At 52.6% G+C, this 67,528-nt stretch overlaps 4 protein-coding genes and 1 long non-coding RNA gene across 14 annotated transcripts; all 5 read right to left on the bottom strand.

Moving 5' to 3' along the window:
* Positions 1 to 3,842: 3,842 nt before the first annotated feature.
* Positions 3,843 to 11,658, bottom strand: LOC135290337 (serine/threonine-protein kinase PAK 3-like). 2 transcript variants are annotated; one of them, XM_064404259.1, is made up of 10 exons: positions 10,771 to 11,658; positions 9,351 to 9,460; positions 8,945 to 9,062; positions 8,011 to 8,110; positions 7,391 to 7,587; positions 6,926 to 7,060; positions 5,253 to 5,397; positions 5,091 to 5,139; positions 4,860 to 5,000; positions 3,843 to 4,008 (listed from the first exon to the last, which is right to left on the bottom strand). In XM_064404259.1, the coding sequence occupies exons 2-7, from the start codon at positions 9,392 to 9,394 to the stop codon at positions 5,353 to 5,355; spliced, it is 639 nt and encodes a 212-aa protein (XP_064260329.1). In that variant the 5' UTR covers positions 9,395 to 9,460; positions 10,771 to 11,658; the 3' UTR covers positions 3,843 to 4,008; positions 4,860 to 5,000; positions 5,091 to 5,139; positions 5,253 to 5,352. The 2 variants fall into 2 exon arrangements, with proteins under 2 accessions (XP_064260329.1, XP_064260328.1); XM_064404258.1 differs by having other exon boundaries at positions 5,091 to 5,397.
* Positions 11,659 to 29,406: 17,748 nt separating this feature from the next.
* LOC135290455 (serine/threonine-protein kinase PAK 3-like) lies at positions 29,407 to 36,612 on the bottom strand. 5 transcript variants are annotated; one of them, XR_010353226.1, is made up of 10 exons: positions 36,318 to 36,609; positions 34,897 to 35,006; positions 34,491 to 34,608; positions 33,557 to 33,656; positions 32,936 to 33,132; positions 32,471 to 32,605; positions 30,795 to 30,939; positions 30,633 to 30,681; positions 30,402 to 30,542; positions 29,407 to 29,550 (listed from the first exon to the last, which is right to left on the bottom strand). XR_010353226.1 is itself a non-coding variant. In XM_064404374.1 (7 exons), exons 2-7 carry the CDS (start codon positions 34,938 to 34,940, stop codon positions 30,895 to 30,897), a joined length of 639 nt encoding a protein of 212 aa, XP_064260444.1. In that variant the 5' UTR covers positions 34,941 to 35,006; positions 36,318 to 36,609; the 3' UTR covers positions 30,587 to 30,894. The 5 variants fall into 5 exon arrangements, 1 of the variants encoding a protein (XP_064260444.1); XR_010353228.1 differs by lacking the exon at positions 30,633 to 30,681 and having other exon boundaries at positions 30,864 to 30,939; positions 36,318 to 36,612; XR_010353225.1 differs by having other exon boundaries at positions 30,633 to 30,939.
* A 3,104-nt stretch (positions 36,613 to 39,716) lies between these two features.
* Positions 39,717 to 44,482, bottom strand: LOC135291255 (rootletin-like). The gene is made up of 8 exons (XM_064405289.1): positions 44,457 to 44,482; positions 43,705 to 43,843; positions 43,357 to 43,550; positions 41,907 to 42,034; positions 41,540 to 41,709; positions 40,643 to 40,714; positions 40,186 to 40,308; positions 39,717 to 39,740 (listed from the first exon to the last, which is right to left on the bottom strand). Exons 1-8 carry the CDS (start codon positions 44,480 to 44,482, stop codon positions 39,717 to 39,719), a joined length of 876 nt encoding a protein of 291 aa, XP_064261359.1.
* Positions 44,483 to 44,759: 277 nt separating this feature from the next.
* Positions 44,760 to 47,390, bottom strand: LOC135291184 (uncharacterized). The gene is made up of 3 exons (XR_010354051.1): positions 47,058 to 47,390; positions 46,236 to 46,273; positions 44,760 to 44,868 (listed from the first exon to the last, which is right to left on the bottom strand). It is a non-coding gene; the product is annotated as an uncharacterized LOC135291184 (long non-coding RNA).
* A 7,554-nt stretch (positions 47,391 to 54,944) lies between these two features.
* On the bottom strand, positions 54,945 to 62,150 carry LOC135290431 (serine/threonine-protein kinase PAK 3-like). 5 transcript variants are annotated; one of them, XR_010353203.1, is made up of 10 exons: positions 61,856 to 62,147; positions 60,435 to 60,544; positions 60,029 to 60,146; positions 59,095 to 59,194; positions 58,474 to 58,670; positions 58,009 to 58,143; positions 56,333 to 56,477; positions 56,171 to 56,219; positions 55,940 to 56,080; positions 54,945 to 55,088 (listed from the first exon to the last, which is right to left on the bottom strand). XR_010353203.1 is itself a non-coding variant. In XM_064404341.1 (7 exons), the coding sequence occupies exons 2-7, from the start codon at positions 60,476 to 60,478 to the stop codon at positions 56,433 to 56,435; spliced, it is 639 nt and encodes a 212-aa protein (XP_064260411.1). In that variant the 5' UTR covers positions 60,479 to 60,544; positions 61,856 to 62,146; the 3' UTR covers positions 56,125 to 56,432. The 5 variants fall into 5 exon arrangements, 1 of the variants encoding a protein (XP_064260411.1); XR_010353205.1 differs by lacking the exon at positions 56,171 to 56,219 and having other exon boundaries at positions 56,402 to 56,477; positions 61,856 to 62,150; XR_010353202.1 differs by having other exon boundaries at positions 56,171 to 56,477; positions 61,856 to 62,146.
* Between the last annotated feature and the right edge of the window lie 5,378 nt (positions 62,151 to 67,528).

Genomic DNA, 67,528 nt, shown 5'->3' with positions numbered 1-67,528 from the left:
GTGCACCCACACTCTGAGGGCTGCTCCAAGGGCACCCCCTGCCATGCACAGGACATGGGCACTGCCCCGTGCAGAGGACATGTCCCTGCCATATTGACAACACCAACACTGCTCCAGTGTCATGCAAACACACATGGGTGGTTTGTTAGTTGCCATGTTTTCCCCACTACAAAATCATTCTTCCTTCTGTGAATCCTGCAATGTGCTGGTTGATGTTAACCCTGCAGGAAATGGGTAGGAGTGACAGGCATTGCAATTCAGGGAACTAGTTTTAGTCAGAAGCATTGGTGGCCAAAGTACAGGGTGTGTGAACTTGGTGCCCGTTCTGCGTTACTCTTGGATCCTTTCAGCTACGGGTTATGCACTGCAAGCGGGTTTTGCGCTGTTTTGGGACAGCGTGCGCCCTTTCAAAGGAGTCCTTTTTGTCGCCTAATGTTGTAAAGTCTCTGGACAAATGCAGGCATCCTTTTTTATCGCCCCTGCGATTGTAGGGTTTGCAGGTATGTGCAGGTGTCTTTATTTTTGCCTTCTTCCAATACAGTCGGCCAATTGCTGTGGGTGTCCCCTTTTCCACCTCTTCTTTGAACAGTTTTCCCCTTTTCCTTGCAGAGTCTGGGGACTTGTGCAAGTGGGTTCTTGTTGCATTTTTGTTTCCTGGCCTGCAGACTGGAGCAGCACTGACGAAATGATGGAGTGAATCTGTGGAGCAGTTGGCAGGCCTTTCTTGCTGGTGTCATCCCACAAAGTTTTTTATGGTCCAATGGGTAAGTAGAAGTATTTTTGCTGGGGCAGCAGATTGAAACAAAAATGGCATAAAGATGCCATATGTTTGGTAAAGCTCCTGCCAAGAGCCTGAGCAAAACATGGGGTGTCTCTTGCCCAGCAGGGTGTGTGCAGGTATCCTTCTTTTTTCCTGTGGCTGTAGACTCTGCAGGCACATGGAGGTGTCACTTTTTCTTCCTTTCTCTTGTACAGTCTGTGGATTTGTGCAGGTGTTTCTTTTTTCCTTCCCTCTTTTGCTGTACACTCTCCAAAATTGTGCAAGCATCCTTATTTTTCCATTGTAGTTGCATGGTCTGGGGCTTGTGCAAGGGTGCATTTTTGTCCTCGTTTCACTGCATGCACTGGGCATTCTTGCAAGTGGTGCTTTTTCCCTTTTTGTTTCATGGTGTGTGGACTGGAGCAGCATAGCTCAAATGATGAAGTGAGTCCATAGAGGAGTGGGCAGCACTTTTCCCGGCCCGAGCTCTGCTGTTAAACAGAGCGGCCGCCCGCCCCGAGCCGCCGGTGCCCCGTTCAGATGGGGATGCCCGGCCTGGGTCCCTTGCGGGCCGTAGGGGGGAGGTCGGGGACCGTTCCCAGCCCTGGTCCAACACGGACAGCTGCGTCTCGGCTGCAGGGAAAGCGCAGGAGGCCCTGCAAGAGCGATTCCGCTGGGATCGCTGCTGCTGCGCGGTGGCTTTGGCACCGTCTACTCAGGGACGTGCCCCACAGATGGCGCCCCAGTGGGTGGAGGGGCTGAGATGGGGCGGTGGAGGGGGAGTGCGGAGGAATAGGAGGATGGGGCTTGGCACAGTGGGATCTGAGCTCAGGATGCTGCACCCCTTCACTCGCAGGTGGCCATCAGAAGTGTGTCCTGGGATGGCATCCCTCATTGGGACGAGCTGGAGATTGACCGGGGCCAGCGGCAGAAACCGGCACGTGACGGGCGGGGTAAGCCAAGGCCGGGCAGAGTGGAAAGCACCAGGACGCCTGGAGGGGGAGCGGGCGTGTGCTCAGTGGAGGGCTGAGATCATCCTTGGCTGGGTGAGAGCTTCCAGACCCCTGGCATGACATCAGCCCCACTGATGCCATTGTGGTCTTCTTGCAGCCCGAAGGAATCCGCGTACCCAGGGAGATGGAGCTGCTGCGCAAGGTGTCCAGTGGGTTCCATGGTGTTGTTCAGCTCTTAGATTGGTAGGAGCTCCCTAACAACTTCTTATGGGTGCTGGAGTGCCCTGAGCGCTCGCAGGACCTCTTTGATTTCATTCTGGCATGGGGGTGCCATGACGGAGAAGGTGGTGCAGGGGCTGTTCCTCCAGGTGCTGGAGGCCTTGCCACACTGCAGCAGCTGTGGGGTCCTGCACCAGGAGGTCAAACCAGAGAACACCTGGCCCTGGGACAGGCAAAACTGATGGACTTTGTCTCTGGCATCTACCTCCAAGACACAGTCCACCCAACACTTTGCAGGTGAGCCCACGCAGGGCTCTGCTCCTGGTGGGCCCCGGCAACCCATGGCCCAACCTGATTATGGCTCCAGGGATTGCTGCATTTGCTGCCAGTTTGAGACACACCTATGAGCTACAGAGAGCTGCCTGTATGAGACAGAAGGAACGATCAGAAGAATCATCCCACCTTCTCTCGCTGCTAAACCAGTTCATCTCTTCCTCATAAAGACAAAGTGCAGTGTTTTCTGTGCATCCATGGCAGCTTATCGACCTGCAGAGCTGAGAGGCTTTTTCCCCTGCTGCTTTGCTACAGGCAGATTTAGCAGCACTATCTAACACGGAGATACACAGAGGGACCACAAGCAACTGACTTTGTGCCACTTAAACTCAAAGGGCACTAGTCTCCGCAGATGGAGATGGAAGAGACTCGCACACTCCCTGTTTGCTCTGTTGATGCACACGTGGCCGGCACGGCTTTTGCGGATGGAGAATAAAAAGGGACAGCTCCCTCAGAGCCCTGCAGCCCAGAGATCTGCAGGGCGCTATCAGCACCTGGCCTTATAGGTGACCAGTTTGGCTGGGATGGAAAGCAAGCACCAAATCCTCGCTGACTTCAGTGGCAGCAGCAGCAGTGCCTGCATCTGATGCCTAGGTCTGAGTCTGGGCTGGACAAAGGACACACACACGGCACATTGTCCCTGAAGAACGTGACTTTGGAAACACCCGCCTGCCACTGTCTGCCGTTGTTTGTGCTGGGGTGACACCACCCTGAGGCACCGGGCAGCCCTCAATGCCAGCTGGGACTGCCGATGACAGGCCCTGGCCTCCGGGACCAAACGCAGGGGGAAGTCACTCTCCAGATGCAGCTTGCAGATTGAAAAGGTTGCTGTGAGCAGCCACCTCAAAGGGCAGACAAACGAGGCTCTCCTGCATTTTAGCTGTGCCACACAGCTGCACAGCCCTGGGCGGACACTGCGGAGCACAGGGACAACAGAAGGCACAGAAGAAGGACAAAGCCACTCAAGCACAGAGACTTTTCAGGACAGCTGAGTCCCAGACAACCCCAAGCTTGGTGTCACGCCCCAGTCCTTTTCTGTTGACAGAGAGCAGGAGCAGTGGGTGCTTTGCCTGGCTGGCCAGGGTCCTGCCCACCGCTTTCCTCTCTGCTCTCCTCTACTGCCAGCAGACATGCCCACCTTCTTGGTTCCACTTGCCGAGCCTCGTACCTATTAGCCACGGCCACCTGGGAGGAGGGAGCAGGCACAGAGGAGACGTGCCGGCTACACCGAGCAGGAAACAAAAGCTTCTATGTGCACAGCTGAAAGCCCGTATCTGCACAGGATGCTTAGGCTGCCATGCTCTTCACTGGGTTTTGGCAGGAAATGTACTTTTTCGGCTGGAATTGCACTTTCTTCCTCATCCACAAGTCCAGGGCTGGGCAAAAACTGGCCAATGGGCAGCATTCCAAAGGCAGTGGAGGTGGGAGCTGATAAAGGAAGGAGAGCGTTCCCAATTCCAAACCACAGCAGAAGGCCCTTAGGAGGGACTTTCCATCTTTAGGAAGGAATGGCCAACTCAGAAGGGAATGTAGAGCCTTATTCCCTGGCTGACGAGGAAGGGAATCTTGCAGCAGGCTTGAGGGCGTATAGGACTTTTATTGTGAGTGCAGCTCCAAGCTGCCATTGCGGAGTGTAATCCTGAAGTGATCCTGGTCATGTCTTCTGCTTCCTGCATTACTTCACTGCACATTTCCTTTGTTTACATTTGAAAAGCCCTTCGAGATGGCGGGGGCCCATGGAATCTGTGGATGGAAGAATAGAAGTACAAAGAGTGAAAGATACAACAGCAGCATTAAACCAGCCGCACAGCCCATCAATTTCTCGGAAGTATTTTGTCTCCAATGACTGGCCACAAGTCTGGAGTCTAAAGGGAATCTAGGAAGCCAAGTGTTCTCATCACTTTGGCCAGACTAGCACACACACCTTCAATGGGGTCACTGGCTGGGTTACAGCCTTCTGCTGCATGTGAAACAATCCCTGCTCTTGTCTTTACTGCACAGGGAAGCTCAGGCAAAACCCACCCACTCCCAGCTGCCCTCAAAGGCAAAAGGAACACCCAAGTGCTCCCTGGCTGCATTCAAGGTCCGCAATAGATTCTCTAGGGAATCCAAAATGTCTCTCCCAATACCAAAGGGACGTGGAACATGTGCTCCAGTTCATGCTGAGGCACACCCACCATACACAGCTCGATCACACAAAGAATGCACAGGATGTACTCAGCAGCTTCAGGCACCTCCTCAGCTGCCTGACAGCCAGCCCGCTGCCACAGCTCTAGCCTGGCTCTGCAGGGGGCTTCCTATGGGACCTCCCTCCTTCTGAGACAAAGCTCTGGCTTTCCCATTCTCTTTGCGTCAGCAACGCCATTCCCACCTTCCTCAAACCTGCACTCCGGTAGCCTCACACCTGACCGCTCCTTTCCCTCCTGGCACAAAGCTCTCTCCAGCACTGTTTACCACGGGCCGGCTAAGAGCCAATGCCGCCCAGACAGACAGTGTTCCGAGAAACAGTGCCCATAAGGAGCGCACAGCAGTCCAAAGCAACGCAGAAACTCTCTTTTCAAAGCCTTTGCCTTTTGGCTGGCTCTGCTTCGTACCTCTTCTCATTCAGCTTGCATGGTGGCAACTTCCTGCTTCGTCTCAAGCAGCCTTTCCTCCTGCTTCTTCTCTACCTCATCCAGGAAGTTTGCCCCTTGTGCCAGCAGCTGCTGTGCCTCCAAACGCTGCCCTTCCAGCTCCTGGTGAGGGGAGGAAGACACTTCCAATGAAATCCCAGCCAAGTTCCCCAACTAATCAGTGGAAACTTCATGCCTCGCAGCACCTCCCACCTGAAAAGTGCACATCAGTAGTGACTCTGTGGCCTCCAGCAATGCTGTCCTAAGCAGAAATGCAGAAGGAGGATCAGCAGGTGGGAGAAAAGGGGATGCCACCTTCCTTTCCTGCTCTGATGGCTGCCTGTTGCCTGGCCCCTCTCTCCTCAGGATTTCTACCTGCTCTCAGAGGCTCTGTTCTCCAAGTGCTCAGGTGGTCCTTCTCATCTCTTTTGCTTCCTGCATTACCTGGCTGCAAGGAGGACAGCAATCAAGGCTGTCAGAAGAGGCTTAAGAGAGGCTCCGCTGATTGCAGAAATGGATGCTGCCCAAGGGGAAAAAGAAACAAAACAAATCTAATTAAAAGAGACAAAGGAAAAAGGAAGCGTTATTTTCCAAACTGAGTTCCTAACAGGGTCAAGTTGGATTCCTCTAGTGCCCAGAAATAAACAGACATTGGACTCAAGAGCACCAGCAGCACATCTGCCTTCATGTGCAGCATGCTGCCATCACAGGCAAACACAGCCCAGAACTGCACTAGTCCATTCCTCATGGTGCTGTCACTTGCTGGGATTTTTGTCCTGGTACCACTGTGCGATTGCTTCTCGCTGTCCTAAGGATTTGTTCCTTTCAGGAAAGTCAACTTACAGACTTATTCAAGCACCTCTTTTCTACAGACATGGGCTATGTGAGTGAACAAGAGAGAAGTGGGGCATAAGGCATTCCTCAAGAGACTCCCAAGAGCTCTGAAAAATATTGATCCCAAGTTGTTCTCAGGAGCGCTGGAGATGCAGGTTTTCAGCAGCAAGCCAGGAGCAAGGACACAAGCAGCAGGGTGCAGATGTGCTCAGCTCTGGCTTGCAGGAAGAGCAGTGTCTGCCTCAGCACACCCCACCTCCTCCTGTGCTGGCTGGCATCTTCCTTCACAGCAGGCAGAGCCAAGGAAGTGGCGCGGTCAGCAGCTCCTTGCCTGCCACCAAACCTGGCAGCAAAGCCACAGCCATTCTCAGCTACTTGACGGGGCCAGGCAGCACATGGGGCTGGCAAAAATCCTGCACAGCTGTGCCCGTTTGGCTGGCAGAAACCTCTAAGAGTGGGCCAGGAGGGACAAGCCGGTGCCCTCGGATGCTCACACTGAGCTCCTCAACAGCCCCCGTCTTCCCTCAGACCAATCTAAAACCGCTTGGCTGGGACTGCTTTCAATGTGTTCATCAAGGCCCTGTCCCTGGCATTGCAATATTTCAGTGCCTTTGCTACCAGGAAAACCTGAATACACCACCCAAGAGCAAAAGAGGGCCACAGAAATGAGCAGGTGAGAGCTCTCCTCTGAGGAACGGCTCAGAGAATTGTGCTTGTTTAGCCTGGACAAGAGCAAGCTGCAAGGAGACTTCTCCGTAGTTGTAGGGGCTTCTAAGAAAGATGGGGACATATCCTTTAGCAGGGCTGATTGCAAGAGGACAAGGGGGGAACAGTTTTCAGCTTAAAGACACTCAATTCAGACTGGCTCTAAGGAAGAAACTGTTTACTAGGAGCGTGCTGCAACACTGGCACAGGCTGCCCAGAGAGCTGGCAGGAGCCCCAAGCCCGGCAACATTCAGGGTCTGCTTGCATGGGACGCTGAGCAACCCGATCTACTTGAAGTTGTCTTTGTCGCTGGCCGGGGTTTTGCACTAGGTGATCTTCACTGGGCCCTTCTAACCACAAGCAGTCTTGGATCCAGGTTGGGTTTCATTAGGAAAGCACCCAGAGCAGAGATTACTCTGTGGGAGGCCCATCTGATTCCCTGGAGTTTGGCTGAGGAGCAAAGCCTGGCAGGGAACAGCTGTTTGGCCCGCAGCCGCTATGCCTTGTACCTGCAGAAGTTCCTTGGCAGAGCCTCGCCTGTCCACATCCATCTGCAGGCAGCAGCCCAGAAATTCACACAAGCCAGGGGGTAGCCTGAGCTTGTGCAGGTCTGGTACCCCTTGCTTGCCTATCAGGAAGTTGGCCTGAAGCAAAAGGAAACATGAGACTCTACGTGATTCTTCCATATCCTTCAGTGCTCACCTAGACCCCATCTTTTAAGCTGCAGTCTGCAGTAGCAATTTCTTGCCTAGCAGATGCTTAGAGAGGAGCCTTCTGTCCCAAAGGAAAAAAGGCCCCAGTGCAGCCCCAGCTATTCCAAGTTGCACCAGGTCTTGCCTTGACAGCTGATGTGAGCCCCAGGGACCTTTCTAGAAGTGGGTCTTGCTGGAAGCACTTCAAGCTCTGGGAATGGCATTTTGTCTGATGGACACGGAGGAGAAGGACACGGCTATCTGAGCGTATTTGCACCTTACCCTGTCACTGGTTTCCCGAACATAAGGAGGCTCTCCTGTGGCCATTTCTATTCCCACGATGCCAAGGGACCAGGTGTCCACTTTGGGGCCGTAAGGCTCTCTTCTCACAACCTCGGGTGCCATCCAGCAAGTGGTCCCGACCATCGACCTCCGTTTCCTCTGCTCAGGGCTGAGCAGAGCACAGAGGCCAAAATCAGCTGAGGAGAGAAACAAACACTGCTTCAAGTAGGAAACCAAGGAAAAGGGTTCCTCACTCTCAGCCCCAGAATGCAGTGCTGAATGGAGCTGGAAAAGCAGCTGGGCTCTCCTGCTCAGGGCTGCAGCCAAGGACATGGGCAATTGTCCACTTAACAAGCCGCCCAGGATTCCCACCCTGACTTTTCCTCATTCCCCTGAACGTTTACACTGTAACTCACTCCCTTTGCAAGGAACACCCACAAACCAAAGTTACCCTGGATACCTTGTTGCTCTCTACACCACTCAGCACCTTACAGCTGTGCCCTGGGCTGGCAGAGTGCTCCCTGCCCTCTCCCCAGCGCCACTGCTGGGCACCGGGCAGCCTCTCCAAAGCAGCCCCACACCGCCTCCCCGCAGCACTGCGCCTGACCAGGAATACCCACCCAACTTGACGGAGCCATCCCGGCCCAGAAGGATGTTGTCACTTTTGATATCTCTATGGATCACCTGGTTGGCATGAAGGAAAGCCAGGCCTTGCAGGCACTGCCAGGGGAAAAAGAAACAGGAGGCCAAAAGTTAGCCAGGTCTGATTTCATCACACCCAAAAAGATGGCTGCTGCTGAAGATGCACAGATCTCCAAGGAGCAGTGAGCGCTGCCCGGAGAAAGAGCTTGCTGCTGCAACACTGGGAGAGCAGGATCTTTCCAAGGGAAGGCACGTTAGCTTTTGAGGGGGAAACGTCAGTCCTTGTTGCTCCACACTGTCCCCTGCAAAGGCAGTCAGAATGAGCGCTGCTGCAGCGGATGCGCTCTCCCCGTCCGGACGACAAACAATGGTTTGCCAAAAGAGGAAAACGTCCCCGCCTTGGATACCAAGGGCATCACAGTCGGGCGGGAGAATGGAGGACAAGGCTTATACGGCTGCCTTGACAGCAGACTTGGAAGTAGCTCCTTTGTCACTTTTCAGCAGCAAGCACCATGCTGGGTGCCATGCCATCCTTTGGAGTGGAGACCCGTGACACATGAGTCGCTCTTTGGCTTTGCCTCTGGTTGAAAACTGGCACAGCAGCAACTTTGCCCTTACAGGCAAAGAAGGCAATGCAGAAAGGCTCTGGGCTAAGGCTTGGAGAGGCAAAGTGCAGAAGAGAAAAGAAAAAGAAAACAGGCACAGAGAGTTCAACACCGGTAGATAAGAGTAAAGAACAGACTACAGTAGGGGCAGGGACGCTAGCAGGCAGCTCAGTCCACATGTTCTTTCTTCTCTGAAGCATAAGGGCAACACAGAAAGGAAGCTCTGAACATGGAATCCCTCGCTTAGCGGCGCTTTCGAAGGATGAGCCTTGTGCAAGCCATCCCTAGCACGAGCAGGACCCCTTACCTCCCGACACACTGTTGCTATGTGTCCTACAGCCATCCTTCTCACGCTGACCACATCACCTAAGGAGCCTCCATCCATATACTCCAAGACCAGCAGGACAGCCTCATTGACAAGGTAGCTGCAAGATGAAAGCCACAGCATGGAGCTGAATGTGCACAGCTAAATTGCTGTACGGAAGAAAAGACTACAGCTGAGTTTTGTTTCCAGGCTTCTGAGATCAGACTTCAAGCTCTTTATGCCAGCAACCCCTCATGGCAACAAAATGCATTCTCCTCCCATGCCTGGTGAAGGGGTGGATTGATGTTCATCGAAAGATTCTTTTTCTGCCAGTGGCTAAAGAGCTTTTAAATCCTGGCCTTGCAAGTATGGAAACAAACATTCCCAGAAAATTACCAGAACTACTTACCTTTCTAGGTAGGTGACAATATTGGCATTCTTATTTTCACTCATGACCAGGATTTCTTTCAGTATGTCCTCGCAGCCCTGGTGCTGGAGATTAAGTTGCTTTACAGCCACCTACGATGACATTGAAAACTCTTAGGGACAGAAATGACCAGAGCCTCTTTCTCCATGCACTCATGGGTCTGGATGCCTCGTCACCTTGGTAAAAGGGGACTCTAAACCAGCAACCACAAAGCGCTAACAGAACTCTCTGCACCCGCAGACTTCTCAAATAAGCTTTGTTTAGCACTACTACGATCATTTACACATGTTTAACAAGCCAAAAATAATTTTGCTCCTGTGAAGACAAATTGAAACCACTGGAAATATGTTAGCATTTCTAGGGGCTTTGGCCAGCGTTTCCCGGACGGCTGCCATTTCGATTGTGTGTCCAAGTAAACACACACATACATGACAGGGAAGATGCTGTCCAAAAAAGAACTCCAAAGCGACTCAAAGTAAAGTTACAATCCTAGCACATCCTAACTTCTTCAGTTTGGCTTTTGCAACTCTGAAGAACAATCTTGAACACGCTTTAGACTTGAAATTTTTGAATGGGTTTAAAAATGACAAAGCCTTTCTGTGGTACACTACGGATGCGCCCCAGGTTAGAAGCACAGGGCTTAGGGCTTTCGGATGCCTCCTAGACCTCCCTCCAAGTGCACTTCCTGAGCGCAGCACTGCAGGTGGATAAGGAACTACCTTATCTAACTCCTTACTATTTCGGAAGATGGAATGTATTTGCTGAGAGCCAAAAAGGAGAATTCAGGACCCTGAACTTTTAGCCCCAAAGAGCAGCAGGACTCCCCAAGACACCACCATGTCTGCTCAGTACAGATAGCATCTCTCTAGTGGAATGTCACCAACATGTGAACTTCTTCTCATTCATCTGTGCGTGTGTGTGTATGTTTTGGGGCTGGGGGGTGGGTGGGTGGGTGGGTTGTGTGTGTGTGTGTGTGTGTGAGCAAGGTTCCCTAAGGCTGAAAGGCAAAACTGTGCTCCAGACAAGATCTCTCTTTCTTTAGGTCTTGCATTGTATTTTGCATCAGAACCACATGATGGAAAACAAAATATCTGTGTCTGAACCTGAGCTTAAGAGGAACCGGTGTGGAATGACAGCTCTTGCCATCAGCTGCTCTATGCATATTTATCTGGCAAATGGAAGCTAGCATGTCCTTCTCTGAAAGACACCGCTGCCATCGTCGCATTCATTCATTCAGGTAGGAAGGACAAAGTTTGTCCAAAATGCACTTTGCAGCCTGTTTCTAGACAGACGGCTTCTGTGGGACAGCCTTTGCAGCAAAGACAGGCAGCCCAAAGCTCTGGCCCCAGATCACGTCACAGGGAATAGCATCAAGAGCTGCAAAATCTGCATGGGCACTTACCGCTTGTCCTGTGGCAGCGTTGAAGGCCTTATAAACAATTCCAAAACCCCTAGAATGAGAGCAGTGCAAAAACAGAGAAGTTGTTCAGTGCTGAGAAGCAAAAGGCAGCGCAGGCAGGAGCTCTCTGCTGCCTGCAGTCTCTCTAAAACACTGGGCTTTGTCTACTCTTCAGCCAATGGCACAACAGCCCAGCAGCCCTCAGCCATGCAGAATGTCCAAGCGAAAAGCTGGCTCACACAGGAAGAAAAAGGGCTGCTAGAAATCTCCAATGTACATGCTAGATTATGCATGTGGGGGAGTTTGCTTTGCCTTGTCCTTCTTGTGTCTGTGCCTGTGGCGTGCCTTTGCAGGCAATGAAACACACAGTCCTGCTGGGCCTTCTCACCGCTCTCTTTTGATCCTACCTGCCCAACTCAGCCAACGCCACACGGTCTTTCTTATTTTCCTGACCACTGAATACTGTTTCTAGTAAAGTACTACTAAGAAATGCTACTGAGAGCTGTTATCAGGTGATAAGCTGCTCTCTCAGGCTTTCCTACCTTCAGGAGTGTGGCCATACATACAAAAGCATGTCTCCTGGGAAAAGAGGCAAACTGGTGCCCCATTTTTGAGGGACAAGAGGACTTCCAGGTCCTGCTCCTTGAGGCAGCCAAGACATTGTCAGCATCCAGTTTTCTTTGATGATGCCTGGTACTGCCTCAGCACTGAGACAGGGACAATCTGGAGCCAGGCTCTGAAGATGCTTGCAGCTTGCCTGACTTCCCACGTGCTATTGCACCACCAAAATTCCTGGCCCGTGGTTCTGTAGAAGTAAGCGTGGCTGCACTCACCCACTGCCAATACGTTTCCATCCAGTGTACTTCTTTTCAGGATCTCCCACACTCACCACACGCCCTGAAAGAAACAAAATGCAAGAAGCACACTTGAAAACAGAGATGCTGACTTCCAGGAGATCTGAAACCCAGCTCCACTCTCTGGGGCTCTGAGCACTTTATGGTCACTCGCTTAACAATAACATCAACAAGAACAACAAGAAGAGCAGCCCCAGCAAGACAGGCAGCTCTGCAGCACAGCTGGCCTGCACAGAGTCTGATTCTCCCACACTGCTTTGAAGGATTGTCTTGAGGGGAAACTAAGCCCACGGAAAAACCATCCGAGCAGACAGAGAACAGAAGAGAACAGGCACCAAGGCAAGTGGTTGTCACCTACAAACAACAAGGAGGGCTGAAGAATTGGGAGCCTTCACTTTCTTGGCAAGAAAGACTCTCTTGTGAGATTGAACCAAAGGTTTCATACTTCCAAAGATTCCATGCACTCTGGAATCTGGGATGAATTCTTATCAACATCTGCTTTTTTGCAGAGCAGAAAGGATATTGCAAATGAATTCCAGGAGAGGAGGGGATTTTCTCTTCCTCTCAGCAGCTTGCCTAAAGAATGCTTTGACATTTTTAGAGAACAGCAGCTCATGCTACATCCAAGAACAATGGCTGTAAGAATTAGAACCCTTTTCATTCAGGAGCAGGCTCAGTTCTGAAGACCACTTTGCCTGTCCCACATTTAGTGAAGAACGACAAGTGCTGGTCTTCAGTGTGGGCTGCAGCAGTCACTGGCACTGGACTTGGCCCCTTGAACAGCACCCACGTGCCCCATCTTCCCAAAGGGCACAGCCCAGACGGGAAACAAGGACAGTGCTGCTGCTCAGGCGCTGCCGTGACACAGACACGTGCACAAATGAGATGCCGATCCTCTCACCAGTCCAGGTGGCAGCTGCAACCTCACAGCTGAGGAAGGCTCCAGCCCCTGCAGTCACAGCAGCCATCAGTGGCAGGGCAGCTATGACAAAAAGCTTGGCAAAGCCCATCAATGGCCACTGACAAGCACTATGGGGGAGCCAGAGGCAGACCCAGTTCCGTTCTGAGTTGACCCTACTCAAGACAGAACATGATTGTTTTTGTGCTCAGAACCATGGAGGAGTCGATCAATCCACCTTTTGTCCCAGCAGCTGATGGCAGACACTGAGTAAACTGGGCTCGGTTCTCTACCTGACGGGTATTCTCTGACAGCACTGCACTGGCAGCTATTACTAGCTGTAAGAAGCAACTCAGTTGTACTGCAGAGTCACTAAGGCCTTGGTGTGCTTTCCTAGAGTGCAGGAATCTGTGCAGGGATGGAGGCCAATGCTCCGTATTCCAAGAATATTTCCCAGCTGAGCATTAGCAGTGACAAAGTGCCTGGCAGCAGAGGAACATGCAGCAGAGGGGCTGCCGGCTTCCTCCTGAGAATTGCCAGCAGGGCACTTTTATCTGACCATGCCACATAGATGTGTCTTTTTGATGCATCTTCCTAAGCATACCACTAAAATTCCCAACAGGGATTGTAAAAATCTTGTGCAGGATTTCTTCTTGTGGGGACATTGAAAGCAATTCTTCATCTCTGACAGCTTGGGATTGTTCCAAGAATGTAACTTTTTAATTTATGGGGCAAACTGAAGAGACCTCTTCCAATCTTCTTTGTGCTGTCACCTGATGTTCTCTTCAAGGAGGTCAGGCTAGTGGAGAAATCTTATCAAACCCAAACTGTGGAAGGAATAGTAGAAGTACTAACACTCATAAAAAAGCCCACTAGCATTCAACTAGCCCCACAGCCCATCAATTTCTCGGAAGTATTTTGTCTCCAATGCCTGGCCACAAGTCTGGAGTCTAAAGGGAATCTAGGAAGCCAAGTGTTCTCATCACTTTGGCCAGACTAGCACACACACCTTCAACGGGGTCACTGGCTAGGTGGCAGCCTTCTGCTGCATGTGAAACAATCCCTGCTCTTGTCTTTACTGCACAGGGAAGCTCAGGCAAAACCCACCCACTCCCAGCTGCCCTCAAAGGCAAAAGGAACACCCAAGTGCTCCCTGGCTGCATTCAAGGTCCGCAATAGATTCTCTAGGGAATCCAAAATGTCTCTCCCAATACCAAAGGGAGGAGGAACATGTGCTCCAGCTCATGCTGAGGCACACACACAGTAACACACTGCTCGATTGCCCAAGAAATCCACGGGACGTACTCAGCAGCTTCAGGAGCTGCTTCTCTCTCTCCTGGCTTGAGCCGCGTGAACTGCTCATGCTCCGGTTTCCAGGCTGCAGACAGGAGGCCTCTTGGCAGGATGCTGCTGCTGCGGCACCTTTGATGGGGGATCCTGCGTCCATCTGGGACAAGAAATTTGTTTGTGTCAGAAAGGTGCCTGGCAGGGATGCCCCAGATACAGCATTTCAAAGGCAAGCCCATAGCAACAACACTGGTGTTAGGCTGCAAGCTGAGCTGTCAACTCTTCCTCCTTCAATCAAACCCAAACAAGCAGTCAGAGACTACAGCTTGTCACAGGCAGCCGTAGTAGAGACCGTGAAAGGGAAAGGCCAAGGTTACACTTCACCCTCTTCTGAGGACTGCATTCAGCATGGACAGGGACAACTTGTTCAGAATCTGTGTGGCTCACCATGCTCACCTGAACAAACGCCGCAAAAAACAAAGGGAGCACTAAGAGGCCAGCAGAAATACATTCAGAGGATTGCTGGCCCACCAAGCAAAGCACTAGCCCTGCTACCCAGGGCAGCAGCTGACATTCAGGGGCCCAGGAATTGTTCTACCATCACACCCAGTGTTTTCTCTCTTCCCGTCTCAAAAGCACTTCTATTCAGCCACTTCTTGCTGCTTCTGTACCCAGCTCTAACCCTTCCATTATAGCTCTTCTTCCTGCTGCTCAGAGCTAGAGCCTGCCAGGCTCTGTGCTTCCAGTGCCTGCAGTAGTCCTTGCCTCCCCTTTCCTGAGACCTCTCCGGTTCATGCCCCCATCAGTGCCCTTCCCTCTGCTACCTGCCTAGTCAGGCTCACCTGCCCATTCTCCCGCTCCTCAGTCAGCTCCTGCCTCAGCTGCTCCTTTTGGCTCAGCTCTCTCTGCAGCTGGCACACCCTGGCTAACAGAGCAGCCTTCTGACGCTGCTCTTCCTGCAGGAGCTGCACACAAATGAAGAGAAGACAGCTTTATACTTCCCACACACCACTTGATTGATCAACCAAGACTGATGTGCTCCCGCTTTCCAAAAGCTTTTTGTCCTCATTCTCGTATCATATCTAAAGGGCCAGCTAAGAGACAATGCCTCCCAGACAGACAGTGTGCAGAGGAGCAGTGCCCATAAGGAGCCCAGAGGAGTCCAAAACAGCACACAAACTCTCTCTCCACACTCTGTGCCTCTTGACTGGCTCTGCTCGGTAGCTTTACTTGTTCAACTTGCATGATGTCAATTTTCTGCTTCATCTCAAGCAGCCTTTTCTCCTGCCCCCTGGGTACCTGTGCCAGGAAGTTAGCCCGTTCCTCCAGCTGCTCCCGAGCCTTCACATGTTGTTGGTCCACTTGTCTCTGCTGATGAGGAGAAGAGACACTTCCAGATGAAGTCCCAGCAATGCTCCCCAAAGAAAGAAATGGAAGCTTCATCCCTCCAATAAGCCCACCCACCACCTGAAAAGTGCACATTACTTGTGAGTTTGTGCCCGCCAGCAATGCTGTTCTAACCCAAAATGTAGAGGGAGTGTCAGCAGGTGGATGGATGGAGATGCCACCTTCCTTCCCTGCTCTGATGGCTGCCTGTTTTCTGGCCCCTCTCTCCTCAGCGTTTCTGCCTCTTCTCAGAGGCTCTGTTCTCAAATTCTCCCTGCCCTTTCATCAAGGAAGAGCTACAGAAGCACTGCAGGATGTGGACTAGGCCAGCGCCTCGATCAGCCAAGTCACAAGGCAGGCCACCAGCTGAAATACCAGCAACAGGGGGCCTCTTGCATCTGCTTCAGGCCCAAAGGGCAAACCTCTGTCCACCACGGGAGGACAGAAAGCAAGGAACCCAGCTGCTGGGACTGCACTTGGCAGCAAGGTCAGCAGCCACAGCAAGGCTGTGGGGAAGACCCTGCCCCTTCGCTGCCATGCTTTGGGGGGCAACCACCCAGCCTCCTGGGGAACTTGGCTGATGCCCATCCTGAACCTGTGGCTGCATATACCATCCCAGCACTGGCCTCTGGCTCTTCACAGGCCTTCAAGTCTGAGCCCTTGGAGCCCTCTGCTGCCTGGCTCAGCCACGTGTGGCCTACAGCAGATGCTTGTGGCCATGTCACATACTCAGGCTACTCTTCTGCTAAGCCAGCCCAGCAAACCTGCTTGAAATCTTCAGGTGTCTATTGTTTCTTACCAGTTCTTGCACCAGCTTCCTTTTCTCCTCTTCCTGAGCAGATTGCCAGAGTCTCAGAGCCTTGCCGCACTGCTCTTCTGCCCAGCGGAGCTGCTCAGCCATGTCTTCACATTGCTGCTGGCTGAGAGCTCTTACAGCCAGCAGCTCACGACGAAGGCCCCTCACGTCCTCTGCAAACACGACACACGGCAGCAGTCAGACACTGCACAAGCAGAGGAAGCTGCTGACTTTAAGCCCTTTCTCTTTCGGGCAAGGAGGGACCTGCCCTCAGCTGCTTCTCTCCTCAGAAGCCCTGCGCACCCAGCTGGCTTTGCAGCAGCTGCACTGGGCAGGGCCATCACCAGAAACAAAGCGCACGAGGCTCTCACCCAGTATCGCCTCCTTGGCCTGCGTGGCCGTGCGCACTTGGGCTTCCACACGGCTCCTGGCCATCTCCAGCTCCGATATGCGCTGCTGAGCCTCCAGCAGGCTGCTTTGCAGGCTCTCCTTCTCCGACCTACAAGTTGTGAAGATGAAGAGCAATTGTTCTTGGCACACAGGGATAGTTTCTGCATAAGATGTGCCTTGAGATCCCTCCACCTTAGTATGGAAAATGGCTTGCATGGAAACTCAGATACAGCAGCACTCTTTTACCACTTTACATAGCAAAGCAGGCCCCTGCAGGTGCCTGGGCAGCCTTTCCTCATGACCTAGCCCGGCTGAGTTTGGTCTCAGCAGCCAAAGCTGAAATTGCTGTTGCCTGACCTATCACACACGGGCGTGCCCACCAAGTATGTGCAAAGGAACAAAATCCCAGCCTCTCTTCTGAGCTCATCAGCACTTCCAAGTCACTCGGCAGGTGCAGGACAGAGCAGTGCTCTCCTGGCTGACTCCTCAATGTTTCATGCCATTCATAGTGTACTTCTAGGTACTTTGTTGGCCGGGCACTCTCTAAGTAAAAGGGATAAGGGAATTCACCAAATGGTATAGTGAAATCTCCAGCTTCTAGAAGGATGAGTAGGAAAGCAGAACTAGGTTTTAATCTCCACAAGAACTCTCACGGAGGAGGGAGGGACAGATATCCCGCCAATTAAATGCCTGCAATTTGATGAACAAGACCACTTGCTACCTTCATTGTTGGCTAACTAAGCCAACAGTGCCCAAATATCTTGGCACTCTTTAAAAAGGAAAAAGAACCAGCCAAAGGGGACCTTGACAGGTTAGGGACGTGGGTGGGTAAGTGGGCAAGAATCAGTGCTCAGCAAGAATCCCCAGACACTGTCAAGAAGTCACAAGACCTTTCCCTTCTGCTGCTGCTGCTGCTGTTTGTAAGCAGTTCTAGGTTCTGCACCACCCTTCACAAGAATGAGCTCTGCAGGGTCTCAAGGTTTTCAGCATGACCCTCCAGCTTCACCTGAAGCGTCACCGCCCCACTCACATCATTCACATGTAAGAGCTTTGAATTCTGAAACTCCCATGACAAACTACTTGGCAAGGAAAGATTGATGGTCAGATGCACCGAAGGAGAAAGCAATACCACAGGGAAACTTCCGGTTTCAGCAACCTTCTGCACAGTTTCCCTGCTACTCAATTCAGTGCCAAGCGGCTTGCTTTGCATTTGTCACAGGAATGTGCAAGGGGTCCCAAGCAGGCACCCAAAAAGAGCTTTGAGAACTTGAGCTGACAGAAAAATAACATTCAGATCACAGTAGTCTTTTCTTTTTGCTCGTGTCTCTTTGCTTCCCTGTCAGCAGGCAGTAAATCTTCATGCTCAGCACCTTTGTAATTCCAGACCACCAATAATGTCCCACCCAGGGTCTCCTCCCTGCCTTTACCTGGCCTCTGCCAGCTGCTCTGAAAGGCCTCGTAGGTCCCGCTCCGTGGCTGCCAGTCGGGCTTCCAGGGCAGCGTTCTCTTGCGCCAGCACCGCCTGCTCTCTGCACACCTGGGACAGGGTGTGCCCTTGGCGAGAGAACTCCTGGAGCACCTTCTCCAGGCCCCTGTGGGCTGGCCGCTGCCGCCGGCAAACCTGGAAGTGGGGGGGACACCATTTTTCAAGAGCAACAACAACAACAACAACCCAGTCGCAGTCTTAGCTTGCTGCCAGAAGCAGCGTTCTGGGGGGTCTTGGGGGTCTCGCTAGGACTAATCCCTCTCCCACAGGTGCATCCTAGGAACAAGGTGAGCGTACCTTTGGCACAGCCAGAGGAACCGCTTCCTTCAGCAGATCCCTCTGAGGCTGCCATTCCTCTGCTGTCTGTGCCGCCACTTCAGACGCCCTCTCTAGTGAGGAGTGGCGCTTTCTCTCAAACGCAGCCAGCTCCTTCCATCTATGGCAAGCAGACAAACAAGCCTTTAATTGCAGCACAGTCTCCTTGCAAAACCAGGACTGCCCACACAGGGCAGTCACAGGGCCTTCCCACAGCCCTCTGCTTGCACCTCAAGAGAATGCTGCAATTCCCTGCCTAGACCAGCATCTCTCTTTCTTGTCCATGCAGGTGAAAGAGTCACCACTGAGCAGGTCAAACAAGCTTCCCGAAGTCACAGAACACTTCCAGAAAGCTCAGGTACTCTCAGTGTAACAGCTTCCTGCCTGCTAGGTCTTATGCTCCTTTCTGATTACAGTGGATACTGGACTTGCCAAAGTTCTTCTTTGGCTAAGACATGCTTGGTAAGTCCAGGTGACTACTCCCACAATGACTAGCTTTCACTAGTGAAACAAGGAAAGAGCCTTGCAAGCTCTAGTTTGGGGAGGAGGTTTGGACAATTTTCCAATCCATGTATCTAAGGATGGTTTAGGCTGGCAGAGATCCCAGGAAGCCCAGTCTTCAGCTCCAAGCACTTGGGGTCAGCATTGGGACAGGCTGCTCAAGGCTCTATGCAGCTGGTGCTTCTGAATTTCTGGGGGTGGAATCTGCACAAGCTCTCTGAGGCGCTTGTTCTGCTGCATGATTGCCTTTGCAGGTCAATGTCCTTAAGCCCAGCCTGAACCTCCCTTGCTTTCACTCGGGTCCACTTCAGAAAGCTTTTTGTCAAGGTTTAAGAAGTGAGTGCCAGCAGGCAGCTGTGCTCTACGCTGGTCAGCAGCCAGACCTGCCCTGGGCTGCCTTCCCCAGTCTGAGCTGAGCAAGTCCAACAAGGAGAAAGCTAAATTGCTTCTTTGACACTGGGCCTCCTAAAGCCCAGCAACGCCCCCCCCTGCTCAGAGAAAGTGAGAAAGCTCAACACACACCTCAACTCCTGAGCACCACGCACTCGATCTGTGCTCTCCTGCCCCTCCGCCTTTCCTGCCTGGGCCCAGGAGTCCTGACTGGCAAGGACCTCTCCTAGCGGGACCTGCAAGGAATAGGCAGGGAAAAAACACAAACAAGCAATAAGGAGCAGGGCAGTTGGCTCCTGAGAGCTGGCAGAAGCAGCAAGAGAGACACAGCTCACCTGAAGGCAAAAGCTGTTGTGTGGGGCTGTTTATGTGGTATTGATGTGGTGTTTATGTGCCAACTAACCCTTGAGTTGCTCTGAAGTGTCTGAGTAGAAGCAGGGAACATTTCCCTGCTCAGCTCTGGTCAACTGACTTCCCCTCGGGGTTTCAGGCCTGTGAGAGCAGCCAATAGGAACTGCATTCCAGCCAGTCACAGACAGACCTTGTCTCTGCCATGCAGAGCTGCTCAGGAGACTTCTCAGCAAACCTGGCTCATGTCAAAGTTAAGGGCGTAGTCCAAGCTGTGACTGTAGCTGCCTAGATAGGGCGTGGAGAGGGGTGGGTCCCTGCAGGCAACAGCGGCTCCTCTGCACCCCACAAGGCTGTGAACTGCGCCTTGGGACCTCTCTCTGTGCTGGCAGCAGGGAGCCTGCACAGACTCTGTGCACAAAGGGGCTGGCCTTCACACCAGTAGCACTAAAGGACATCATGCTAGTGCTTCTTTGACACCAAGGGATGCTCACAGTCCCTGTGAGAGTGCCAGGAAAATGATGTCTGCATGTGAATTTTCCCTAGGGCCAGTGGCTGGGCTGAAGAGTGAGCTCATGGCAGGACTCCAGCCCACAACATCTTCAGCCACAAAGGGCAAGGGCTGCCTGCTCAGAAACTTGCAGCTCTGCACTGCACCAAAGCTTTGCACTCAACCAACCAAAGCTGCCACTGATTGGTGCACGATACTCAGGCCCTGGATCGACAACACCCGGAGGTTTGTTGTCCTTTGTGTCCCCTTTAGCCTCTGGAGGAAGAGAGCCAGCCAGAGGAGCTTCTGCCACTGCTGTGGTGCTCTGCAGACAGGCAGCAGCATGCGGGACAGGGAGTAACCTGCTTTTAGAACCTTATTTCTCCTGAGCTCTACACCCAGCTGTCCTAGAGCAGAAGTCATGAATTTGGATAAAAGTGGGATGCTCAGTCATTAAACCTCAATTCAAGTGCTCAATTGAGACTAATGTTGAGACAGGACTGCACATGCATCTGAGGGAGATATTTCAGGCTGGCTACAATCAGCATGTGGCCTCCTGTCTGCAAAGCTTGACTTTCATTAGTTAAAACCTCTTCAGTGGAAAAGGAGGAAATGGATGGAATCCTTCTGGTAGTGTTCATGCAGACGTTGACGTGGACTTTCTTTCGGCCTGCCAGGCTGGCACTCTACTGCAACAGGCCAAGCCCACAGCTTTCTCCACAATCTTCAGACACCAGGCATGTCAAGGGTGCCCGTCCCACTCACCGAAGGGCGTGCTTGACTCCTTCCACCTCTGAGGCGATCTGCCGGGGGCAAAGGAAAATGAATCAGGGGCTGTTAGAAAACTGTTTGTGCTGAGGAATTCCACAGCACAAGTCCACGCAAACAGAGAGCAGATTCCCTTCACAGCATCACTACAGGAGCAGCACTTCTTTAGCACAGCAAGACTGCAGGCCAATAGCCTAGGCTGTGTCTACCTTTTGCTCGGCTTTGCCACTAAGTAACTAGAAACTTGGCCCTGAGGATGCCAATTGTTCCTTAGCAGTCAGTGCCTACACTGGAGCTCATTGTCCGGCCTACAGCTAAAGCAGCTTTTTTCTCCTCTCTTTCCTGGACTTGCTTTTTCTTTTTGTCAATGGCATGCAGCATGTCCCATGCGGTTGCTGTAACCAATTCCCCACAAAAGCTTTCACCACACCACTCTTAGCACTTGCAGTTCTGTTGGGACACAGCACAGGCCCAGCTCTGGGCTTCAGGAGCACACACCAAGTGCTCGGCACTTTGCGCTTCAGCGCAGAGCCAATGGCTCTTGGAGCACACAGAGGGGGTCCAGTAAGACAGGCACATCCTTTAAGGATGGAATGCAGAAGAAAGATGCTTTTCCTCAGGTCTGGAGAGAACCGCACAGTTTTTAGAAGGACACCTGCAAAGCTCTCCCAGTTTGCATGTTCGAGGTTCCTACACCCTGCTGGGCAAGACACACCCCCTTTTCAGCTGAAGCTCTTGACAGGACCTTTGCCAAACATATGGCATCTTTATGCCATTTCTGTTCCAACGTGCTGCCCCAAGAAAAACTCTTCTATTTACCAGCCAAACGACGAAGAGCTTTCCGAGAAGCCGCCAATGAGAAGGCGCTGCTGACTGCTCTACGGACTGCCTCCATCCTTTGAGCAGGGCTGCTCGAGTCCGTAGGCCGGGAAACAAAAATAGAAAAAACCCCACTTGCACAAGTCCTGAGACTGTGCAAGTAAAAAGGGCAAAACAGGACACCTGCACGAGTCCACGGACTCTGCAAGAAAATAGAGAAACAGAAGGACACCCGCTGTAAGCTGAGAACAGCTGAGTCGAGGTGATCCTCCTGCAAGGAGCACGCCAAGAGCTGCTCTGCACGCTGAGCCTTGCGGGCACCAGGAAAACCTCCTGCTGACAACGCTGTGACGTGGCAGCCCTCTGCTGACATCACAATAGCAGCCGCTCTGGCTTGCTCTGTGAATTCATGCATAGCAACCAAACCTGCTCTAGGGCTCACACAAAAGAAAAGCCCGGAAAATTCTCCTCTGACCCAAAGCAGCACAAAACCCCTTGCAGTCCATAACCCACAGCTCCAAGGATCCCAGAGTAACACAAAACAGGCACCAAGCCCATACACCCTGTATGCCAAGCTGAACTCTGAGATAGAGCCAGCATGTGAAGAAACCAAAGGCAACGTGCCCTTTTGGCCAGCAGCGCTTCTGACTAAAACCAAGAACAGCTGCTTAAATGCTGTGGATGAAATCATGCTTTGCTAATATCCTGGAGAATTCCCTCCATTGGAATGCCTGTCATTCCCACCCCTTTGCTGCATGGCTAACATCAACCAGCAAACTGTAGGGCTTGTTGAAAGAAGAATGATAGCTAAGTGGGGAGAAAAAGCCAAGGAACCAACGTGCTGCACACACAGCACACCGCTGCTGCACAGTTAGGGCACCTCAAAGAAGCCTTGGGGGCCTGTGCCTCACTTCTGGCAGCTTCCCTGCAGTATGCATCTGGGAGTCACAGGCATCTGACTCTAATGGACACACAGAAAGAAGCAAAAGAACCTTCCATCCCAATGTGGGACAATGTAGAAGCTGGTGGGGGGAAGAAAGCAGTGCACCAAAATGGGCAAGTCCCACCCAAAAGGCAGTCATGAGGCAGAGACCAAATCACTCAGCTGGTGGGCACACCTTGGGAAGGCAGGCTCAGGAAAACAGAGCAACCACAAGCCTTCCAAAGTTTGGAAGCTTCCTTCGCCCTCCTCTCCTCTCCTCTGCCTTTGAAACCAGGTTTTTCTTCTCCCTCCTAAAAATACCTTCTTGAGCATGGACAGCCAGTGCCTGGAAAAACCACCAGGTCTCAGTTAAAAACTACAAAGAATGGAGAAAGACCTGGGCTTTTCTTGTTTGCCTGCTTTTGCAGCCGTGCTAGCATTTGGGAAGGGCTCTACACAAGTCCAGGTGTTTCCCAGCCCCACGACCACCTCTGGCATGAGCCCAGCAAGTGGAGTGGAGAGAGCAGCTGGTCAGACGCCACATGTGACATCTGGGAGGCTGCATGTTGTCCTGATGCAAATTCCCTCTGCCTGTCAGACTGAAAGTCAGGACAATTCTCAAGGAATGCCTGATTAGATGAGGAATACCTTTGCATCTACAGACCCAATATTTGTGCCTTACTGGTCTCATAATGCCAAGGCATTAAAATGTTCCTGGGTGGCCTTAATTTCCTCTAGGTTAAGAGATCAGGGAATAGTTTCAATCATGCACTGCTTACAAAACAGTCCCCAGAGCCATGCATACCGTTTTCTGCCCACCATTCACAAAACACTGCCGTTTCCTCAAAGCAAAGCAACACAAAGCTCTAGCAGGCTGCCCCACCCCAAGAGTTTCCAACCACCTTTTTCCTCTACTATCTATGTGCTATGTTCTCAGCAGAAGTGGTTTTTGCCAGCACGGTGGACTCAGATCATTCATCCATGTGCAACAGCACGTGCTGGTGCTCCAGCCTGAGAGCTGGAAGTCAGGAACTTGGGCACCTGTGCTTTGAGATGCAACAGCAGCCAGAGAATGAGGCTCAGGGTGACAGCTTGGGGACGAGGCTGGCCCAGCAACAGCATGGCACACAAGCTGTGGAGGAGACACTGTCTGCATGACAGCCCTAATGACGCCACGCAAACCCCCACGGATTTACTCATTTATTGGACGCTGGTTGCTCTGCATGTATGTCTGTACTGCTGCCTTTCTAACCTTTGGGAAATGGTCAGAGCTAGCAGGATTCACCCATTATCAGGAGCTGATGCAGCCTGGGAACCTGCTGATTTACAGAGGCTTCTGGCTTTCCAGGTGAAGCCAAGGCAAGCCCTGCTGCTGCTGCTGCTGCTGCTGCTGCTGCTGCTGCTGCTGCTGCTGCTGCTGCTGTGCAAGAGAGCCCCAGCTGGGCAGGGATGGCACCCGTGTGCCACGGGCTGTTTCTCCTTGCAGAGCTGGGCGGTGCTTTTGAGGCAGTAATGACAGCTGGTGGGAGAGAGAAGGGATCTTTTCCTGCACCAGCCCTCATGGATGCAGTAGGGCCACCTTCAGGGGAGACTTTTGGCCCCACAAAGTCAAGCAGAGGGACACAGCTGGAAAAGGCTTCCTTTGCAGCCTTCTTTGCTCCTGGAAAGAAGGGAGCCGAGTGAGAGGACGGGCAGCAGGGCCCGATCCCGGCCCGGGCCTGCAGGGAGGGGCGGCTGCCGCTGGGCGGCGCCATGGGCAGGGAGCGCCCCTGCGCGGGGCGGGCGGGGCGCCATGGGCAGCCGCCAGGGGGCGCCCGGGGCGGGGCGGGGCCCCTGTGTGAGGGGGAGAGCCTCGGGCAGTGCGGAGCCACAAACGGGACTGTCCGTCCGCAAGGCACAGCGCCAGGGCAAAGCACAGCTCAGGCGCAGCCTGACCAGGAAGGGAACGCTCCCGTGCACTGCTAGGTGTTTTGATTGCCAGTCCTGCGCTGAGCTGGCAGGCCACAAAGCCTCCTCAAGCACCGCTGCCTCCTCTCCAGGCTTCCTGCACTTCCTTTGCTGACAGGGTCCCAGCAGCCTGGCTGCAGGCAGGCTCAGCTGATGTTACAAAGCGCTGCTGTCCAAAAGAAAAAAAGACAAAAGGCAAACCAGAAAGGAGCTTTTTGTTGCCAAGCTGAATTCCTCACAGGCGGAGGCAGGATTCCTCTTGTTCCCAGAAAGGTGCAGAAAATGCGCCCCGTACATTCATGTCTATGACCAGGCTATTGCAGGTCAGCGTGACTCACAATCGTTACCCAGGTGTCTTCAGCTGGTTGGGATTTTCCCCTGAGAGCAACCTGAGAATGCTGCTTGCCGTCACAGGCCTTTGATCCTTCCAGGAAACTCCACAGACCCATTTAGCTTCCTCCTTTCTAGGACATGGCCCGGGTTAACTGCCAAGAGGATGAGCAGTGTAAGCCGTTCCTCAGCAAATGCCAATCCCCCTAAGAAATGTGGATTCCAGTGGGATTTAGGCCCGAGTGCTGTTCTCAAGAGCACTGAAGTTCAGGGGATCAGCAGCGAGACAAGAGCAGGCAGCTTGGCAGGCCTCCACCATCTCCAGCACTCACCTGCCTTGCAAATTGCTCTGCTTCCTCTAGGCCTTGGATGAACTGCTGCTCTTGACCTGCGGCCTTCTCCTGTTACCCATGAGGCTGGCACCTGAGGCATTTATGAGGAGGTCTAGAACAAAATGACACAGGAGAAATCCACAGAACCTGCGCTTGGGATCGTTTGCCCCGTTTGGTGCTTGCAAGTGTCCGCAGCAGACGTGGAGTTGGCAGTTCAGTCAGCTATGCGGCCCAGAAAGGAAAAGGCTCCGTTAGCTGAGGGAAACCAATTTACTCAGCACCTGCAGGCCAGAAATGAGGGTGCAGCAAATGACTGAAAAACACAGTATATGATACAGCACATATCCTCAATGGGCATGCCAGAGATTTCAAACCCACATCCATGCAGGAATGTGACCTTGCAGCTTTCGCACAAGCCAAAGGGAGTGGCTTTTTGCAAAGACACCCGGAGGTCAGTGTGGGACACAGAACTTTTTCAAGAGCCGGACTGACCTGGGAGCTGGTGGAAGCGGAGAGAAGGGGCAAATGCGCCCATGGGTGCACCCACACTGTGGGGGCTGCTCCAAGGGCACCCCCTGCCACGCACAGCACATGGGCACTGCCCCGTGCAGAGGACATGTCCCTGCCATATTGACAACACCAACACTGCTCCAGTGTCATGCAAACACACATGGGTGGTTTGTTAGTTGCCATGTTTTCCCCACTACAAAATCATTCTTCCTTCTGTGAATCCTGCAATGTGCTGGTTGATGTTAACCCTGCAGGAAATGGGCAGAAGTGACAGGCATTGCAATTCAGGGAACTAGTTTTAGTCAGAAGCATTGGTGGCCAAAGTACAGGGTGTGTGAACTTGGTGCCCGTTCTGCGTTACTCTTGGATCCTTTCAGCTACGGGTTATGCACTGCAAGCGGGTTTTGCGCTGTTTTGGGACAGCGTGCGCCCTTTCAAAGGAGTCCTTTTTGTCGCCTGATGTTGTAAAGTCTGTGGACAAATGCAGGCATCCTTTTTTATCGCCCCTGCGACTGTAGGGTTTGCAGGTACGTGCAGGTGTCTTTTCCTTTTGCCTTCTTCCTATACAGTTGGCCGATTGCTGCGGGCGTCCGCTTTTTCATCTTTTCCTTGCAGAGTCTGGGGACTTGTGCAAGTGGGTTCATGTTGCATTTTTGTTTCCTGGCCTGCAGACTGGAGCAGCACTGATGAAATGATGGAGTGAATCTGTAGAGCAGTTGGCAGGCCTTTCTTGCTGGTGTCATCCCACAAAGTTTTTTATGGTCCCATGGGTAAGTAGAAGTATTTTTGCTGGGGCAGCAGATTGAAACAAAAATGGCATAAAGATGCCATATGTTTGGTAAAGCTCCTGCCAAGAGCCTGAGCAAAAAATGGGGTGTCTCTTGCCCAGCAGGGTGTGTGCAGGTATCCTTCTTTTTTCCTGTGGCTGTAGACTCTGCAGACACATGGAGGTGTCACTTTTTCTTCCTTTCTCTTGTACAGTCTGTGGATTTGTGCAGGTGTTTCTTTTTTCCTTCCCTCTTTTGCTGTACACTCTCCAAAATTGTGCAAGCATCCTTATTTTTCCATTGTAGTTGCATGGTCTGGGGCTTGTGCAAGGGTGCATTTTTGTCCTCGTTTCACTGCATGCACTGGGCATTCTTGCAAGTGGTGCTTTTTCCCTTTTTGTTTCATGGTGTGTGGACTGGAGCAGCATAGCTCAAATGATGAAGTGAGTCCATAGAGGAGTGGGCAGCACTTTTCCCGGCCCGAGCTCTGCTGTTAAACAGAGCGGCCGCCCGCCCCGAGCCGCCGGTGCCCCGTTCAGATGGGGATGCCCGCCCTGGGTCCCTTGCGGGCCGTAGGGGGGAGGTCGGGGACCGTTCCCGGCCCTGGTCCAACACGGACAGCTGCGTCTCGGCTGCAGGGAAAGCGCAGGAGGCCCTGCAAGAGCGATTCCGCTGGGATCGCTGCTGCTGCGCGGTGGCTTCGGCACCGTCTACTCAGGGACGTGCCCCACAGATGGCGCCCCAGTGGGTGGAGGGGCTGAGATGGGGCGGTGGAGGGGGAGTGCGGAGGAATAGGAGGATGGGGCTTGGCACAGTGGGATCTGAGCTCAGGATGCTGCACCCCTTCACTCGCAGGTGGCCATCAGAAGTGTGTCACGGCATGGCATCCCTCATTGGGACGAGCTGGAGATTGACCGGGGCCAGCGGCAGAAACCGGCACGTGACGGGCGGGGTAAGCCAAGGCCGGGCAGAGTGGAAAGCGCCAGGACGCCTGGAGGGGGAGCGGGCGTGTGCTCAGTGGAGGGCTCAGATCATCCTTGGCTGGGTGAGAGCTTCCAGACCCCTGGCACGGCATCAGCCCCACTGATGCCATTGTGGTCTTCTTGCAGCCCGAAGGAATCCGCGTACCCAGGGAGATGGAGCTGCTGCGCAAGGTGTCCAGTGGGTTCCATGGTGTTGTTCAGCTCTTGGATTGGTAGGAGCTCCCTAACAACTTCTTATTGGTGCTGGAGTGCCCTGAGCGCTCGCAGGACCTCTTTGATTTCATTCTGGCATGGGGGTGCCATGACGGAGAAGGTGGTGCAGGGGCTGTTCCTCCAGGTGCTGGAGGCCTTGCCACACTGCAGCAGCTGTGGGGTCCTGCACCAGGAGGTCAAACCAGAGAACACCTGGCCATGGGACAGGCAAAACTGATGGACTTTGTCTCTGGCATCTACCTCCAAGACACAGTCCACCCAACACTTTGCAGGTGAGCCCACGCAGGGCTCCGCTCCTGGTGGGCCCCGGCAACCCATGGCCCAACCTGATTATGGCTCCAGGGATTGCTGCGTTTGCTGCCAGTTTGAGACACACCTATGAGCTACAGAGAGCTGCCTGTATGAGACAGAAGGAACGATCAGAAGAATCATCCCACCTTCTCTCGCTGCTAAACCAGTTCATCTCTTCCTCATAAAGACAAAGTGCAGTGTTTTCTGTGCATCCATGGCAGCTTATTGACCTGCAGAGCTGAGAGGCTTTTTCCCCTGCTGCTTTGCTACAGGCAGATTTAGCAGCACTATCTAACACGGAGATACACAGAGGCACCACAAGCAACTGACTTTGTGCCACTTAAACTCAAAGGGCACTAGTCTCCGCAGATGGAGATGGAAGAGACTCACACACTCCCTGTTTGCTCTGTTGATGCACACGTGGCCGGCACGGCTTTCGCGGATGGAGAATAACAAGGGACAGCTCCCTCAGAGCCCTGCAGCCCAGAGATCTGCAGGGCGCTATGAGCACCTGGCCTTATAGGTGACCAGTCTGGCTGGGATGGAAAGCAAGCACCAAATCCTCGCTGACTTCAGTGGCAGCAGCAGCAGTGCCTGCATCTGATGCCTAGGTCTGAGTCTGGGCTGGACAAAGGACACACACACGGCACATTGTCCCTGAAGAACGTGACTTTGGAAACACCCGCCTGCCACTGTCTGCCGTTGTTTGTGCTGGGGTGACACCAGCCTGAGGCACCGGGCAGCCCTCAATGCCAGCTGGGACTGCCGATGACAGGCCCTGGCCTCCGGGACCAAACGCAGGGGGAAGTCACTCTCCAGATGCAGCTTGCAGATTGAAAAGGTTGCTGTGAGCAGCCACCTCAAAGGGCAGACAAACGAGGCTCTCCTGCATTTTAGCTGTGCCACACAGCTGCACAGCCCTGGGCGGACACTGCGGAGCACAGGGACAACAGAAGGCACAGAAGAAGGACAAAGCCACTCAAGCACAGAGACTTTTCAGGACAGCTGAGTCCCAGACAACCGCAAGCGTGGTGTCACGCCCCAGTCCTTTTCTGTTGACAGAGAGCAGGAGCAGTGGGTGCTTTGCCTGGCTGGCCAGGGTCCTGCCCGCCGCTTTCCTCTCTGCTCTCCTCTACTGCCAGCAGACGTGCCCACCTTCTTGGTTCCACTTGCCGAGCCTCGTACCTATTAGCCACGGCCACCTGGGAGGAGGGAGCAGTCACAGAGGAGACGTGCCGGCTACACCGAGCAGGAAACAAAAGCTTCTATGTGCACAGCTGAAAGCCCGTATCTGCACAGGATGCTTAGGCTGCCCTGCTCTTCACTGGGTTTTGGCTGGAAATGCACTTTTTTGGCTGGAATTGCACTTTCTTCCTCATCCACAAGTCCAGGGCTGGGCAAAAACTGGCCAATGGGCAGCATTCCAAAGGCAGTGGAGGTGGGAGCTGATAAAGGAAGGAGAGCGTTCCCAATTCCAAACCACAGCAGAAGGCCCTTAGGAGGGACTTTCCATCTTTAAGAAGGAATGGCCAATTCAGAAGGGAACGTAGAGCCTTATTCCCTGGCTGATGAGGAAGGGAATCTTGCAGCAGGCTTGAGGGCGTACAGGACTTTTATTGTGAGTGCAGCTCCAAGCTGCCATTGCGGAGTGTAATCCTGAAGTGATCCTGGTCATGTCTTCTGCTTCCTGCATTACTTCACTGCACATTTCCTTTGTTTACATTTGAAAAGCCCTTCGAGATGGCGGGGGCCCATGGAATCTGTGGATGGAAGAATAGAAGTACAAAGAGTGAAAGATACAACAGCAGCATTAAACCAGCTGCACAGCCCATCAATTTCTCGGAAGTATTTTGTCTCCAATGACTGGCCACAAGTCTGGAGTCTAAAGGGAATCTAGGAAGCCAAGTGTTCTCATCACTTTGGCCAGACTAGCACACACACCTTCAACGGGGTCACTGGCTAGGTGGCAGCCTTCTGCTGCATGTGAAACAATCCCTGCTCTTGTCTTTACTGCACAGGGAAGCTCAGGCAAAACCCACCCATTCCCAGCTGCCCTCAAAGGCAAAAGGAACACCCAAGTGCTCCCTGGCTGCATTCAAGGTCCACAATGGATTCTCTAGGGAATCCAAAATGTCTCTCCCAATACCAAAGGGACGTGGAACATGTGCTCCAGTTCATGCTGAGGCACACCCACCATACACAGCTCGATCACACAAAGAATGCACAGGATGTACTCAGCAGCTTCAGGCACCTCCTCAGCTGCCTGACAGCCAGCCCGCTGCCACAGCTCTAGCCTGGCTCTGCAGGGGGCTTCCTATGGGACCTCCCTCCTTCTGAGACAAAGCTCTGGCTTTCCCATTCTCTTTGCGTCAGCAACGCCATTCCCACCTTCCTCAAACCTGCACTCCGGTAGCCTCACACCTGACCGCTCCTTTCCCTCCTGGCACAAAGCTCTCTCCAGCACTGTTTACCACGGGCCGGCTAAGAGCCAATGCCGCCCAGACAGACAGTGTTCCGAGAAACAGTGCCCATAAGGAGCGCAGAGCAGTCCAAAGCAACGCAGAAACTCTCTTTTCAAAGCCTTTGCCTTTTGGCTGGCTCTGCTTCGTACCTCTTCTCATTCAGCTTGCATGGTGGCAACTTCCTGCTTCGTCTCAAGCAGCCTTTCCTCCTGCTTCTTCTCTACCTCATCCAGGAAGTTTGCCCCTTGTGCCAGCAGCTGCTGTGCCTCCAAACGCTGCCCTTCCAGCTCCTGGTGAGGGGAGGAAGACACTTCCAATGAAATCCCAGCCAAGTTCCCCAACTAATCAGTGGAAACTTCATGCCTCGCAGCACCTCCCACCTGAAAAGTGCACATCAGTAGTGACTCTGTGGCCTCCAGCAATGCTGTCCTAAGCAGAAATGCAGAAGGAGGATCAGCAGGTGGGAGAAAAGGGGATGCCACCTTCCTTTCCTGCTCTGATGGCTGCCTGTTGCCTGGCCCCTCTCTCCTCAGGATTTCTACCTGCTCTCAGAGGCTCTGTTCTCCAAGTGCTCAGGTGGTCCTTCTCATCTCTTTTGCTTCCTGCATTACCTGGCTGCAGGGAGGACAGCAATCAAGGCTGTCAGAAGAGGCTTAAGAGAGGCTCCGCTGATTGCAGAAATGGATGCTGCCCAAGGGGAAAAAGAAACAAAACAAATCTAATTAAAAGAGACAAAGGAAAAAGGAAGCGTTATTTTCCAAACTGAGTTCCTAACAGGGTCAAGTTGGATTCCTCTAGTGCCCAGAAATAAACAGACATTGGACTCAAGAGCACCAGCAGCACATCTGCCTTCATGTGCAGCATGCTGCCATCACAGGCAAACACAGCCCAGAACTGCACTAGTCCATTCCTCATGGTGCTGTCACTTGCTGGGATTTTTGTCCTGGTACCACTGTGCGATTGCTTCTCGCTGTCCTAAGGATTTGTTCCTTTCAGGAAAGTCAACTTACAGACTTATTCAAGCACCTCTTTTCTACAGACATGGGCTATGTGAGTGAACAAGAGAGAAGTGGGGCATAAGGCATTCCTCAAGAGACTCCCAAGAGCTCTGAAAAATATTGATCCCAAGTTGTTCTCAGGAGCGCTGGAGATGCAGGTTTTCAGCAGCAAGCCAGGAGCAAGGACACAAGCAGCAGGGTGCAGATGTGCTCAGCTCTGGCTTGCAGGAAGAGCAGTGTCTGCCTCAGCACACCCCACCTCCTCCTGTGCCGGCCGGCATCTTCCTTCACAGCAGGCACAGCCAAGGAAGTGGCGCGGTCAGCAGCTCCTTGCCTGCCACCAAACCTGGCAGCAAAGCCACAGCCATTCTCAGCTACTTGACGGGGCCAGGCAGCACATGGGGCTGGCAAAAATCCTGCACAGCTGTGCCCGTTTGGCTGGCAGAAACCTCTAAGAGTGGGCCAGGAGGGACAAGCCGGTGCCCTCGGATGCTCACACTGAGCTCCTCAACAGCCCCCGTCTTCCCTCAGACCAATCTAAAACCGCTTGGCTGGGACTGCTTTCAATGTGTTCCTCAAGGCCCTGTCCCTGGCATTGCAATATTTCAGTGCCTTTGCTACCAGGAAAACCTGAATGCACCACCCAAGAGCAAAAGAGGGCCACAGAAATGAGCAGAAGGTGGGAGCTCTCCTCTGAGGAACGGCTCAGAGAATTGTGCTTGTTTAGCCTGGACAAGAGCAAGCTGCAAGGAGACTTCTCCGTAGTTGTAGGGGCTTCTAAGAAAGATGGGGACATATCCTTTAGCAGGGCTGATTGCAAGAGGACAAGGGGGGAACAGTTTTCAGCTTAAAGACACTCAATTCAGACTGGCTCTAAGGAAGAAACTGTTTACTAGGAGCGTGCTGCAACACTGGCACAGGCTGCCCAGAGAGCTGGCAGGAGCCCCAAGCCCGGCAACATTCAAGGTCCGCTTGCATGGGACACTGAGCAACCCGATCTACTTGAAGTTGTCCTTGCCGCTGGCCGGGGTTTTGCACTAGGTGATCTTCACTGGGCCCTTCTAACCTCAAGCAGTCTTGGATCCAGGTTGGGTTTCATTAGGAAAGCACCCAGAGCAGAGATTACTCTGTGGGAGGCCCATCTGATTCCCTGGAGTTTGGCCGAGGAGCAAAGCCTGGCAGGGAACAGCTGTTTGGCCCGCAGCCGCTATGCCTTGTACCTGCAGAAGTTCCTTGGCAGAGCCTCGCCTGTCCACATCCATCTGCAGGCAGCAGCCCAGAAATTCACACAAGCCAGGGGGTAGCCTGAGCTTGTGCAGGTCTGGTACCCCTTGCTTGCCTATCAGGAAGTTGGCCTGAAGCAAAAGGAAACATGAGACTCTACGTGATTCTGCCATATCCTTCAGTGCTCACCTAGACCCCATCTTTTAAGCTGCAGTCTGCAGTAGCAATTTCTTGCCTAGCAGATGCTTAGAGAGGAGCCTTCTGTCCCAAAGGAAAAAAGGCCCCAGTGCAGCCCCAGCTATACCAAGTTGCACCAGGTCTTGCCTTGACAGCTGATGTGAGCCCCAGGGACCTTTCTAGAAGTGGGTCTTGCTGGAAGCACTTCAAGCTCTGGGAATGGCATTTTGTCTGATGGACACGGAGGAGAAGGACACGGCTATCTGAGCGTATTTGCACCTTACCCTGTCACTGGTTTCCCGAACATAAGGAGGCTCTCCTGTGGCCATTTCTATTCCCACGATGCCAAGGGACCAGGTGTCCACTTTGGGGCCGTAAGGCTCTCTTCTCACAACCTCGGGTGCCATCCAGCAAGTGGTCCCGACCATCGACCTCCGTTTCCTCTGCTCAGGGCTGAGCAGAGCACAGAGGCCAAAATCAGCTGAGGAGAGAAACAAACACTGCTTCAAGTAGGAAACCAAGGAAAAGGGTTCCTCACTCTCAGCCCCAGAATGCAGTGCTGAATGGAGCTGGAAAAGCAGCTGGGCTCTCCTTGCTCAGGGCTGCAGCCAAGGACATGGGCAATTGTCCACTTAACAAGCCGCCCAGGATTCCCACCCTGACTTTTCCTCATTCCCGTGAACGTTTACACTGTAACTCACTCCCTTTGCAAGGAATACCCACAAACCAAAGTTACCCTGGATACCTTGTTGCTCTCTACACCACTCAGCACCTTACAGCTGTGCCCTGGGCTGGCAGAGTGCTCCCTGCCCTCTCCCCAGCGCCACTGCTGGGCACCGGGCAGCCTCTCCAAAGCAGCCCCACACCGCCTCCCCGCAGCGCTGCGCCTGACCAGGAATACCCACCCAACTTGACGGAGCCATCCCGGCCCAGAAGGATGTTGTCACTTTTGATATCTCTATGGATCACCTGGTTGGCATGAAGGAAAGCCAGGCCTTGCAGGCACTGCCAGGGGAAAAAGAAACAGGAGGCCAAAAGTTAGCCTGATCTGATTTCATCACACGCAAAAAGAAAGCTGCTGCTGAAGATGCACAGATCTCCAAGGAGCAGTGAGCGCTGCCCGGAGAAAGAGCTTGCTGCTGCAACACTGGGAGAGCAGGATCTTTCCAAGGGAAGGCACGTTAGCTTTTGAGGGGGAAACGTCAGTCCTTGTTGCTCCACACTGTCCCCTGCAAAGGCAGTCAGAATGAGCGCTGCTGCAGCGGATGCGCTCTCCCCGTCCGGACGACAAACAATGGTTTGCCAAAAGAGGAAAACGTCCCTGCCTTGGATACCAAGGGCATCACAGTCGGGCGGGAGAATGGAGGACAAGGCTTATACGGCTGCCTGGACAGCAGACTTGGAAGAAGCTGCTTTGTCACTTTTCAGCAGCAAGCACCATGCTGAGTGCCATGCCATCCTTTGGAGTGGAGACCCGTGACACATGAGTCGCTCTTTGGCTTTGCCTCTGGTTGAAAACTGGCACAGCAGCACCTTTGCCCTTACAGGCAAAGAAGGCAATGCAGAAAGGCTCTGGGCTAAGGCTTGGACAAGCAAAGTACAGAAGAGAAAAGAAAAAGTAAACAGGCACAGAGAGTTCAACACCAGTAGATAAGAGTAAAGAACAGACTACAGTAGGGGCAGGGACGCTGGCAGGCAGCTCAGTCCACATGCTCTTTCTTCTCTGGAGCATAAGCGCAACACAGAAAGGAAGCTCTGAACATGGAATCCCTCGCTTAGCGGCGCTTTCGAAGGATGAGCCTTGTGCAAGCCATCCCTAGCACGAGCAGGACCCCTTACCTCCCGACACACTGTTGCTATGTGTCCTACAGCCATCCTTCTCACGCTGACCACATCACCTAAGGAGCCTCCATCCATATACTCCAAGACCAGCAGGACAGCCTCATTGACAAGGTAGCTGCAAGATGAAAGCCACAGCATGGAGCTGAATGTGCACAGCTAAATTGCTGTACGGAAGAAAGGACTACAGCTGAGTTTTGTTTCCAGGTTTCTGAGATCAGACTTCAAGCTCTTTATGCCAGCAACCCCTCATGGCAACAAAATGCATTCTCCTCCCATGCCTGGTGAAGGGGTGGATTGATGTTCATCGAAAGATCCTTTTTCTGCCAGTGGCTAAAGAGCTTTTAAATCTTGGCCTTGCAAGTATGGAAACAAACATTCCCAGAAAATTACCAGGACTACTTACCTTTCTAGGTAGGTGACAATATTGGCGTTCTTATTTTCACTCATGACCAGGATTTCTTTCAGTACGTCCTCGCAGCCCTGGTGCTGGAGATTAAGTTGCTTTACAGCCACCTACGATGACATTGAAAACTCTTAGGGACAGAAATGACCAGAGCCTCTTTCTCCATGCACTCATGGGTCTGGATGCCTCGTCACCTTGGTAAAAGGGGACTCTAAACCAGCAACCACAAAGCGCTAACAGAACTCTCTGCACCCGCAGACTTCTCAAATAAGCTTTGTTTAGCACTACTACGATCATTTACACATGTTTAACAAGCCAAAAATAATTTTGCTCCTGTGAAGACAAATTGAAACCACTGGAAATATGTTAGCATTTCTAGGGGCTTTGGCCAGCGTTTCCCAGACGGCTGCCATTTCGATTGTGTGTCCAAGTAAACACACACATACATGACAGGGAAAATGCTGTCCAAAAAAGAACTCCAAAGCGACTCAAAGTAAAGTTACAATCCTAGCACATCCTAACTTCTTCAGTTTGGCTTTTGCAACTCTGAAGAACAATCTTGAACACGCTTTAGACTTGAAATTATTGAATGAGTTTAAAAATGACAAAGCCTTTCTGTGGTACACTACGGATGCGCCCCAGGTTAGAAGCACAGGGCTTAGGGCTTTCGGATGCCTCCTAGACCTCCCTCCAAGTGCACTTCCTGAGCGCAGCACTGCAGGTGGATAAGGAACTATCTTATCTAACTCCTTACTATTTCGGAAGATGGAATGTATTTGCTGAGAGCCACAAAGGAGAATTCAGGACCCTGAACTTTTAGCCCCAAAGAGCAGCAGGACTCCCCAAGACACCACCATGTCTGCTCAGTACAGATAGCATCTCTCTAGTGGAATGTTACCAACATGTGAACTTCTTCTCATTCATCTGTGCGTGTGTGTGTATGTTTTGGGGCTGGGGGGTGGGTGGGTGGGTGGGTTGTGTGTGTGTGTGTGTGTGTGAGCAAGGTTCCCTAAGGCTGAAAGGCAAAACTGTGCTCCAGACAAGATCTCTCTTTCTTTAGGTCTTGCATTGTATTTTGCATCAGAACCTCATGATGGAAAACAAAATATCTGTGTCTGAACCTGAGCTTAAGAGGAACCGGTGTGGAATGACAGCTCTTGCCATCAGCTGCTCTATGCATATTTATCCGGCAAATGGAAGCTAGCATGTCCTTCTCTGAAAGACACCGCTGCCATCGTCGCATTCATTCATTCAGGTAGGAAGGACAAAGTTTGTCCAAAATGCACTTTGCAGCCTGCCTCTAGACAGACGGCTTCTGTGGGACAGCCTTTGCAGCAAAGACAGGCGGCCCAAAGCTCTGGCCCCAGACCACATCACAAGGGAAAGCACTCAAGAGCTGCAAAATCTGCATGGGCACTTACCGCTTGTCCTGTGGCAGCGTTGAAGGCCTTATAAACAATTCCAAAACCCCTAGGATGAGAGCAGTGCAAAAACAGAGAAGTTGTTCAGTGCTGAGAAGCAAAAGGCAGCGCAGGCAGGAGCTCTCTGCTGCCTGCAGTCTCTCTAAAACACTGGGCTTTGTCTACTCTTCAGCCAATGGCACAACAGCCCAGCAGCCCTCAGCCATGCAGAATGTCCAAGCGAAAAGCTGGCTCACACAGGAAGAAAAAGGGCTGCTAGAAATCTCCAATGTACATGCTAGATTATGCATGTGGGGGAGTTTGCTTTGCCTTGTCCTTCTTGTGTCTGTGCCTGTGGCTTGCCTTGGCAGGCAATGAAACACACAGTCCTGCTGGGCCTTCTCACCGCTCTCTTTTGATCCTACCTGCCCAACTCAGCCAACGCCACACAGCCTTTCTTATTTTCCTGACCACTGAATACTGTTTCTAGTAAAGTACTACTAAGAAATGCTACTGAGAGCTGTTATCAGGTGATAAGCTGCTCTCTCAGGCTTTCCTACCTTCAGGAGTGTGGCCATACATACAAAAGCATGTCTCCTGGGAAAAGAGGCAAACTGGTGCCCCATTTTTGAGGGACAAGAGGACTTCCAGGTCCTGCTCCTTGAGGCAGCCAAGACATTGTCAGCATCCAGTTTTCTTTGATGATGCCTGGTACTGCCTCAGCACTGAGACAGGGACAATCTGGAGCCAGGCTCTGAAGAGGCTTGCAGCTTGCCTGACTTCCCACGTGCTATTGCACCACCAAAATTCCTGGCCCATGGTTCTGTAGAAGTAAGCGTGGCTGCACTCACCCACTGCCAATACGTTTCCATCCGGTGTACTTCTTTTCAGGATCTCCCACACTCACCACACGCCCTGAAAGAAACAAAATGCAAGAAGCACACTTGAAAACAGAGATGCTGACTTCCAGGAGATCTGAAACCCAGCTCCACTCTCTGGGGCTCTGAGCAATTTATGGTCACTCGTTTAACCTCAACAAGAACAACAAGAAGAGCAGCCCCAGCAAGACAGGCAGCTCTGCAGCACAGCTGGCCTGCACAGAGTCTGATTCTCCCACACTCTTTTGAAGGATTGTCTTGAGGGGAAACTAAGCCCACGGAAAAACCATCCGAGCAGACAGAGAACAGAAGAGAACAGGCACCAAGGCAAGTGGTTGTCACCTACAAACAACAAGGAGGGCTGAAGAATTGGGAGCCTTCACTTTCTTGGCAAGAAAGACTCTCTTGTGAGATTGAACCAAAGGTTCCATACTTCCATACACTCTGGAATCTGGGATGAATTCTTATCAACATCTGCTTTTTTGCAGAGCAGAAAGGATATTGCAAAGTGAATTCCAGGAGAGGAGGGGATTTTCTCTTCCTCTCAGCAGCTTGCCTAAAGAATGCCTTGGCATTTTTAGAGAACAGCAGCTCATGCTACATCAAAGAACAATGGCTGTAAGAATTAGAACCCTTTTCATTTAGGAGCAGGCTCAGTTCTGAAGACCACTTTGCCTGTCCCACATTTAGTGAAGAACGACAAGTGCTGGTCTTCAGTGTGGGCTGCAGCAGTCACTGGCACTGGACTTGGCCCCTTGAACAGCACCCACGTGCCCCATCTTCCCAAAGGGCACAGCCCAGACAGGTAACAAGGACAGTGCCGCTGCTCAGGCGCTGCCGTGACACAGGCACCTGCACAAATGAGATGCTGTTTCTCTCACCAGTCCAGGTGGCAGCTGCAACCTCACAGCTGAGGAAGGCTCCAGCCCCTGCAGTCACAGCAGCCATCAGTGGCAGGGCAGCTATGACAAAAAGCTTGGCAAAGCCCATCAATGGCCACTGACAAGCACTATGGGGGAGCCAGAGGCAGACCCAGCTCCGTTCCGAGCTGTTGACCTTACTCAAGACAGAACATGATTGTTTTTGTGCTCAGACCCACGGAGGAGTCGATCAATCCACCTTTTGTCCCAGCAGCTGATGGCAGACACTGAGTAAACTGGGCTCGGTTCTCTACCTGACGGGTATTCTCTGACAGCACTGCACTGGCAGCTATTACTAGCTGTAAGAAGCAACTCAGTTGTACTGCAGAGTCACTAAGGCCTTGGTGTGCTTTCCTAGAGTGCAGGAATCTGTGCAGGGAAGGAGGCCAATGCTCCCTATTCCAAGAATATTTCCCAGCTGAGCATTAGCAGTGACAAAGTGCCTGGCAGCGGAGGAATATGCAGCAGAGGGGCTGCAGGCTTCCTCCTGAGAATTGCCAGCAGGGCACTTTTATCTGACCATGCCACATAGATGTGTCTTTTTGATGCATCTTCCTAAGCATACCACTAAAATTCCCAACAGGGATTGTAAAAATCTTGTGCTGGATTTCTTCTTGTGGGGACATTGAAAGCAATTCTTCATCTCTGACAGCTTGGGATTGTTCCAAGAATGTAACTTTTTAATTTATGGGGCAAACTGAAGAGACCTCTTCCAATCTTCTTTGTGCTGTCACCTGATGTTCTCTTCAAGGAGGTCAGGCTAGTGGAGAAATCTTATCAAACCCAAACTGTGGAAGGAATAGTAGAAGTACTAACACTCATAAAAAAGCCCACTAGCATTCAACTAGCCCCACAGCCTATCAATTTCTCGGAAGTATTTTGCCTCCAACGACTGGCCACAAGTCTGGAGTCTAAAGGGAATCTAGGAAGCCAAGTGTTCTCATCACTTTGGCCAGACTAGCACACACAACTTCAACGGGGTCACTGGCTAGGTGGCAGCCTTCTGCTGCATGTGAAACAATCCCTGCTCTTGTCTTTACTGCACAGGGAAGCTCAGGCAAAACCCACCCACTCCCAGCTGCCCTCAAAGGCAAAAGGAACTCCCCAAGTGCTCCCTGCCTCCCTCCAAGCACAACACTGGCTTCTCTAGGGAATCCAAAATGTCTGTCCAAACACCAAAGGGAGGAGGAACATGCGCTCCAGCTCATGCTGAGGCACACACACAGTAACACACTGCTCGATTGCACAAGAAATCCACGGGACGTACTCAGCAGCTTCAGGAGCTGCTTCTCTCTCTCCTGGCTTGAGCCGCGTGAACTGCTCATGCTCCGGTTTCCAGGCTGCAGACCGGAGGCCTCTTGGCAGGATGCTGCTGCTGCGGCACCTTTGATGGGGGATCCTGCGTCCATCTGGGACAAGAAATTTGTTTGTGTCAGAAAGGTGCCTGGCAGGGATGCCCCAGATACAGCATTTCAAAGGCAAGCCCATAGCAACAACACTGGTGTTAGGCTGCAAGCTGAGCTGTCAACTCTTCCTCCTTCAATCAAACCCAAACAAGCAGTCAGAGACTACAGCTTGTCACAGGCAGCCGTAGTAGAGACCGTGAAAGGGAAAGGCCAAGGTTACACTTCACCCTCTTCTGAGGACTGCATTCAGCATGGACAGGGACAACTTGTTCAGAATCTGTGTGGCTCACCATGCTCACCTGAACAAACGCCGCAAAAAACAAAGGGAGCACTAAGAGGCCAGCAGAAATACATTCAGAGGACTGCTGGCCCACCAAGCAAAGCACTAGCCCTGCTACCCAGGGCAGCAGCTGACATTCAGGGGCCCAGGAATTGTTCTACCATCACACCCAGTGTTTTCTCTCTTCCCGTCTCAAAAGCACTTCTATTCAGCCACTTCTTGCTGCTTCTGTACCCAGCTCTAACCCTTCCATTATAGCTCTTCTTCCTGCTGCTCAGAGCTAGAGCCTGCCAGGCTCTGTGCTTCCAGTGCCTGCAGTAGTCCTTGCCTCCCCTTTCCTGAGACCTCTCCGGTTCATGCCCCCATCAGTGCCCTTCCCTCTGCTACCTGCCTAGTCAGGCTCACCTGCCCATTCTCCCGCTCCTCAGTCAGCTCCTGCCTCAGCTGCTCCTTTTGGCTCAGCTCTCTCTGCAGCTGGCACACCCTGGCTAACAGAGCAGCCTTCTGACGCTGCTCTTCCTGCAGGAGCTGCACACAAATGAAGAGAAGACAGCTTTAAACTTCCCACACACCACTTGATTGATCAACCAAGACTGATGTGCTCCCGCTTTCCAAAAGCTTTTTGTCCTCATTCTCGTATCATATCTAAAGGGCCAGCTAAGAGACAATGCCTCCCAGACAGACAGTGTGCAGAGGAGCAGTGCCCATAAGGAGCCCAGAGGAGTCCAAAACAGCACACAAACTCTCTCTCCACACTCTGTGCCTCTTGACTGGCTCTGCTCAGTAGCTTTACTTGTTCAACTTGCATGATGCCAAATTTCTGCTTCATCTCAAGCAGCCTTTTCTCCTGCTCCCTGGGTACCTGTGCCAGGAAGTTAGCCCGTTCCTCCAGCTGCTCCCGAGCCTTCACATGTTGTTGGTCCACTTGTCTCTGCTGATGAGGAGAAGAGATACTTCCAGATGAAGTCCCAGCAATGCTCCCCAAAGAAAGAAATGGAAGCTTCATCCCTCCAATAAGCCCACCCCCCACCTGAAAAGTCCACATTACTTGTGACTTTGTGCCCTCTAGCAATGCTGTTCTAACCCAAAATGTAGAGGGAGTGTCAGCAGGTGGAGGGATGGAGATGCCACCTTCCTTCCCTGCTCTGATGGCTGCCTGTTTTCTGGCCCCTCTCTCCTCAGCATTTCTGCCTCTTCTCAGAGGCTCTGTTCTCAAATTCTCCCTGCCCTTTCATCAAGGAAGAGCTGCAGATGCACTGCAGGACGAGGACGAGGCCAGCACGTCGATCAGCCAAGTCACAAGGCAGGCCACCAGCTGAAATACCGGCAACACGGGGCCTCTTGCATCTGCTTCAGGCCCAAAGGGCAAACCTCTGTCCACCACGGGAGGACAGAAAGCAAGGAACCCAGCTGCTGGGACTGCACTTGGCAGCAAGGTCAGCAGCCGTCTGCTGCATGGCACAAGGCTGTGGGGAAGATCCTGCCCCTTCGCTGCCATGCTTTGGGGGGCAACCACCCAGCCTCCTGGGGAACTTGGCTGATGCCCATCCTGAACCTGTGGCTGCATATACCATCCCAGCACTGGCCTCTGGCTCTTCACAGGCCTTCAAGTCTGAGCCCTTGGAGCCCTCTGCTGCCTGGCTCAGCCACGTGTGGCCTACAGCAGATGCTTGTGGCCATGTCACATACTCAGGCTGCTCTTCTGCTAAGCCAGCCCAGCAAACCTGCCTGAAATCTTCAGGTGGGTATTGTTTCTTACCAGTTCTTGCACCAGCTTCCTTTTCTCCTCTTCCTGAGCAGATTGCCAGAGTCTCAGAGCCTTGCCGCACTGCTCTTCTGCCCAGCGGAGCTGCTCAGCCATGTCTTCACATTGCTGCTGGCTGAGAGCTCTTACAGCCAGCAGCTCACGACGAAGGCCCCTCACGTCCTCTGCAAACATGACACACGGCAGCAGTCAGACACTGCACAAGCAGAGGAAGCTGCTGACTTTAAGCCCTTTCTCTTTCGGGCAAGGAGGGACCTGCCCTCAGCTGCTTCTCTCCTCAGAAGCCTGCGCACCCAGCTGGCTTTGCAGCAGCTGCACTGGGCAGGGCCATCACCAGAAACAAAGCGCACAAGGCTCTCACCCAGTATCGCCTCCTTGGCCTGCGTGGCCGTGCGCACTTGGGCTTCCACACGGCTCCTGGCCATCTCCAGCTCCGATATGCGCTGCTGAGCCTCCAGCAGGCTGCTTTGCAGGCTCTCCTTCTCCGACCTACAAGTTGTGAAGATGAAGAGCAATTGTTCTTGGCACACAGGGATAGTTTCTGCATAAGATGTGCCTTGAGATCCCTCCACCTTAGTATGGAAAATGGAAACTCATGGAAACTCAGATACAGCAGCACTCTTTTACCGCTTTACATAGCAAAGCAGGCCCCTGCAGGTGCCTGGGCAGCCTTTCCTCATGACCTAGCCTGGCTGAGTTTGGTCTCAGCAGCCAAAGCTGAAATTGCTGTTGCCTGACCTATCACACACGGGCGTGCCCGCCAAGTATGTGCAAAGGAACAAAATCCCAGCCTCTCTTCTGAGCTCATCAGCACTTCCAAGTCACTCGGCAGGTGCAGGACAGAGCAGTGCTCTCCTGGCTGACTCCTCAATGTTTCATGCCATTCATAGTGTACTTCTAGGTACTTTGTTGGCCGGGCACTCTCTAAATAAAAGGGATAAGGGAATTCACCAAATGATATAGCGAAATCTCCAGCTTCTAGAAGGATGAGTAGTAGGAAAGCAGAACTAGGTTTTAATCTCCACAAGAACTCTCACGGAGGAGGGAGGGACAGATATCCCGCCAATTAAATGCCTGCAATTTGATGAACAAGACCACTTGCTACCTTCATTGTTGGCTAACTGAGCCAACAGTGCCCAAATATCTTGGCACTCTTTAAAAAGGAAAAAGAACCAGCCAAAGGGGACCTTGACAGGTTAGAGACGTGGGTGGGTGAGTGGGCAAGAATCAGTGCTCAGCAAGAATCCCCAGACACTGTCAAGAAGTCACAAGACCTTTCCCTTCTGCTGCTGCTGCTGCTGTTTGTAAGCAGTTCTAGGTTCTGCACCATCCTTCACAAGAGTGAGCTCTGCAGGGTCTCAAGGTTTTCAGCATGACCCTCCAGCTTCACCTGAAGCGTCACGGCCCCACTCACATCATTCACATGTAAGAGCTTTGAATTCTGAAACTCCCATGACAAACTACTTGGCAAGGAAAGATTGATGGTCAGATGCACCGAAGGAGAAAGCAATACCACAGGGAAACTTCCGGTTTCAGCAACCTTCTGCACAGTTTCCCTGCTACTCAATTCAGTGCCAAGCGGCTTGCTTTGCATTTGTCACAGGAATGTGCAAGGGGTCCCAAGCAGGCACCCAAAAAGAGCTTTGAGAACTTGAGCTGACAGAAAAATAACATTCAGATCACAGTAGCCTTTTCTTTTTGCTCGTGTCTCTTTGCTTCCCTGCCAGCAGGCAGTAAATCTTCATGCTCAGCACCTTTGTAATTCCAGACCTTCAATGATGTCCCACCCAGAGTCTCCTCCCTGCCTTTACCTGGCCTCTGCCAGCTGCTCTGAAAGGCCTCGTAGGTCCCGCTCCGTGGCTGCCAGTCGGGCTTCCAGGGCAGCGTTCTCTTGCGCCAGCACCGCCTTCTCTCTGCACACCTGGGACAGGGTGTGCCCTTGGCGAGAGAACTCCTGGAGCACCTTCTCCAGGCCCCTGTGGGCTGGCCGCTGCCGCCGGCAAACCTGGAAGTGGGGGGGGACACCATTTTTCAAGAGCAACAACAACAACAACAACCCAGTCGCAGTCTTAGCTTGCTGCCAGAAGCAGCGTTCTGGGGGGTCTTGCTAGGACTAATCCCTCTCCCACAGGTGCATCCTAGGAACAAGGTGAGCGTACCTTTGGCACAGCCAGAGGAACCGCTTCCTTCAGCAGATCCCTCTGAGGCTGCCGTTCCTCTGCTGTCTGTGCCGCCACTTCAGAAGCCCTCTCTAGTGAGGAGTGGCGCTTTCTCTCAAACGCAGCCAGCTCCTTCCATCTATGGCAAGCAGACAAACAAGCCTTTAATTGCAGCACAGTCTCCTTGCAAAACCAGGACTGTATACCAAGTCCCACACAGGGCAGTCTCAGGGCCTTCCCACAGCCCTCTGCTTGCACCTCAAGAGAATGCTGCAATTCCCTGCCTAGACCAGCATCTCTCTTTGTTGTTCATGCAGGTGAAAGAGTCACCACTGAGCAGGTCAAACAAGCTTCCAGAAGCCACAGAACACTTCCAGAAAGCTCAGGTACTCTCAGCGTAACTGCTTCCGGCCTGCTAGGTCTTATGCTCCTTTCTGATTACAGTGGATACTGGACTTGCCAAAGTTCTTCTTTGGCTAAGACATGCTTGATAAGCCCAGGTGACTCCTCCCACAATGACTCTAGCTTTCACTAGTGAAACAAGGGAAGAGCCTTGCAAGCTCTATCTTGGGGAGGAGGTTTGGACGATTTTCCAATCCACGTATCTAAGGATGGTTTAGGCTGGCAGAGATCCCAGGAAGCCTCCAGCCCAGTCTTCAGCTCCAAGCACTTGGGGTCAGCATTGGGACAGGCTGCTCAAGGCTCTATGCAGCTGGGGCTTCTGAATTTCTGGGGGTGGAATCTGCACAAGCTCTCTGAGGCGCTTGTTCTGCTGCATGATTGCCTTTGCAGGTCAATGCCCTTAAGCCCAGCCTGAACCTCCCTTGCTTTCACTCGGGTCCACTTCAGAAAGCTTTTTGTCAAGGTTTAAGAAGTGAGTGCCAGCAGGCAGCTGTGCTCTACGCTGGTCAGCAGCCAGACCTGCCCTGGGCTGCCTTCCCCAGTCTGAGCTGAGCAAGTCCAACAAGGAGAAAGCTAAATTGCTTCTTTGACACTGGGCCTCCTAAAGCCCAGCAACGCCCACCCCTGCTCAGAGAAAGTGAGAAAGCTCAACACACACCTCAACTCCTGAGCACCACGCACTCGATCTGTGCTCTCCTGCCCCTCCGCCTTTCCTGCCTGGGCCCAGGAGTCCTGACTGGCAAGGACCTCTCCTAGCGGGACCTGCAAGGAATAGGCAGGGAAAAAACACAAACAAGCAATAAGGAGCAGGGCAGTTGGCTCCTGAGAGCTGGCAGAAGCAGCAAGAGAGACACAGCTCACCTGAAGGCAAAAGCTGTTGTGTGGGGCTGTTTATGTGGTATTGATGTGGTGTTTATGTGCCAACTAACCCTTGAGTTGCTCTGAAGTGTCTGAGTAGAAGCAGGGAACATTTCCCTGCTCAGCTCTGGTCAACTGACTTCCCCTCGGGGTTTCAGGCCTGTGAGAGCAGCCAATAGGAACTGCATTCCAGCCCTTCACAGACAGACCTTGTCTCTGCCATGCAGAGCTGCTCAGGAGACTTCTCAGCAAACCTGGCTCATGTCAAAGTTAAGGGCGTAGTCCAAGCTGTGACTGTAGCTGCCTAGATAGGGCGTGGAGAGGGGTGGGTCCCTGCAGGCAACAGCGGCTCCTCTGCACCCCACAAGGCTGTGAACTGCGTCTTGGGACCTCTCTCTGTGCTGGCAGCAGGGAGCCTGCACAGACTCTGTGCACAAAGGGGCTGGCCTTCACACCAGTAGCACTAAAGGACATCATGCTAGTGCTTCTTTGACACCAAGGGATGTTCACAGTCCCTGTGAGAGTGCCAGGAAAATGATGTCTGCATGTGAATTTTCCCTAGGGCCAGTGGCTGGGCTGAAGAGTGAGCTCATGGCAGGACTCCAGCCCACAACATCTTCAGCCACAAAGGGCAAGGGCTGCCTGCTCAGAAACTTGCAGCTCTGCACTGCACCAAAGCTTTGCACTCAACCAACCAAAGCTGCCACTGATTGGTGCACGATACTCAGGCCCTGGATCGACAACACCCGGAGGATTGTTGTCCTTTGTGTCCCCATTAGCCTCTGGAGGAAGAGAGCCAGCCAGAGGAGCTTCTGCCACTGCTGTGGTGCTCTGCAGACAGGCAGCAGCATGCGGGACAGGGAGTAACCTGCTTTTAGAACCTTATTTCTCCTGAGCTCTACGCCCAGCTGTCCTAGAGCAGAAGTCATGAATTTGGATAAAAGTGGGATGCTCAGTCATTAAACCTCAATTCAAGTGCTCAATTGAGACTAATGTTGAGACAGGACTGCACATGCATCTGAGGGAGATATTTCAGGCTGGCTACAATCAGCATGTGGCCTCCTGTCTGCAAAGCTTGACTTTCATTAGTTAAAACCTCTTCAGTGGAAAAGGAGGAAATGGATGGAATCCTTCTGGTAGTGTTCATGCAGACGTTGACGTGGACTTTCTTTCGGCCTGCCAGGCTGGCACTCTACTGCAACAGGCCAAGCCCACAGCTTTCTCCACAATCTTCAGACACCAGGCATGTCAAGGGTGCCCGTCCCACTCACCGAAGGGCGTGCTTGACTCCTTCCACCTCTGAGGCGATCTGCCGGGGGCAAAGGAAAATGAATCAGGGGCTGTTAGAAAACTGTTTGTGCTGAGGAATTCCACAGCACAAGTCCACGCAAACAGAGAGCAGATTCCCTTCACAGCATCACTACAGGAGCAGCACTTCTTTAGCACAGCAAGACTGCAGGCCAATAGCCTAGGCTGTGTCTACCTTTTGCTCGGCTTTGCCACTAAGTAACTAGAAACTTGGCCCTGAGGATGCCAATTGTTCCTTAGCAGTCAGTGCCTACACTGGAGCTCATTGTCCGGCCTACAGCTAAAGCAGCTTTTTTCTCCTCTCTTTCCTGGACTTGCTTTTTCTTTTTGTCAATGGCATGCAGCATGTCCCATGCGGTTGCTGTAACCAATTCCCCACAAAAGCTTTCACCACACCACTCTTAGCACTTGCAGTTCTGTTGGGACACAGCACAGGCCCAGCTCTGGGCTTCAGGAGCACACACCAAGTGCTCGGCACTTTGCGCTTCAGCGCAGAGCCAATGGCTCTTGGAGCACACAGAGGGGGTCCAGTAAGACAGGCACATCCTTTAAGGATGGAATGCAGAAGAAAGATGCTTTTCCTCAGGTCTGGAGAGAACCGCACAGTTTTTAGAAGGACACCTGCAAAGCTCTCCCAGTTTGCATGTTCGAGGTTCCTACACCCTGCTGGGCAAGACACACCCCCTTTTCAGCTGAAGCTCTTGACAGGACCTTTGCCAAACATATGGCATCTTTATGCCATTTCTGTTCCAACGTGCTGCCCCAAGAAAAACTCTTCTATTTACCAGCCAAACGACGAAGAGCTTTCCGAGAAGCCGCCAATGAGAAGGCGCTGCTGACTGCTCTACGGACTGCCTCCATCCTTTGAGCAGGGCTGCTCGAGTCCGTAGGCCGGGAAACAAAAATAGAAAAAACCCCACTTGCACAAGTCCTGAGACTGTGCAAGTAAAAAGGGCAAAACAGGACACCTGCACGAGTCCACGGACTCTGCAAGAAAATAGAGAAACAGAAGGACACCCGCTGTAAGCTGAGAACAGCTGAGTCGAGGTGATCCTCCTGCAAGGAGCACGCCAAGAGCTGCTCTGCACGCTGAGCCTTGCGGGCACCAGGAAAACCTCCTGCTGACAACGCTGTGACGTGGCAGCCCTCTGCTGACATCACAATAGCAGCCGCTCTGGCTTGCTCTGTGAATTCATGCATAGCAACCAAACCTGCTCTAGGGCTCACACAAAAGAAAAGCCCGGAAAATTCTCCTCTGACCCAAAGCAGCACAAAACCCCTTGCAGTCCATAACCCACAGCTCCAAGGATCCCAGAGTAACACAAAACAGGCACCAAGCCCATACACCCTGTATGCCAAGCTGAACTCTGAGATAGAGCCAGCATGTGAAGAAACCAAAGGCAACGTGCCCTTTTGGCCAGCAGCGCTTCTGACTAAAACCAAGAACAGCTGCTTAAATGCTGTGGATGAAATCATGCTTTGCTAATATCCTGGAGAATTCCCTCCATTGGAATGCCTGTCATTCCCACCCCTTTGCTGCATGGCTAACATCAACCAGCAAACTGTAGGGCTTGCTGAAAGAAGAATGATAGCTAAGTGGGGAGAAAAAGCCAAGGAACCAACGTGCTGCACACACAGCACACCGCTGCTGCACAGTTAGGGCACCTCAAAGAAGCCTTGGGGGCCTGTGCCTCACCTCTGGCAGCTTCCCTGCAGTATGCATCTGGGAGTCACAGGCATCTGACTCTAATGGACACACAGAAAGAAGCAAAAGAACCTTCCATCCCAATGTGGGACAATGTAGAAGCTGGTGGGGGGAAGAAAGCAGTGCACCAAAATGGGCAAGTCCCACCCAAAAGGCAGTCATGAGGCAGAGACCAAATCACTCAGCTGGTGGGCACACCTTGGGAAGGCAGGCTCAGGAAAACAGAGCAACCACAAGCCTTCCAAAGTTTGGAAGCTTCCTTCGCCCTCCTCTCCTCTCCTCTGCCTTTGAAACCAGGTTTTTCTTCTCCCTCCTAAAAATACCTTCTTGAGCATGGACAGCCAGTGCCTGGAAAAACCACCAGGTCTCAGTTAAAAACTACAAAGAATGGAGAAAGACCTGGGCTTTTCTTGTTTGCCTGCTTTTGCAGCCGTGCTAGAATTTGGGAAGGGCTCTACACAAGTCCAGGTGTTTCCCAGCCCCACGACCAGCTCTGGCATGAGCCCAGCAAGTGGAGTGGAGAGAGCAGCTGGTCAGACGCCACATGTGACATCTGGGAGGCTGCATGTTGTCCTGATGCAAATTCCCTCTGCCTGTCAGACTGAAAGTCAGGACAATTCTCAAGGAATGCCTGATTAGATGAGGAATACCTTTGGATCTACAGACCCAATATTTGTGCCTTACTGGTCTCATAATGCCAAGGCATTAAAATGTTCCTGGGTGGCCTTAATTTCCTCTAGGTTAAGAGATCAGGGAATAGTTTCAATCATGCACTGCTTACAAAACAGTCCCCAGAGCCATGCATACCGTTTTCTGCCCACCATTCACAAAACACTGCCGTTTCCTCAAAGCAAAGCAACACAAAGCTCTAGCAGGCTGCCCCACCCCAAGAGTTTCCAACCACCTTTTTCCTCTACTATCTATGTGCTATGTTCTCAGCAGAAGTGGTTTTTGCCAGCACGGTGGACTCAGATCATTCATCCATGTGCAACAGCACGTGCTGGTGCTCCAGCCTGAGAGCTGGAAGTCAGGAACTTGGGCACCTGTGCTTTGAGATGCAACAGCAGCCAGAGAATGAGGCTGAGGGTGACAGCTTGGGGACGAGGCTGGCCCAGCAACAGCATGGCACACAAGCTGTGGAGGAGACACTGTCTGCATGACAGCCCTAATGACGCCATGCAAACCCCCACGGATTTACTCATTTATTGGACGCTGGTTGCTCTGCATGTATGTCTGTACTGCTGCCTTTCTAACCTTTGGGAAATGGTCAGAGCTAGCAGGATTCACCCATTATCAGGAGCTGATGCAGCCTGGGAACCTGCTGATTTACAGAGGCTTCTGGCTTTCCAGGTGAAGCCAAGGCAAGCCCTGCTGCTGCTGCTGCTGCTGCTGCTGCTGCTGTGGGAGAGAGCCCCAGCTGGGCAGGGATGGCACCCGTGTGCCACGGGCTGTTTCTCCTTGCAGAGCTGGGCGGTGCTTTTGAGGCAGTAATGACAGCTGGTGGGAGAGAGAAGGGATCTTTTCCTGCACCAGCACTCGTGGATGCACTAGGGCCACCTTCAGGGGAGACTTTTGGCCCCACAAAGTCAAGCAGAGGGACACAGCTGGAAAAGGCTTCCTTTGCAGCCTTCTTTGCTCCTGGAAAGAAGGGAGCCGAGTGAGAGGACGGGCAGCAGGGCCCGATCCCGGCCCGGGCCTGCAGGGAGGGGCGGCTGCCGCTGGGCGGCGCCATGGGCAGGGAGCGCCCCTGCGCGGGGCGGGCGGGGCGCCATGGGCAGCCGCCAGGGGGCGCCCGGGGCGGGGCGGGGCCCCTGTGTGAGGGGGAGAGCCTCGGGCAGTGCGGAGCCACAAACGGGACTGTCCGTCCGCAAGGCACAGCGCCAGGGCAAAGCACAGCTCAGGCGCAGCCTGACCAGGAAGGGAACGCTCCCGTGCACTGCTAGGTGTTTTGATTGCCAGTCCTGCGCTGAGCTGGCAGGCCACAAAGCCTCCTCAAGCACCGCTGCCTCCTCTCCAGGCTTCCTGCACTTCCTTTGCTGACAGGGTCCCAGCAGCCTGGCTGCAGGCAGGCTCAGCTGATGTTACAAAGCGCTGCTGTCCAAAAGAAAAAAAGACAAAAGGCAAACCAGAAAGGAGCTTTTTGTTGCCAGGCTGAATTCCTCACAGGCGGAGGCAGGATTCCTCTTGTTCCCAGAAAGGTGCAGAAAATGCGCCCCGTACATTCATGTCTATGACCAGGCTATTGCAGGTCAGCGTGACTCACAATCGTTACCCAGGTGTCTTCAGCTGGTTGGGATTTTCCCCTGAGAGCAACCTGAGAATACTGCTTGCCGTCACAGGCCTTTGATCCTTCCAGGAAACTCCACAGACCCATTTAGCTTCCTCCTTTCTAGGACATGGCCTGGGTTAACTGCCAAGAGGATGAGCAGTGTAAGCCGTTCCTCAGCAAATGCCAATCCCCCTAAGAAATGTGGATTCCAGTGGGATTTAGGCCCGAGTGCTGTTCTCAAGAGCACTGAAGTTCAGGGGATCAGCAGCGAGACAAGAGCAGGCAGCTTGGCAGGCCTCCACCATCTCCAGCACTCACCTGCCTTGCAAATTGCTCTGCTTCCTCTAGGCCTTGGATGAACTGCTGCTCTTGACCTGCGGCCTTCTCCTGTTACCCATGAGGCTGGCACCTGAGGCATTTATGAGGAGGTCTAGAACAAAATGACACAGGAGAAATCCACAGAACCTGCGCTTGGGATCGTTTGCCCCGTTTGGTGCTTGCAAGTGTCCGCAGCAGACGTGGAGTTGGCAGTTCAGTCAGCTATGCGGCCCAGAAAGGAAAAGGCTCCGTTAGCTGAGGGAAACCAATTTACTCAGCACCTGCAGGCCAGAAATGAGGGTGCAGCAAATGACTGAAAAACACAGTATATGATACAGCACATATCCTCAATGGGCATGCCAGAGATTTCAAACCCACATCCATGCAGGAATGTGACCTTGCAGCTATCGCACAAGCCAAAGGGAGTGGCTTTTTGCAAAGACACCCGGAGGTCAGTGTGGGACACAGAACTTTTTCAAGAGCCGGACTGACCTGGGAGCTGGTGGAAGCGGAGAGAAGGGGCAAATGCGCCCATGGGTGCACCCACACTGTGAGGGCTGCTCCAAGGGCACCCCCTGCCACGCACAGCACATGGGCACTGCCCCGTGCAGAGGACATGTCCCTGCCATATTGACAACACCAACACTGCTCCAGTGTCATGCAAACACACATGGGTGGTTTGTTACTTGCCATGTTTTCCCCACTACAAAATCATTCTTCCTTCTGTGAATCCTGCAATGTGCTGGTTGATGTTAACCCTGCAGGAAATGGGCAGGAGTGACAGGCATTGCAATTCAGGGAACTAGTTTTAGTCAGAAGCATTGGTGGCCAAAGTACAGGGTGTGTGAACTTGGTGCCCGTTCTGCGTTACTCTTGGATCCTTTCAGCTACGGGTTATGCACTGCAAGCGGGTTTTGCGCTGTTTTGGGACAGCGTGCGCCCTTTCAAAGGAGTCCTTTTTGTCGCCTGATGTTGTAAAGTCTGTGGACAAATGCAGGCATCCTTTTTTATCGCCCCTGCGACTGTAGGGTTTGCAGGTATGTGCAGGTGTCTTTTCCTTTTGCCTTCTTCCTATACAGTTGGCCGATTGCTGCGGGCGTCCGCTTTTTCATCTTTTCCTTGCAGAGTCTGGGGACTTGTGCAAGTGGGTTCATGTTGCATTTTTGTTTCCTGGCCTGCAGACTGGAGCAGCACTGATGAAATGATGGAGTGAATCTGTAGAGCAGTTGGCAGGCCTTTCTTGCTGGTGTCATCCCACAAAGTTTTTTATGGTCCCATGGGTAAGTAGAAGTATTTTTGCTGGGGCAGCAGATTGAAACAAAAATGGCATAAAGATGCCATATGTTTGGTAAAGCTCCTGCCAAGAGCCTGAGCAAAAAATGGGGTGTCTCTTGCCCAGCAGGGTGTGTGCAGGTATCCTTCTTTTTTCCTGTGGCTGTAGACTCTGCAGACACATGGAGGTGTCACTTTTTCTTCCTTTCTCTTGTACAGTCTGTGGATTTGTGCAGGTGTTTCTTTTTTCCTTCCCTCTTTTGCTGTACACTCTCCAAAATTGTGCAAGCATCCTTATTTTTCCATTGTAGTTGCATGGTCTGGGGCTTGTGCAAGGGTGCATTTTTGTCCTCGTTTCACTGCATGCACTGGGCATTCTTGCAAGTGGTGCTTTTTCCCTTTTTGTTTCATGGTGTGTGGACTGGAGCAGCATAGCTCAAATGATGAAGTGAGTCCATAGAGGAGTGGGCAGCACTTTTCCCGGCCCGAGCTCTGCTGTTAAACAGAGCGGCCGCCCGCCCCGAGCCGCCGGTGCCCCGTTCAGATGGGGATGCCCGCCCTGGGTCCCTTGCGGGCCGTAGGGGGGAGGTCGGGGACCGTTCCCGGCCCTGGTCCAACACGGACAGCTGCGTCTCGGCTGCAGGGAAAGCGCAGGAGGCCCTGCAAGAGCGATTCCGCTGGGATCGCTGCTGCTGCGCGGTGGCTTCGGCACCGTCTACTCAGGGACGTGCCCCACAGATGGCGCCCCAGTGGGTGGAGGGGCTGAGATGGGGCGGTGGAGGGGGAGTGCGGAGGAATAGGAGGATGGGGCTTGGCACAGTGGGATCTGAGCTCAGGATGCTGCACCCCTTCACTCGCAGGTGGCCATCAGAAGTGTGTCGCGGCATGGCATCCCTCATTGGGACGAGCTGGAGATTGACCGGGGCCAGCGGCAGAAACCGGCACGTGACGGGCGGGGTAAGCCAAGGCCGGGCAGAGTGGAAAGCGCCAGGACGCCTGGAGGGGGAGCGGGCGTGTGCTCAGTGGAGGGCTCAGATCATCCTTGGCTGGGTGAGAGCTTCCAGACCCCTGGCACGGCATCAGCCCCACTGATGCCATTGTGGTCTTCTTGCAGCCCGAAGGAATCCGCGTACCCAGGGAGATGGAGCTGCTGCGCAAGGTGTCCAGTGGGTTCCATGGTGTTGTTCAGCTCTTGGATTGGTAGGAGCTCCCGAACAACTTCTTATTGGTGCTGGAGTGCCCTGAGCGCTCGCAGGACCTCTTTGATTTCATTCTGGCATGGGGGTGCCATGACGGAGAAGGTGGTGCAGGGGCTGTTCCTCCAGGTGCTGGAGGCCTTGCCACACTGCAGCAGCTGTGGGGTCCTGCACCAGGAGGTCAAACCAGAGAACACCTGGCCATGGGACAGGCAAAACTGATGGACTTTGTCTCTGGCATCTACCTCCAAGACACAGTCCACCCAACACTTTGCAGGTGAGCCCACGCAGGGCTCCGCTCCTGGTGGGCCCCGGCAACCCATGGCCCAACCTGATTATGGCTCCAGGGATTGCTGCGTTTGCTGCCAGTTTGAGACACACCTATGAGCTACAGAGAGCTGCCTGTATGAGACAGAAGGAACGATCAGAAGAATCATCCCACCTTCTCTCGCTGCTAAACCAGTTCATCTCTTCCTCATAAAGACAAAGTGCAGTGTTTTCTGTGCATCCATGGCAGCTTATTGACCTGCAGAGCTGAGAGGCTTTTTCCCCTGCTGCTTTGCTACAGGCAGATTTAGCAGCACTATCTAACACGGAGATACACAGAGGCACCACAAGCAACTGACTTTGTGCCACTTAAACTCAAAGGGCACTAGTCTCCGCAGATGGAGATGGAAGAGACTCACACACTCCCTGTTTGCTCTGTTGATGCACACGTGGCCGGCACGGCTTTCGCGGATGGAGAATAACAAGGGACAGCTCCCTCAGAGCCCTGCAGCCCAGAGATCTGCAGGGCGCTATGAGCACCTGGCCTTATAGGTGACCAGTCTGGCTGGGATGGAAAGCAAGCACCAAATCCTCGCTGACTTCAGTGGCAGCAGCAGCAGTGCCTGCATCTGATGCCTAGGTCTGAGTCTGGGCTGGACAAAGGACACACACACGGCACATTGTCCCTGAAGAACGTGACTTTGGAAACACCCGCCTGCCACTGTCTGCCGTTGTTTGTGCTGGGGTGACACCAGCCTGAGGCACCGGGCAGCCCTCAATGCCAGCTGGGACTGCCGACGACAGGCCCTGGCCTCCGGGACCAAACGCAGGGGGAAGTCACTCTCCAGATGCAGCTTGCAGATTGAAAAGGTTGCTGTGAGCAGCCACCTCAAAGGGCAGACAAACGAGGCTCTCCTGCATTTTAGCTGTGCCACACAGCTGCACAGCCCTGGGCGGACACTGCGGAGCACAGGGACAACAGAAGGCACAGAAGAAGGACAAAGCCACTCAAGCACAGAGACTTTTCAGGACAGCTGAGTCCCAGACAACCGCAAGCGTGGTGTCACGCCCCAGTCCTTTTCTGTTGACAGAGAGCAGGAGCAGTGGGTGCTTTGCCTGGCTGGCCAGGGTCCTGCCCGCCGCTTTCCTCTCTGCTCTCCTCTACTGCCAGCAGACGTGCCCACCTTCTTGGTTCCACTTGCCGAGCCTCGTACCTATTAGCCACGGCCACCTGGGAGGAGGGAGCAGTCACAGAGGAGACGTGCCGGCTACACCGAGCAGGAAACAAAAGCTTCTATGTGCACAGCTGAAAGCCCGTATCTGCACAGGATGCTTAGGCTGCCCTGCTCTTCACTGGGTTTTGGCTGGAAATGCACTTTTTTGGCTGGAATTGCACTTTCTTCCTCATCCACAAGTCCAGGGCTGGGCAAAAACTGGCCAATGGGCAGCATTCCAAAGGCAGTGGAGGTGGGAGCTGATAAAGGAAGGAGAGCGTTCCCAATTCCAAACCACAGCAGAAGGCCCTTAGGAGGGACTTTCCATCTTTAAGAAGGAATGGCCAATTCAGAAGGGAACGTAGAGCCTTATTCCCTGGCTGACGAGGAAGGGAATCTTGCAGCAGGCTTGAGGGCGTACAGGACTTTTATTGTGAGTGCAGCTCCAAGCTGCCATTGCGGAGTGTAATCCTGAAGTGATCCTGGTCATGTCTTCTGCTTCCTGCATTACTTCACTGCACATTTCCTTTGTTTACATTTGAAAAGCCCTTCGAGATGGCGGGGGCCCATGGAATCTGTGGATGGAAGAATAGAAGTACAAAGAGTGAAAGATACAACAGCAGCATTAAACCAGCTGCACAGCCCATCAATTTCTCGGAAGTATTTTGTCTCCAATGACTGGCCACAAGTCTGGAGTCTAAAGGGAATCTAGGAAGCCAAGTGTTCTCATCACTTTGGCCAGACTAGCACACACACCTTCAACGGGGTCACTGGCTAGGTGGCAGCCTTCTGCTGCATGTGAAACAATCCCTGCTCTTGTCTTTACTGCACAGGGAAGCTCAGGCAAAACCCACCCATTCCCAGCTGCCCTCAAAGGCAAAAGGAACACCCAAGTGCTCCCTGGCTGCATTCAAGGTCCACAATGGATTCTCTAGGGAATCCAAAATGTCTCTCCCAATACCAAAGGGACGTGGAACATGTGCTCCAGTTCATGCTGAGGCACACCCACCATACACAGCTCGATCACACAAAGAATGCACAGGATGTACTCAGCAGCTTCAGGCACCTCCTCAGCTGCCTGACAGCCAGCCCGCTGCCACAGCTCTAGCCTGGCTCTGCAGGGGGCTTCCTATGGGACCTCCCTCCTTCTGAGACAAAGCTCTGGCTTTCCCATTCTCTTTGCGTCAGCAACGCCATTCCCACCTTCCTCAAACCTGCACTCCGGTAGCCTCACACCTGACCGCTCCTTTCCCTCCTGGCACAAAGCTCTCTCCAGCACTGTTTACCACGGGCCGGCTAAGAGCCAATGCCGCCCAGACAGACAGTGTTCCGAGAAACAGTGCCCATAAGGAGCGCACAGCAGTCCAAAGCAACGCAGAAACTCTCTTTTCAAAGCCTTTGCCTTTTGGCTGGCTCTGCTTCGTACCTCTTCTCATTCAGCTTGCATGGTGGCAACTTCCTGCTTCGTCTCAAGCAGCCTTTCCTCCTGCTTCTTCTCTACCTCATCCAGGAAGTTTGCCCCTTGTGCCAGCAGCTGCTGTGCCTCCAAACGCTGCCCTTCCAGCTCCTGGTGAGGGGAGGAAGACACTTCCAATGAAATCCCAGCCAAGTTCCCCAACTAATCAGTGGAAACTTCATGCCTCGCAGCACCTCCCACCTGAAAAGTGCACATCAGTAGTGACTCTGTGGCCTCCAGCAATGCTGTCCTAAGCAGAAATGCAGAAGGAGGATCAGCAGGTGGGAGAAAAGGGGATGCCACCTTCCTTTCCTGCTCTGATGGCTGCCTGTTGCCTGGCCCCTCTCTCCTCAGGATTTCTACCTGCTCTCAGAGGCTCTGTTCTCCAAGTGCTCAGGTGGTCCTTCTCATCTCTTTTGCTTCCTGCATTACCTGGCTGCAGGGAGGACAGCAATCAAGGCTGTCAGAAGAGGCTTAAGAGAGGCTCCGCTGATTGCAGAAATGGATGCTGCCCAAGGGGAAAAAGAAACAAAACAAATCTAATTAAAAGAGACAAAGGAAAAAGGAAGCGTTATTTTCCAAACTGAGTTCCTAACAGGGTCAAGTTGGATTCCTCTAGTGCCCAGAAATAAACAGACATTGGACTCAAGAGCACCAGCAGCACATCTGCCTTCATGTGCAGCATGCTGCCATCACAGGCAAACACAGCCCAGAACTGCACTAGTCCATTCCTCATGGTGCTGTCACTTGCTGGGATTTTTGTCCTGGTACCACTGTGCGATTGCTTCTCGCTGTCCTAAGGATTTGTTCCTTTCAGGAAAGTCAACTTACAGACTTATTCAAGCACCTCTTTTCTACAGACATGGGCTATGTGAGTGAACAAGAGAGAAGTGGGGCATAAGGCATTCCTCAAGAGACTCCCAAGAGCTCTGAAAAATATTGATCCCAAGTTGTTCTCAGGAGCGCTGGAGATGCAGGTTTTCAGCAGCAAGCCAGGAGCAAGGACACAAGCAGCAGGGTGCAGATGTGCTCAGCTCTGGCTTGCAGGAAGAGCAGTGTCTGCCTCAGCACACCCCACCTCCTCCTGTGCCGGCCGGCATCTTCCTTCACAGCAGGCACAGCCAAGGAAGTGGCGCGGTCAGCAGCTCCTTGCCTGCCACCAAACCTGGCAGCAAAGCCACAGCCATTCTCAGCTACTTGACGGGGCCAGGCAGCACATGGGGCTGGCAAAAATCCTGCACAGCTGTGCCCGTTTGGCTGGCAGAAACCTCTAAGAGTGGGCCAGGAGGGACAAGCCGGTGCCCTCGGATGCTCACACTGAGCTCCTCAACAGCCCCCGTCTTCCCTCAGACCAATCTAAAACCGCTTGGCTGGGACTGCTTTCAATGTGTTCCTCAAGGCCCTGTCCCTGGCATTGCAATATTTCAGTGCCTTTGCTACCAGGAAAACCTGAATGCACCACCCAAGAGCAAAAGAGGGCCACAGAAATGAGCAGAAGGTGGGAGCTCTCCTCTGAGGAACGGCTCAGAGAATTGTGCTTGTTTAGCCTGGACAAGAGCAAGCTGCAAGGAGACTTCTCCGTAGTTGTAGGGGCTTCTAAGAAAGATGGGGACATATCCTTTAGCAGGGCTGATTGCAAGAGGACAAGGGGGGAACAGTTTTCAGCTTAAAGACACTCAATTCAGACTGGCTCTAAGGAAGAAACTGTTTACTAGGAGCGTGCTGCAACACTGGCACAGGCTGCCCAGAGAGCTGGCAGGAGCCCCAAGCCCGGCAACATTCAAGGTCCGCTTGCATGGGACACTGAGCAACCCGATCTACTTGAAGTTGTCCTTGCCGCTGGCCGGGGTTTTGCACTAGGTGATCTTCACTGGGCCCTTCTAACCTCAAGCAGTCTTGGATCCAGGTTGGGTTTCATTAGGAAAGCACCCAGAGCAGAGATTACTCTGTGGGAGGCCCATCTGATTCCCTGGAGTTTGGCCGAGGAGCAAAGCCTGGCAGGGAACAGCTGTTTGGCCCGCAGCCGCTATGCCTTGTACCTGCAGAAGTTCCTTGGCAGAGCCTCGCCTGTCCACATCCATCTGCAGGCAGCAGCCCAGAAATTCACACAAGCCAGGGGGTAGCCTGAGCTTGTGCAGGTCTGGTACCCCTTGCTTGCCTATCAGGAAGTTGGCCTGAAGCAAAAGGAAACATGAGACTCTACGTGATTCTGCCATATCCTTCAGTGCTCACCTAGACCCCATCTTTTAAGCTGCAGTCTGCAGTAGCAATTTCTTGCCTAGCAGATGCTTAGAGAGGAGCCTTCTGTCCCAAAGGAAAAAAGGCCCCAGTGCAGCCCCAGCTATACCAAGTTGCACCAGGTCTTGCCTTGACAGCTGATGTGAGCCCCAGGGACCTTTCTAGAAGTGGGTCTTGCTGGAAGCACTTCAAGCTCTGGGAATGGCATTTTGTCTGATGGACACGGAGGAGAAGGACACGGCTATCTGAGCGTATTTGCACCTTACCCTGTCACTGGTTTCCCGAACATAAGGAGGCTCTCCTGTGGCCATTTCTATTCCCACGATGCCAAGGGACCAGGTGTCCACTTTGGGGCCGTAAGGCTCTCTTCTCACAACCTCGGGTGCCATCCAGCAAGTGGTCCCGACCATCGACCTCCGTTTCCTCTGCTCAGGGCTGAGCAGAGCACAGAGGCCAAAATCAGCTGAGGAGAGAAACAAACACTGCTTCAAGTAGGAAACCAAGGAAAAGGGTTCCTCACTCTCAGCCCCAGAATGCAGTGCTGAATGGAGCTGGAAAAGCAGCTGGGCTCTCCTTGCTCAGGGCTGCAGCCAAGGACATGGGCAATTGTCCACTTAACAAGCCGCCCAGGATTCCCACCCTGACTTTTCCTCATTCCCGTGAACGTTTACACTGTAACTCACTCCCTTTGCAAGGAATACCCACAAACCAAAGTTACCCTGGATACCTTGTTGCTCTCTACACCACTCAGCACCTTACAGCTGTGCCCTGGGCTGGCAGAGTGCTCCCTGCCCTCTCCCCAGCGCCACTGCTGGGCACCGGGCAGCCTCTCCAAAGCAGCCCCACACCGCCTCCCCGCAGCGCTGCGCCTGACCAGGAATACCCACCCAACTTGACGGAGCCATCCCGGCCCAGAAGGATGTTGTCACTTTTGATATCTCTATGGATCACCTGGTTGGCATGAAGGAAAGCCAGGCCTTGCAGGCACTGCCAGGGGAAAAAGAAACAGGAGGCCAAAAGTTAGCCTGATCTGATTTCATCACACGCAAAAAGAAAGCTGCTGCTGAAGATGCACAGATCTCCAAGGAGCAGTGAGCGCTGCCCGGAGAAAGAGCTTGCTGCTGCAACACTGGGAGAGCAGGATCTTTCCAAGGGAAGGCACGTTAGCTTTTGAGGGGGAAACGTCAGTCCTTGTTGCTCCACACTGTCCCCTGCAAAGGCAGTCAGAATGAGCGCTGCTGCAGCGGATGCGCTCTCCCCGTCCGGACGACAAACAATGGTTTGCCAAAAGAGGAAAACGTCCCTGCCTTGGATACCAAGGGCATCACAGTCGGGCGGGAGAATGGAGGACAAGGCTTATACGGCTGCCTGGACAGCAGACTTGGAAGAAGCTGCTTTGTCACTTTTCAGCAGCAAGCACCATGCTGGGTGCCATGCCATCCTTTGGAGTGGAGACCCGTGACACATGAGTCGCTCTTTGGCTTTGCCTCTGGTTGAAAACTGGCACAGCAGCACCTTTGCCCTTACAGGCAAAGAAGGCAATGCAGAAAGGCTCTGGGCTAAGGCTTGGACAAGCAAAGTACAGAAGAGAAAAGAAAAAGTAAACAGGCACAGAGAGTTCAACACCAGTAGATAAGAGTAAAGAACAGACTACAGTAGGGGCAGGGACGCTGGCAGGCAGCTCAGTCCACATGCTCTTTCTTCTCTGGAGCATAAGCGCAACACAGAAAGGAAGCTCTGAACATGGAATCCCTCGCTTAGCGGCGCTTTCGAAGGATGAGCCTTGTGCAAGCCATCCCTAGCACGAGCAGGACCCCTTACCTCCCGACACACTGTTGCTATGTGTCCTACAGCCATCCTTCTCACGCTGACCACATCACCTAAGGAGCCTCCATCCATATACTCCAAGACCAGCAGGACAGCCTCATTGACAAGGTAGCTGCAAGATGAAAGCCACAGCATGGAGCTGAATGTGCACAGCTAAATTGCTGTACGGAAGAAAGGACTACAGCTGAGTTTTGTTTCCAGGTTTCTGAGATCAGACTTCAAGCTCTTTATGCCAGCAACCCCTCATGGCAACAAAATGCATTCTCCTCCCATGCCTGGTGAAGGGGTGGATTGATGTTCATCGAAAGATCCTTTTTCTGCCAGTGGCTAAAGAGCTTTTAAATCTTGGCCTTGCAAGTATGGAAACAAACATTCCCAGAAAATTACCAGGACTACTTACCTTTCTAGGTAGGTGACAATATTGGCGTTCTTATTTTCACTCATGACCAGGATTTCTTTCAGTACGTCCTCGCAGCCCTGGTGCTGGAGATTAAGTTGCTTTACAGCCACCTACGATGACATTGAAAACTCTTAGGGACAGAAATGACCAGAGCCTCTTTCTCCATGCACTCATGGGTCTGGATGCCTCGTCACCTTGGTAAAAGGGGACTCTAAACCAGCAACCACAAAGCGCTAACAGAACTCTCTGCACCCGCAGACTTCTCAAATAAGCTTTGTTTAGCACTACTACGATCATTTACACATGTTTAACAAGCCAAAAATAATTTTGCTCCTGTGAAGACAAATTGAAACCACTGGAAATATGTTAGCATTTCTAGGGGCTTTGGCCAGCGTTTCCCAGACGGCTGCCATTTCGATTGTGTGTCCAAGTAAACACACACATACATGACAGGGAAAATGCTGTCCAAAAAAGAACTCCAAAGCGACTCAAAGTAAAGTTACAATCCTAGCACATCCTAACTTCTTCAGTTTGGCTTTTGCAACTCTGAAGAACAATCTTGAACACGCTTTAGACTTGAAATTATTGAATGAGTTTAAAAATGACAAAGCCTTTCTGTGGTACACTACGGATGCGCCCCAGGTTAGAAGCACAGGGCTTAGGGCTTTCGGATGCCTCCTAGACCTCCCTCCAAGTGCACTTCCTGAGCGCAGCACTGCAGGTGGATAAGGAACTATCTTATCTAACTCCTTACTATTTCGGAAGATGGAATGTATTTGCTGAGAGCCACAAAGGAGAATTCAGGACCCTGAACTTTTAGCCCCAAAGAGCAGCAGGACTCCCCAAGACACCACCATGTCTGCTCAGTACAGATAGCATCTCTCTAGTGGAATGTTACCAACATGTGAACTTCTTCTCATTCATCTGTGCGTGTGTGTGTATGTTTTGGGGCTGGGGGGTGGGTGGGTGGGTGGGTTGTGTGTGTGTGTGTGTGTGTGAGCAAGGTTCCCTAAGGCTGAAAGGCAAAACTGTGCTCCAGACAAGATCTCTCTTTCTTTAGGTCTTGCATTGTATTTTGCATCAGAACCTCATGATGGAAAACAAAATATCTGTGTCTGAACCTGAGCTTAAGAGGAACCGGTGTGGAATGACAGCTCTTGCCATCAGCTGCTCTATGCATATTTATCCGGCAAATGGAAGCTAGCATGTCCTTCTCTGAAAGACACCGCTGCCATCGTCGCATTCATTCATTCAGGTAGGAAGGACAAAGTTTGTCCAAAATGCACTTTGCAGCCTGCCTCTAGACAGACGGCTTCTGTGGGACAGCCTTTGCAGCAAAGACAGGCGGCCCAAAGCTCTGGCCCCAGACCACATCACAAGGGAAAGCACTCAAGAGCTGCAAAATCTGCATGGGCACTTACCGCTTGTCCTGTGGCAGCGTTGAAGGCCTTATAAACAATTCCAAAACCCCTAGGATGAGAGCAGTGCAAAAACAGAGAAGTTGTTCAGTGCTGAGAAGCAAAAGGCAGCGCAGGCAGGAGCTCTCTGCTGCCTGCAGTCTCTCTAAAACACTGGGCTTTGTCTACTCTTCAGCCAATGGCACAACAGCCCAGCAGCCCTCAGCCATGCAGAATGTCCAAGCGAAAAGCTGGCTCACACAGGAAGAAAAAGGGCTGCTAGAAATCTCCAATGTACATGCTAGATTATGCATGTGGGGGAGTTTGCTTTGCCTTGTCCTTCTTGTGTCTGTGCCTGTGGCTTGCCTTGGCAGGCAATGAAACACACAGTCCTGCTGGGCCTTCTCACCGCTCTCTTTTGATCCTACCTGCCCAACTCAGCCAACGCCACACAGCCTTTCTTATTTTCCTGACCACTGAATACTGTTTCTAGTAAAGTACTACTAAGAAATGCTACTGAGAGCTGTTATCAGGTGATAAGCTGCTCTCTCAGGCTTTCCTACCTTCAGGAGTGTGGCCATACATACAAAAGCATGTCTCCTGGGAAAAGAGGCAAACTGGTGCCCCATTTTTGAGGGACAAGAGGACTTCCAGGTCCTGCTCCTTGAGGCAGCCAAGACATTGTCAGCATCCAGTTTTCTTTGATGATGCCTGGTACTGCCTCAGCACTGAGACAGGGACAATCTGGAGCCAGGCTCTGAAGAGGCTTGCAGCTTGCCTGACTTCCCACGTGCTATTGCACCACCAAAATTCCTGGCCCATGGTTCTGTAGAAGTAAGCGTGGCTGCACTCACCCACTGCCAATACGTTTCCATCCGGTGTACTTCTTTTCAGGATCTCCCACACTCACCACACGCCCTGAAAGAAACAAAATGCAAGAAGCACACTTGAAAACAGAGATGCTGACTTCCAGGAGATCTGAAACCCAGCTCCACTCTCTGGGGCTCTGAGCAATTTATGGTCACTCGTTTAACCTCAACAAGAACAACAAGAAGAGCAGCCCCAGCAAGACAGGCAGCTCTGCAGCACAGCTGGCCTGCACAGAGTCTGATTCTCCCACACTCTTTTGAAGGATTGTCTTGAGGGGAAACTAAGCCCACGGAAAAACCATCCGAGCAGACAGAGAACAGAAGAGAACAGGCACCAAGGCAAGTGGTTGTCACCTACAAACAACAAGGAGGGCTGAAGAATTGGGAGCCTTCACTTTCTTGGCAAGAAAGACTCTCTTGTGAGATTGAACCAAAGGTTCCATACTTCCATACACTCTGGAATCTGGGATGAATTCTTATCAACATCTGCTTTTTTGCAGAGCAGAAAGGATATTGCAAAGTGAATTCCAGGAGAGGAGGGGATTTTCTCTTCCTCTCAGCAGCTTGCCTAAAGAATGCCTTGGCATTTTTAGAGAACAGCAGCTCATGCTACATCAAAGAACAATGGCTGTAAGAATTAGAACCCTTTTCATTTAGGAGCAGGCTCAGTTCTGAAGACCACTTTGCCTGTCCCACATTTAGTGAAGAACGACAAGTGCTGGTCTTCAGTGTGGGCTGCAGCAGTTACTGGCACTGGACTTGGCCCCTTGAACAGCACCCACGTGCCCCATCTTCCCAAAGGGCACAGCCCAGACAGGTAACAAGGACAGTGCCGCTGCTCAGGCGCTGCCGTGACACAGGCACCTGCACAAATGAGATGCTGTTTCTCTCACCAGTCCAGGTGGCAGCTGCAACCTCACAGCTGAGGAAGGCTCCAGCCCCTGCAGTCACAGCAGCCATCAGTGGCAGGGCAGCTATGACAAAAAGCTTGGCAAAGCCCATCAATGGCCACTGACAAGCACTATGGGGGAGCCAGAGGCAGACCCAGCTCCGTTCCGAGCTGTTGACCTTACTCAAGACAGAACATGATTGTTTTTGTGCTCAGACCCACGGAGGAGTCGATCAATCCACCTTTTGTCCCAGCAGCTGATGGCAGACACTGAGTAAACTGGGCTCGGTTCTCTACCTGACGGGTATTCTCTGACAGCACTGCACTGGCAGCTATTACTAGCTGTAAGAAGCAACTCAGTTGTACTGCAGAGTCACTAAGGCCTTGGTGTGCTTTCCTAGAGTGCAGGAATCTGTGCAGGGAAGGAGGCCAATGCTCCCTATTCCAAGAATATTTCCCAGCTGAGCATTAGCAGTGACAAAGTGCCTGGCAGCGGAGGAATATGCAGCAGAGGGGCTGCAGGCTTCCTCCTGAGAATTGCCAGCAGGGCACTTTTATCTGACCATGCCACATAGATGTGTCTTTTTGATGCATCTTCCAAAGCATACCACTAAAATTCCCAACAGGGATTGTAAAAATCTTGTGCTGGATTTCTTCTTGTGGGGACATTGAAAGCAATTCTTCATCTCTGACAGCTTGGGATTGTTCCAAGAATGTAACTTTTTAATTTATGGGGCAAACTGAAGAGACCTCTTCCAATCTTCTTTGTGCTGTCACCTGATGTTCTCTTCAAGGAGGTCAGGCTAGTGGAGAAATCTTATCAAACCCAAACTGTGGAAGGAATAGTAGAAGTACTAACACTCATAAAAAAGCCCACTAGCATTCAACTAGCCCCACAGCCTATCAATTTCTCGGAAGTATTTTGCCTCCAACGACTGGCCACAAGTCTGGAGTCTAAAGGGAATCTAGGAAGCCAAGTGTTCTCATCACTTTGGCCAGACTAGCACACACAACTTCAACGGGGTCACTGGCTAGGTGGCAGCCTTCTGCTGCATGTGAAACAATCCCTGCTCTTGTCTTTACTGCACAGGGAAGCTCAGGCAAAACCCACCCACTCCCAGCTGCCCTCAAAGGCAAAAGGAACTCCCCAAGTGCTCCCTGCCTCCCTCCAAGCACAACACTGGCTTCTCTAGGGAATCCAAAATGTCTGTCCAAACACCAAAGGGAGGAGGAACATGCGCTCCAGCTCATGCTGAGGCACACACACAGTAACACACTGCTCGATTGCACAAGAAATCCACGGGACGTACTCAGCAGCTTCAGGAGCTGCTTCTCTCTCTCCTGGCTTGAGCCGCGTGAACTGCTCATGCTCCGGTTTCCAGGCTGCAGACCGGAGGCCTCTTGGCAGGATGCTGCTGCTGCGGCACCTTTGATGGGGGATCCTGCGTCCATCTGGGACAAGAAATTTGTTTGTGTCAGAAAGGTGCCTGGCAGGGATGCCCCAGATACAGCATTTCAAAGGCAAGCCCATAGCAACAACACTGGTGTTAGGCTGCAAGCTGAGCTGTCAACTCTTCCTCCTTCAATCAAACCCAAACAAGCAGTCAGAGACTACAGCTTGTCACAGGCAGCCGTAGTAGAGACCGTGAAAGGGAAAGGCCAAGGTTACACTTCACCCTCTTCTGAGGACTGCATTCAGCATGGACAGGGACAACTTGTTCAGAATCTGTGTGGCTCACCATGCTCACCTGAACAAACGCCGCAAAAAACAAAGGGAGCACTAAGAGGCCAGCAGAAATACATTCAGAGGACTGCTGGCCCACCAAGCAAAGCACTAGCCCTGCTACCCAGGGCAGCAGCTGACATTCAGGGGCCCAGGAATTGTTCTACCATCACACCCAGTGTTTTCTCTCTTCCCGTCTCAAAAGCACTTCTATTCAGCCACTTCTTGCTGCTTCTGTACCCAGCTCTAACCCTTCCATTATAGCTCTTCTTCCTGCTGCTCAGAGCTAGAGCCTGCCAGGCTCTGTGCTTCCAGTGCCTGCAGTAGTCCTTGCCTCCCCTTTCCTGAGACCTCTCCGGTTCATGCCCCCATCAGTGCCCTTCCCTCTGCTACCTGCCTAGTCAGGCTCACCTGCCCATTCTCCCGCTCCTCAGTCAGCTCCTGCCTCAGCTGCTCCTTTTGGCTCAGCTCTCTCTGCAGCTGGCACACCCTGGCTAACAGAGCAGCCTTCTGACGCTGCTCTTCCTGCAGGAGCTGCACACAAATGAAGAGAAGACAGCTTTAAACTTCCCACACACCACTTGATTGATCAACCAAGACTGATGTGCTCCCGCTTTCCAAAAGCTTTTTGTCCTCATTCTCGTATCATATCTAAAGGGCCAGCTAAGAGACAATGCCTCCCAGACAGACAGTGTGCAGAGGAGCAGTGCCCATAAGGAGCCCAGAGGAGTCCAAAACAGCACACAAACTCTCTCTCCACACTCTGTGCCTCTTGACTGGCTCTGCTCAGTAGCTTTACTTGTTCAACTTGCATGATGCCAAATTTCTGCTTCATCTCAAGCAGCCTTTTCTCCTGCTCCCTGGGTACCTGTGCCAGGAAGTTAGCCCGTTCCTCCAGCTGCTCCCGAGCCTTCACATGTTGTTGGTCCACTTGTCTCTGCTGATGAGGAGAAGAGATACTTCCAGATGAAGTCCCAGCAATGCTCCCCAAAGAAAGAAATGGAAGCTTCATCCCTCCAATAAGCCCACCCCCCACCTGAAAAGTCCACATTACTTGTGACTTTGTGCCCTCTAGCAATGCTGTTCTAACCCAAAATGTAGAGGGAGTGTCAGCAGGTGGAGGGATGGAGATGCCACCTTCCTTCCCTGCTCTGATGGCTGCCTGTTTTCTGGCCCCTCTCTCCTCAGCATTTCTGCCTCTTCTCAGAGGCTCTGTTCTCAAATTCTCCCTGCCCTTTCATCAAGGAAGAGCTGCAGATGCACTGCAGGACGAGGACGAGGCCAGCACGTCGATCAGCCAAGTCACAAGGCAGGCCACCAGCTGAAATACCGGCAACACGGGGCCTCTTGCATCTGCTTCAGGCCCAAAGGGCAAACCTCTGTCCACCACGGGAGGACAGAAAGCAAGGAACCCAGCTGCTGGGACTGCACTTGGCAGCAAGGTCAGCAGCCGTCTGCTGCATGGCACAAGGCTGTGGGGAAGATCCTGCCCCTTCGCTGCCATGCTTTGGGGGGCAACCACCCAGCCTCCTGGGGAACTTGGCTGATGCCCATCCTGAACCTGTGGCTGCATATACCATCCCAGCACTGGCCTCTGGCTCTTCACAGGCCTTCAAGTCTGAGCCCTTGGAGCCCTCTGCTGCCTGGCTCAGCCACGTGTGGCCTACAGCAGATGCTTGTGGCCATGTCACATACTCAGGCTGCTCTTCTGCTAAGCCAGCCCAGCAAACCTGCCTGAAATCTTCAGGTGGGTATTGTTTCTTACCAGTTCTTGCACCAGCTTCCTTTTCTCCTCTTCCTGAGCAGATTGCCAGAGTCTCAGAGCCTTGCCGCACTGCTCTTCTGCCCAGCGGAGCTGCTCAGCCATGTCTTCACATTGCTGCTGGCTGAGAGCTCTTACAGCCAGCAGCTCACGACGAAGGCCCCTCACGTCCTCTGCAAACATGACACACGGCAGCAGTCAGACACTGCACAAGCAGAGGAAGCTGCTGACTTTAAGCCCTTTCTCTTTCGGGCAAGGAGGGACCTGCCCTCAGCTGCTTCTCTCCTCAGAAGCCTGCGCACCCAGCTGGCTTTGCAGCAGCTGCACTGGGCAGGGCCATCACCAGAAACAAAGCGCACGAGGCTCTCACCCAGTATCGCCTCCTTGGCCTGCGTGGCCGTGCGCACTTGGGCTTCCACACGGCTCCTGGCCATCTCCAGCTCCGATATGCGCT

The sequence above is a fragment of the Passer domesticus genome, chromosome Z (assembly GCF_036417665.1).
Source record: "Passer domesticus isolate bPasDom1 chromosome Z, bPasDom1.hap1, whole genome shotgun sequence".
Taxonomy (NCBI): domain Eukaryota; kingdom Metazoa; phylum Chordata; class Aves; order Passeriformes; family Passeridae; genus Passer; species Passer domesticus.
This window is presented reverse-complemented; position numbering and strand designations above follow the sequence as displayed.

Coding starts and splice junctions, on each gene's coding strand:
- LOC135290337 (XM_064404258.1), bottom strand. CDS start 9,394: ATGAGTGAAAATAAGAATGCCAATATTGTCACCTACCTAGAAAG. Junction 9,063..9,350: donor ATTGTCACCTACCTAGAAAG/GTAAGTAGTTCT, acceptor TTCATCTTGCAG/CTACCTTGTCAATGAGGCTG. Junction 7,588..8,010: donor GGATGGCTCCGTCAAGTTGG/GTGGGTATTCCT, acceptor TTCTCTCCTCAG/CTGATTTTGGCCTCTGTGCT.
- LOC135290455 (XM_064404374.1), bottom strand. CDS start 34,940: ATGAGTGAAAATAAGAACGCCAATATTGTCACCTACCTAGAAAG. Junction 32,606..32,935: donor TTCGGGAAACCAGTGACAGG/GTAAGGTGCAAA, acceptor CTTTTGCTTCAG/GCCAACTTCCTGATAGGCAA. Junction 30,940..32,470: donor CTGCCAAGGAACTTCTGCAG/GTACAAGGCATA, acceptor CCCCTTGGGCAG/CATCCATTTCTGCAATCAGC.
- LOC135291255 (XM_064405289.1), bottom strand. CDS start 44,482: ATGCAGCAGAACAAGCGCCTCAGAGA. Junction 43,551..43,704: donor TTCCTCTGGCTGTGCCAAAG/GTACGCTCACCT, acceptor CCCCACTTCCAG/GTTTGCCGGCGGCAGCGGCC. Junction 40,715..41,539: donor GGAAGCTGGTGCAAGAACTG/GTAAGAAACAAT, acceptor TCTCCTCATCAG/CAGAGACAAGTGGACCAACA.
- LOC135290431 (XM_064404341.1), bottom strand. CDS start 60,478: ATGAGTGAAAATAAGAACGCCAATATTGTCACCTACCTAGAAAG. Junction 60,147..60,434: donor ATTGTCACCTACCTAGAAAG/GTAAGTAGTCCT, acceptor TTCATCTTGCAG/CTACCTTGTCAATGAGGCTG. Junction 58,144..58,473: donor TTCGGGAAACCAGTGACAGG/GTAAGGTGCAAA, acceptor CTTTTGCTTCAG/GCCAACTTCCTGATAGGCAA.